Here is a 71,180-nt window from a genome sequence, read left to right on the forward strand (position 1 = left end):
TTGATTAATAAGGGGATCAGGGGTTATGAGAATGGGGATGAGAAAAATATCAGCCATGATTGAATGGCGGAGCAGACCCGATGGGCCGAGTGGCCTAATTCTGCTTCTATGTCTTATGGTCTTATGCATTTCTTTGTACAAACAACTCCATCTACGTTACTGTGCAACTAAGAAGGGGGATGACTGTCCTCTTGTCCATCCTACAACCAAGTGCCCGTCTCCCATTTCTCCCCCAAGATATACATTATGGGTGTCTGGTTCCACCTGCTGGCAGGAGGTCATAACTGTCCCTACATGTATTGGTCAGTGGATATGTGCAGTGGTGCTACTATATACAAATATATACATTGGTACAACTATGTACAGTTATGCATAGATATGCCTATATGCCTGTCACTACATGATGAACTGGGCTGCGTTTACGACTCTGTAGTAGGTTAATTTCCAAATTGCAGCCATTTCCAGGCTTTATCTCCGAGTGCAATGGCGGGGAACACTCCCCTCCCTTACCTCTGGTAGAGGCTCGTTCTCCAACTACTTCCTGGAACAGATCGTAAGCGGAGAGCGTGCTGCAGGACCGGGAGGATTCAGTCCCTCTGCCTGTCCCAGCCTCCACGGCGCTGCAGGAAGGGGGAGAAGCAGCGTTTCGGAGATGACTGAGTGAAGCGCTGCCACAGGGCATGAGCAGGGGGGTTCAGCTGGGGGAAGTTGTGGGCACAGCCGGTGAGTATGTACAGTCTGTGGGGTGGGTGGGAGCCAGGCGTCGCCTAACAACACACTCGAGTCCAGTTTAACACAACGCACACAAACAGAACCGTAAGAAAGGCTCTGAGCCGGCTGCAAACCCCTTTGCCGTGTTGGGATTAGAGTCGAACATTATTTACACACACACATGGTGACTTTTCTGAAAATAGCCTTTGACTTTTCAGCTCAACCGTCGAAGTATGTTTCTACTTTCGCTTTCGGTGCTTCATTGTAATTGGCTGTGGCGTTCAGAGAATGTTATCACAATATAGCGCATTATGCGGCCCATCGCGCCCGTGTTGTCTCTTTGAGAGAGCTATCTAATTATTTAGCCTCACTCACTCGTCTTTCTCAACCGGCCCTGTAAAGTTTGTCTCGCCATTTAACCAAGTGCTTCCAGAACTTAACCCTTAAGTGGCTCGGTTCTGAGTGAGAAAACTAAAGGTTCAAGTCCAACTCCTAGGGACTCCAGCACAAAAGTCTGTGCTGACCCTCCAGATCAATACTTGAGGGAGTGCTTCACTGGATGGGCTGTTAAACCGAGGCCCTATCTGTGGTGTGTGTGTGGGTGTAAAACATCCCCTGACACAATTTCAAAGAGCATTGCAGTTATTATCTCCAGTGTCCTGAACCCCCTTCCTCAACATCCCAAAATACAGGTTATCAGGTCATTGACGTTGCTGTCTGTGGGAGCTTTCTGTGCCGAAATTTGGCTGCCAACTTTCCAACAATGATTTAAGCTTCAAAAATCCTACTTTGGCCGTAAAAGTGTTTTGGAGCAGCCTGGCATTTTGAAAGGGGTTATATAAATGTAAGATTTACAGGGCTACAGTGACAGGGTGGGGTGGGTGGGATGGGTGGCACCAGCTGAGTTGCTCTTGCACAGATCTGACAGGGACATAACAGAACGATCGGCCTTCTCGGTGTTGCAACTGTTCTGTGATTCTGCTTTTAAATAATATTTAAATTTTCCTCTAAAACCTACAGTTAAATCCACTGCGCATAAAGAAGGGATTCCCATGAAGAATTGTGCTTGCTCCTCTGAGGCGGCAATGGAAGGTTCTGGAAACTGGGATTTGACAGTCCTGGGATTGGCTGTGAAGCCCATCCAAATCCACATGATTTAGTTTGGTGGTGGATGCGTCCTAATGTAATGAGATCTGAGGCTTGATTGCTGACACCAACCAAACCTGCAAAATGGGAGCTGTGCAACGTTTGTTTGCCTGTACCCCCAATGTTCGAACTCTCTCCTTCCTTCTGTTAACAACTCTTCCCCATTCCCCAGAATCTTCTCTTGCTCCCCAACCCTTCAACAACTCTTTCTGCCCCCCCCCCCACTCCTCTTAATCAATACTCCCACCAACCCCCAACTTTCATTTTGAGATTGTCACATCTGTGAAAGGAGTGTGCAGCGGGACCTGGGTGTCCTCTTGCACCAGTCGCTGAAGGTAAGCATGCAGGTGCAGCAGGCGGTAAAGAAGGTTAATGGTATGTTGGCCTTCATTGCGAGAGGCTTCGAGTACAGGAGGAGGCATGTGTTTTGGAATTATACAGGGCCTTGGTGAGGCCACACCTGGAATATTTTTTTTTAATATAAATGTTTTTTTATTGGGTTTTTGAACAAAGTATATTTACCGTTATGTACACAAAATAGAATACGTGTGTGTATATATGGAAGGGAACACAAAAAACAAAACAAACAACAACAAAAAAAAGTTAGAATAAATTAACTGGTAGGGTATTATGTGCTAGCTCAACAACAGCAGCTTTGTACAATTGGCAATACTGTTTTTCGCACATAAGTTGGCATCTGTTTGGGGGGGGGGGGTTACATATGCATTTGGGCGCCGGGGAAACAATTACAGAGGGCAATACACGAATGGGTCTGGTGTTGGTGTTGTCGCTTGCTTCTCCAGGACAGTTTTCGCTCACGTTGTTGTCTCGCAATCACCTCCACTTCAGCCATTCGGCCCGTCTTTCGCCTGGATTTTCCTTGTTCTCTGCTCCTGTAGATGCCAAGTTTGTTATCGTTTCCCGTGCCCTCCTTCTGGCTGTCATTCCTTTGCCCCCCCACCTCACTGGTTCCCTTCTCTTGTTCCCTGTCTCCTCCTTCTTCCCCCCCCCCTTCTGCCCCCTTCCCCCCCACCCTTTCCCCTCTCCTGTGGTTCGCCTTTCTTTTCTCTTAGGTTTAGCTGCTATCCCGCCCCCCATCCCCTCCGGTCTATCGCTCCCTCCCCCTACTTTCCCTTGATTCTTGGTACTTGGCTATTCTTCTGCTTGTTCATTGGCCACAAACAGGTCCCAGAACAATTGGGTAAATGGCTCCCACGTTCTGTGGAAGCCGTCGCCCAACCCTTGGATGGCGAATTTGATTTTCTCCATTTGGAGAGATTCTGAAAGGTCGGACAGCCAGTCTGCAGCTTTGGGTGGTGCTGCTGACCCCCAGCTGAACAGGATTCTATGGCGGCCGATCAGGAAGGCAAAGGCAAGGGCGTCCGCCCTCCACCCCAGGAATAGATCTGGCTGGTCTGAAACCCCGAAGACTGCCACTTTCGGGCATGGCTCCACCCTCAACCCCCCAACTTTGGACATTGCCTTGAAGAAGGCTGTCCAGTACCCCGCAAGTCTGGGGCAAGACCAGACATGTGGGTGTAGTTAGCTGGGCCTCCTTGGCACCATTCACATCTATCCTCCACCTCTGGGAAGAACCTACTCATATGAGTTCTTGTTAAGTGAGCTCTATGTACCACTTTTAGGCTGAAAGGAGGTGGAGTTGACCCTATGCAGTGCTTCGCTCCAGAGGCCCCACCCTATTTCAATCCCCAGGTCTTCCTCCCATTTCTTTCTTGTTGCGTCCAGTACGGTGTCGGCCCTTTCTACCAGTTGGTCATGCATGTCGCTACAGTTCCCTTTATCGAGGATGCTTGCGTCCAGTAACTCTTCCAGTAATGTCTGTCGTTGCGGTTGTGGATACGTCCTTGTCTCCTATCGTAGGAAGTTTTTGAGTTGCAGGTACTTTAGCTCGTTCCCCCTGGCTAGCTGGAATTTCTCTATCAGTTCGTCCATTGTCGCGACCCTGCCGTCCGTGTATAGCTCCTTGACTGTCAGTGTCCCTCTGTCCTGTTCCCCACTTTTTAAAGGTGACGTCAGTCAGTGCTGGTGTGAATCTATGGTTGTTGCAGATGGGAGCTTTGTCTGACATTTTGGTCAGGCCAAATTGCTGCCGTAGTTGGTTCCAGGATTGGTTCCAGGATTGGAGGGTGGCTATCACCACCGGGCTGCTAGAGTGTTTTTTGGGTGGGGATGGGAGTGCTGCCATGGCGAGGGCCCGGAGGGAGGTACCCTTGCAGGAGGCCTCTTCTGCGCGCACCCACTTGGCTTCTGGCTCCTTGATCCATCCCCTTATTCGCTCGGCCGTCGCCGCCCAGTGGTAGAATTGTAGGTTTGGGAGGGCTAGACCCCCTCCCTGGATTTTGTTTTTTGTAGGACCATTTTTAGGATCCACACCTAGAATATTGCGTGCAATTTTAGTCTCCTTTTCTGTTGAAGGATGTTCTTGCTCTCGAAGGAGCGCAGCAAAGGTTTACCAGACTGATTCCAGGGATGGCGGGACTGTCATACGAGGAGAGATTGACTAGGTTGGGAATGTTCTCGCTGGAGTTTGAGGGGAGATCTCATCGAGACTTTTAAAATTCTAACAGGTCTAGAGAGGGTAGATGCAGGGAAGATGTTCCCGATGGTGGGTTTGTCCAGAACCAGGCGTTACAGTCTGAGGATTCAGGGTAAACCATTTCGGACAGAGAGGAGGAGTCATTTATTCACCCAAAGAGTGGTGAGCCTGTGGAACTAATTACATAGGAAGTAGTTGATGCTAAAACATTGAATATATTCAAGAGGCAGCTAGATATAGCACTTGGGGCGAATGGGATCAAAGGTTATAGGGAGAAAGCAGGATTAGGCTATTGAGTTGGATGATCAGCCATGATCGTGATGAATGGCGGAGCAGGCTCGAAGGGCCACAAGGCCTCCTCCTGCTCGTATCTTCTAGGTAGCTATGTATCAAAATAGGGTCACAGCAAGACTAATTTTAAATTTGGGAAGCACTGCTTAAAGCTTTCTTGCCAAGGTTTTAGTAGAAGTTCCCCAATAAACAAAGTACATGAAGTGCCGAAAGATTTCAATTTATTGTCTTGGGAAAAGGCAGCGACTTATAACGTGGATACACTGGAATCATTTCTGAAATAATTGGTTGCAACAGTGGGGGATATTGACTGTAATTTTGAATCATAAGTGATGATCTTACGGTAATAAATGAGAGAGATGCTTTGTCCTTACCTGTACGGTAATTGCTTCCTGCTCACTGGATGTTGTAACATGGATATTTTGTTGGGCCAATGAATAAGGGCACGAAAAATGTTACATGCCACCAACTTATCAACAAAACCTATTGCATGATCAATAAATCAGTCCACAAAACAAATGTTTCAAAAGCATTTCAACAGTAGGTGCTGTGGTAATTTGCATTGATAGTGTGTCTTTTATGTAGCAAACCACATAAACTATGAGATTACCACTCAGAAGAATTCGGTGGAACATTGGAGAAAGTAATCAAAGCATTGTCAGAGAGAGGTTTAAGGGTGGTCAGCTAACTAAAGATTCTGTCATTGATGGTACAGCTGAGAGATGCGGGAAACATACAATGTTGGACTTAGGAGATTGCAATGGCGAGTATCAGAGAGACAATGGAGGAAGCTGAGGATGGGAATTTTGAAGCCAGTGGATTGGGGAAGAAAGAGCCAGTGGTGTTTGGAAATAGTCAGCTGGGCAGGTTTTTGTCAGTATGAATTGAGGTTGTTGTAGAGTGGATGGCAGTGAGGAGAGCATTGGAAGCATCTGGAGATGTGATGGGGGCGGTTGGGAATGTTTGGGTGGGGGCGGTAGGGAATGTTTGGGTGGGAGCGGTTGGGAATGTTTGGGTAGGGGCGGTTGGGAATGTTTCGCTTGGGATGCTGGCGGCGCTCGGGAATGTTTTGAGTGGGGGGTGCTGCGGTCAGGAAATCATGGGTGGGTGCTGGTGTGGTTGGGAGTGTTTGGGTGAAGTGGGTGCTGGTGTGGTCGGGAGTGTTTGGGTGGGTGGGAGCCGATGCGGTCGGGAATGTTTGGGTGAGGTGGGTGCTGGTCAGGTCGGAAATATTTGAGTTGGGGGGGCGGTGCGGTTGGTAATGTTAGGGTGGGGGGGGGGCTCAAGTATGGCCAGGAAGGTTTGGGTGGGTGGGAGCTGATGTGGTCGGCGATGTTCGGGCGGGTGGGAACTGAAAGGATCAGGAATGTTTGGATGGGTGGGAGCTGATGTGGTCGGGAATGTTTGGGTGGGTGGGAGCTGGTGAGGTCGGGAATGTTAGGATGGGCGGGAGCTGGTGCAGTTGGGAATGTTTGGGTGGACGGGAGCTGGTGCGGTCGGGAGTGTTTGGGTGGGTGGGACTGAAAGGGTTGCGAAGTTTGGGTGGGCAGGAGCTGGTCAGGTCGGGAATGTTTGGGTGGGTGGGAGCTGATGCGGTCGGCGATGTTCGGGTGGGTGGGAGCTGAAAGGTTAGGAATGTTTGGGTGAGTAGGAGCTGGTGAGGTTGGGAATGTTTGGGTGGGAGCCGAAAGGGTTGGGAATGTTTGGATGGGTGGGAGCAGGTGCGGTTGGGAATGATTGGATTGGTGGGAGCTGGTGCGGTCGGAAATGTTTGGGTGGGTGGGAGCTGGTGTGGTCGGAAGTGTTTGGGTCGGTGGGAGCTGAGAGTGTCGGGAATGTTTGGGTGGGCGGGAGCTGATGCGGTTGGGAATGTTTGGATGGGTGGGAGCTGGTGCGGTCGGGAGTGTTTGGGTGGGTGCAGCTGATGTAGTCGGGAATGTTTGGGGTGGGGTGGGTGCTGTCGGGGGTGTTTGGGGTGGGGTGGGTGCAGTCGGGGGTTTTTGGGGTGCGGTGGGTGCAGTCGGGGGTGTTTGGGTGGGGTGGGTGCAGTCGGGGGTGTTTGGGGTGGGGTGGGTGCAGTCGGGGGTGTTTGGGGTGGGGTGGGTGCAGTCGGGGGTGTTTGGGGTGTGGTGGGTGCAGTCAGGGATGTTTGGGGTGGGGTGGGTGCAGTCGGGGATGTTTGGAGTGGGTGGGTGCAGTCGGGGGTGTTTGGGGTGGGGTGGGTGCAGTCGGGGGTGTTTGGGGTGTGGTGGGTGCAGTCAGGGATGTTTGGGGTGGGGTGGGTGGGTGCAGTCGGGGGTGTTTGGGTGTTTGGGGTGGGGTGGGTGCAGTCGGGGGTGTTTGGGGTGGGGTGGGTGCAGTTGGTGTTTGGTGTGGGGTGGGTGCAGTCGGGTGTGTTTGGGGTGGGGTGGGTGCAGTCGGTGGTGTTTGGGTGGGGTGGGTGCAGTCGGGGGTGTTTGGAGTGGTGTGGGTGCAGTCGGGGATGCTTGGGGTGGGGTGGGTGCAGTCGGGGATGTTTGGGTGTTTGGTGTGGGGTGGGTGCAGTCGGGGGTGTTTGGGGTGGGGTGGGTGCCGTCAGGGATGTTTGGGGTGGGGTGGGTGCAGTCGGGGGTGTTTGGGGTGTGGTGGGTGCAGTCAGGGGTGTTTGGGGTGGGGTGGGTGCAGTCGGGGGTGTTTGGGGTGGGGTGGGTGCAGTCGGGGGTGTTTGGGGTGGGGTGGGTGCAGTCGGGGCTGTTTGGGGTGGGGTGGGTGCCGTCAGGGATGTTTGGGGTGGGGTGGGTGCAGTCGGGGATGTTTGGGTGTTTGGTGTGGGGTGGGTGCAGTCGGGGGTGTTTGGGGTGGGGTGGGTGCAGTCGGGGGTGTTTGGGGTGGGGAGGGTGCAGTCAGGGGTGTTTGGGTGTTTGGGGTGGGGTGGGTGCAGTCGGGGGTGTTTGGGTGTTTGGGGTGGGGAGGGTGCAGTCGGGGGTGTTTGGGTGTTTGGGGTGGGGAGGGTGCAGTCGGGGGTGTTTGGGGTGTGGTGGGTGCAGTCAGGGGTGTTTGGGTGTTTGGGGTGGGGTGGGTGCAGTCGGGGGTGTTTGGGTGTTTGGAGTGGGTGGGTGCAGTCGGGGGTGTTTGGGTGTTTGGGGTGGGGAGGGTGCAGTCGGGGGTGTTTGGGGTGGGGTGGGTGCAGTCGGGGGTGTTTGGGGTGGGGAGGGTGCAGTCGGGGGTGTTTGGGGTGGGGTGGGTGCAGTCGGGGGTGTTTGGGTGTTTGGTGTGGGGTGGGTGCAGTCGGGGGTGTTTGGGGTGGGGTGGGTGCCGTCAGGGATGTTTGGGGTGGGGTGGGTGCAGTCGGGGGTGTTTGGGGTGTGGTGGGTGCAGTCAGGGGTGTTTGGGGTGGGGTGGGTGCAGTCGGGGGTGTTTGGGGTGGGGTGGGTGCAGTCGGGGCTGTTTGGGGTGGGGTGGGTGCCGTCAGGGATGTTTGGGGTGGGGTGGGTGCAGTCGGGGATGTTTGGGTGTTTGGTGTGGGGTGGGTGCAGTCGGGGGTGTTTGGGGTGGGGTGGGTGCAGTCGGGGGTGTTTGGGGTGGGGAGGGTGCAGTCAGGGGTGTTTGGGGTGGGGTGGGTGCAGTCGGGGGTGTTTGGGTGTTTGGGGTGGGGTGGGTGCAGTCGGGGGTGTTTGGGTGTTTGGAGTGGGTGGGTGCAGTCGGGGGTGTTTGGGTGTTTGGGGTGAGGAGGGTGCAGTCGGGGGTGTTTGGGGTGGGGTGGGTGCAGTCGGGGGTGTTTGGGGTGGGGAGGGTGCAGTCGGGGGTGTTTGGGGTGGGGTGGGTGCAGTCGGGGGTGTTTGGGGTGGGGTGGGTGCAGTCGGGGGTGTTTGGGGAGGGGTGGGTGCAGTCGGGGGTGTTTGGAGTGGAGTGGGTGCCGTCAGGGATGTTTGGGGTGGGGTGGGTGCAGTCGGGGGTGTTTGGGGTGGGGTGGGTGCAGTCGGGGGTGTTTGGAGTGGGGTGGGTGCAGTCGGGGATGTTTGGGTGCATGTGGTGGGCGCAGTCAGGGATGTTTGGGGTGGGGTGGGTGCTGTCGGGGGTGTTTGGGGTGAAGTGGGTGCAGTCGGGGATGTTTGGGGTGGGGTGGGTGCAGTCGGGGGTGTTTGGGGTGGGGTGGGTGCAGTCGGGGGTGTTTGGGGTGGGGTGGGTGCAGTCGGGGCTGTTTGGGGTGGGGTGGGTGCCGTCAGGGATGTTTGGGGTGGGGTGGGTGCAGTCGGGGATGTTTGGGTGTTTGGTGTGGGGTGGGTGCAGTCGGGGGTGTTTGGGGTGGGGTGGGTGCAGTCGGGGGTGTTTGGGGTGGGGTGGGTGCAGTCGGGGGTGTTTGGGGTGGGGAGGGTGCAGTCAGGGGTGTTTGGGTGTTTGGGGTGGGGTGGGTGCAGTCGGGGGTGTTTGGGTGTTTGGGGTGGGGAGGGTGCAGTCGGGGGTGTTTGGGTGTTTGGGGTGGGGAGGGTGCAGTCGGGGGTGTTTGGGGTGTGGTGGGTGCAGTCAGGGGTGTTTGGGGTGGGGTGGGTGCAGTCGGGGGTGTTTGGGTGTTTGAAGTGGGTGGGTGCAGTCGGGGGTGTTTGGGGTGAGGAGGGTGCAGTCGGGGGTGTTTGGGTGTTTGGGGTGGGGTGGGTGCAGTCGGGGGTGTTTGGGGTGGGGAGGGTGCAGTCGGGGGTGTTTGGGGTGCGGTGGGTGCAGTCGGGGGTGTTTGGGGTGGGGTGGGTGCAGTCGGGGGTGTTTGGGGTGGGGTGGGTGCAGTCGGTGGTGTTTGGGGTGGGGTGGGTGCAGTCGGGGGTGTTTGGAGTGGGGTGGGTGCAGTCGGGGGTGTTTGGAGTGGGTGGGTGCAGTCGGGGGTGTTTGGGGTGGGGTGGGTGCAGTCGGGGGTGTTTGGGGTGTGGTGGGTGCAGTCAGGGGTGTTTGGGGTGGGGTGGGTGCAGTCGGGGGTGTTTGGGGTGGGGTGGGTGCAGTCGGGGCAGTTTGGGGTGGGGTGGGTGCCGTCAGGGATGTTTGGGGTGGGGTGGGTGCAGTCGGGGATGTTTGGGTGTTTGGTGTGGGGTGGGTGCAGTCGGGGGTGTTTGGGGTGGGGTGGGTGCAGTCGGGGGTGTTTGGGGTGGGGAGGGTGCAGTCAGGGGTGTTTGGGGTGGGGTGGGTGCAGTCGGGGGTGTTTGGGTGTTTGGGGTGGGGAGGGTGCAGTCGGGGGTGTTTGGGTGTTTGGGGTGGGGAGGGTGCAGTCGGGGGTGTTTGGGGTGTGGTGGGTGCAGTCAGGGGTGTTTGGGTGTTTGGGGTGGGGTGGGTGCAGTCGGGGGTGTTTGGGTGTTTGGAGTGGGTGGGTGCAGTCGGGGGTGTTTGGGTGTTTGGGGTGAGGAGGGTGCAGTCGGGGGTGTTTGGGTGTTTGGGGTGGGGTGGGTGCAGTCGGGGGTGTTTGGGGTGGGGAGGGTGCAGTCGGGGGTGTTTGGGGTGGGGTGGGTGCAGTCGGGGGTGTTTGGGGTGGGGTGGGTGCAGTCGGGGGTGTTTGGGGAGGGGTGGGTGCAGTCGGGGGTGTTTGGAGTGGAGTGGGTGCCGTCAGGGATGTTTGGGGTGGGGTGGGTGCAGTCGGGGGTGTTTGGGGTGGGGTGGGTGCAGTCGGGGGTGTTTGGAGTGGGGTGGGTGCAGTCGGGGGGGTGTGGGGTGGGGTGGGTGCTGTCGGGGATGTTTGGGTGCATGTGGTGGGCGCAGTCGGGGATGTTTGGGGTGGGGTGGGTGCAGTCGGGGGTGTTTGGGGTGGGGTGGGTGCAGTCGGGGTTGTTTGGGGTGGGGTGGGTGCAGTCGGGGCTGTTTGGGGTGGGGTGGGTGCCGTCAGGGATGTTTGGGGTGGGGTGGGTGCAGTCGGGGATGTTTGGGTGTTTGGTGTGGGGTGGGTGCAGTCGGGGGTGTTTGGGGTGGGGTGGGTGCAGTCGGGGGTGTTTGGGGTGGGGAGGGTGCAGTCAGGGGTGTTTGGGTGTTTGGGGTGGGGTGGGTGCAGTCGGGGGTGTTTGGGTGTTTGGGGTGGGGAGGGTGCAGTCGGGGGTGTTTGGGTGTTTGGGGTGGGGAGGGTGCAGTCGGGGGTGTTTGGGGTGTGGTGGGTGCAGTCAGGGGTGTTTGGGGTGGGGTGGGTGCAGTCGGGGGTGTTTGGGTGTTTGGAGTGGGTGGGTGCAGTCGGGGGTGTTTGGGGTGAGGAGGGTGCAGTCGGGGGTGTTTGGGTGTTTGGGGTGGGGTGGGTGCAGTCGGGGGTGTTTGGGGTGGGGAGGGTGCAGTCGGGGGTGTTTGGGGTGCGGTGGGTGCAGTCGGGGGTGTTTGGGGTGGGGTGGGTGCAGTCGGGGGTGTTTGGGGTGGGGTGGGTGCAGTCGGTGGTGTTTGGGGTGGGGTGGGTGCAGTCGGGGGTGTTTGGAGTGGGGTGGGTGCAGTCGGGGGTGTTTGGAGTGGGTGGGTGCAGTCGGGGGTGTTTGGGTGTTTGGGGTGGGGTGGGTGCAGTCGGGGGTGTTTGGGGTGGGGTGGGTGCAGTCGGGGGTGTTTGGGGTGGGGTGGGTGCAGTCGGGGGTGTTTGGGGTGGGGTGGGTGCAGTCGGGGGTGTTTGGGGTGGGGTGGGTGCAGTCGGGGGTGTTTGGGGTGGAGTGGGTGCAGTCGGGGATGTTTGGGGTGGGGTGGGTGCAGTCGGGGGTGTTTGGAGTGGGGTGGGTGCCGTCAGGGATCTTTGGGGTGGGGTGGGTGCAGTCGGGGGTGTTTGGGGTGGGGTGGGTGCAGTCGGGGGTGTTTGGAGTGGAGTGGGTGCCGTCAGGGATGTTTGGGGTGGGGTGGGTGCAGTCATAGAATCATAGAATCATAGAAGTTTACAGCATGGAAACAGGCCCTTCGGCCCAACCAGTCCATGCCGCCCAGTTTTTTACCATTAAGCTAGTCCCAGTTGCCCGCACTTGGTCCATAACCCTCTATACCCATCTTACCCATGTAACCATCTAAATGCTTTTTGAAAGACACAATTGTACCCGCTTCTACTACTACCTCTGGCAGCCCATTCCAGACACTCACTACCCTCTGAGTGAAGAAATTGCCCCTCTGGGCCCTTCTGAATCTCTCCCCTCTCACCTTAAACCTATGCCCTCTAGTTTTAAACTCCCCTACCTTTGGGAAAAGATGTTGACTATCTACCTTATCTATGCCCCTCATTATTTTATAGACCTCTATAAGATCACCCCTAAGCCTCCTACGCTCCAGGGAAAAAAGTCCCAGTCTATCCAGCCTCTCCTTATAACTCAAACCATCAAGTCCCGGCAACATCCTAGTAAATCTTTTCTGCACTCTTTCTAGTTTAATAATATCCTTTCTATAATAGGGTGACCAGAACTGCACACAGTATTCCAAGTGTGGCCGTACCAATGTCCTGTACAACTTCAACAAGACGTCCCAACTCCTATATTCCATGTTCTGACCAATGAAACCAAGCATGCCGAATGCCTTCTTCACCACCCTGTCCACCTGCGACTCCACCTTCAAGGAGCTATGAACCTGTACTCCTAGATCTCTTTGTTCTATAACTCTCCCCAACGCCATACCATTAACTGAGTAGGTCCTGGCCTGATTCGATCTGCCAAAATGCATCACCTCACATTTATCTAAATTAAACTCCATCTGCCATTCGTCGGCCCACTGGCCTAATTGATCAAGATCCCGTTGCAATCCTAGATAACCTTCTTCACTATCCACTATGCCACCAATCTTGGTGTCATCTGCAAACTTACTAACCATGCCTCCTAAATTCTCATCCAAATCATTAATATAAATCACAAATAACAGTGGACCCAGCACCGATCCCTGAGGCACACCACTGGTCACAGGCCTCCAGTTTGAAAAACAACCCTCTACAACCACCCTCTGCCTTCTGTCGTCCAGCCAATTTTGAATCCAATTGGCAACCTCACCCTGGATCCCGTGAGCTTTAACCTTCTGCAACAACCTACCATGCGGTACCTTGTCAAAGGCTTTGCTAAAGTCCATGTAGACAACGTCTACTGCACTACCCTCATCTACCTTCTTGGTCACTCCCTCAAAAAACTCAATCAAATTTGTGAGACATGATTTTCCACGCACAAAGCCATGCTGACTGCCCCGAATCAGTCCTTGCCTCTCTAAATGCTTGTAGATCCTGTCTCTCAGAATACCTTCTAGCAACTTACCTACTACAGACGTTAGGCTCACCGGTCTGTAGTTCCCAGGCTTTTCCCTGCTGCCCTTCTTAAACAAGGGCACAACATTCGCCACTCTCCAATCTTCAGGCACCTCACCTGTGGCTGCCGATGATTCAAATATCTCGGTTAGGGGACCCGCAATTTCCTCCCTAGCCTCCCACAACATCCTGGGATACATTTCATCAGGTCCCGGGGATTTATCTACCTTGATGCGCTTTAAGACTTCCAGCACCTCCTCCTCTGTAATATGCACACTTCTCAAGACATCACTATTTATTTCCCTTAGTTTCCTAACATCCATGCCTTTCTCCACCGTGAATACCGATGAGAAATATTCATTCAGGATCTCACCCAACTCTTGTGGCTCTGCACATAAATGCCCTTGTTGATCCTTAAGAGGCCCTACTCTGTCCCTAGTTACTCTTTTCCCCTTTATGTATCTGTAGAATCTCTTTGGATTCTCCCTTGCATTATTTGCCAAAGCAATTTCATGTCCCCTTTTTGCCCTCCTGATTTCCCTCTTAACTCTATTTCGACAATCTCTATACTCTTCAAGGGATCTACTTGATCCCAGTTGCTTATGTACGTCAGTCGGGGGTGTTTGGGGTGGGGTGGGTGCATTCGGGGGTGTTTGGAGTGGGGTTGGTGCAGTCGGGGGGGTGTGGGGTGGGGTGGGTGCAGTCGGGGATGTTTGGGTGCATGTGGTGGGCGCAGTCAGGGATGTTTGGGGTGGGGTGGGTGCTGTCGGGGGTGTTTGGGGTGAAGTGGGTGCAGTCGGGGATGTTTGGGTGTTTGGGGTGGGGTGGGTGCAGTCGGGGGTGTTTGGGGTGGGGTGGGTGCAGTCGGGGGTGTTTGGGGTGAAGTGGGTGCAGTCGGGGGTGTTTGGGGTGAAGTGGGTGCAGTCGGGGATGTTTGGGTGTTTGGTGTGGGGTGGGTGCAGTCGGGGGTATTTGGGGTGGGTGGGTGCAGTCGGGGGTGTTTGGGGTGGGTGGGTGCAGTCGGGGATGTTTGGGGTGAAGTGGGTGCAGTCGGGGATGTTTGGTTGTTTGGGGTGAAGTGGGTGCAGTCGGGGATGTTTGGGTGTTTGGGGTGTGGTGGGTGCAGTCGGGGGTGTTTGGGGTGGGGTGGGTGCAGTCGGGGGTGTTTGGGGTGGGGTGGGTGCAGTCGGGGGTGTTTGGGGTGGGGTGGGTGCAGTCGGGGATGTTTGGAGTGGGGTGGGTGCAGTTGAGGATGTTTGGGTGTTTGGGGTGAAGTGGGTGCAGTCGGGGATGATTGGGGTGGGGTGGGTGCAGTCGGGGGTGTTTGGGGTGGGTGGGTGCAGTCGGGGATGTTTGGGGTGAAGTGGGTGCAGTCGGGGATGTTTGGTTGTTTGGGGTGAAGTGGGTGCAGTCGGGGATGTTTGGGTGTTTGGGGTGGGGTGGGTGCAGTCGGGGGTGTTTGGGGTGGGGTGGGTGCAGTCGGGGGTGTTTGGGGTGGGGTGGGTGCAGTCGGGGGTGTTTGGGGTGGGGTGGGTGCAGTCGGGGATGTTTGGGGTGGGGTGGGTGCAGTCGGGGATGTTTGGGGTGGGGTGGGTGCAGTTGGGGGTGTTTGGGGTGCGGTGGGTGCAGTCGGGGGTGTTTGGGGTGGGTGGGTGCAGTCGGGGGTGTTTGAGTGTTTGGGGTGGGGTGGGTGCAGTCGGGGGTGTTTGGGGTGGGTGCAGTCGGGGATGTTTGGAGTGGGGTGGGTGCAGTTGAGGATGTTTGGGTGTTTGGGGTGAAGTGGGTGCAGTCGGGGATGATTGGGGTGGGGTGGGTGCAGTCGGGGGTGCTTGGGGTGGGGTGGGTGCAGTCGGGGATGTTTGGGGTGGGGTGGGTGCATTTGGGGGTGTTTGGGGTGGGGTGGGTGCAGTCGGGGATGTTTGGGTGCTTGGGGTGGGGTGGGTGCAGTCGGGGGTGTTTGGGTGTGTGGGGTGGGTGCAGTCGGGGGTGTTTGGATGTTTGGGGTGGTGGGTGCAGTCGGGGTTGTTTGGGGTGGGGTGGGTGCAGTCGGGGGTGTTTGGGGTGGGGTGGGTGCAGTCGGGCGTTTTTGGGGTGCGGTGGGTGCAGTCGGGGGTGTTTGGGGTGGGGTGGGTGCATTTGGGGGTGTTTGGGGTGGGGTGGGTGCAGTCGGGGATGTTTGAGGTGGGGTGGGTGCATTTGGGGGTGTTTGGGGTGGGGTGGGTGCAGTCGGGGGTGTTTGGGGTGTGGTGGGTGCAGTCGGGGGTGTTTGGGGTGGGGTGGGTGCAGTCGGGGATGTTTGGGGTGGGGTGGGTGCAGTCGGGGGTGTTTGGATGTTTGGGGTGTGGTGGGTGCAGTCGGGGGTGTTTGGGGTGGGGTGGGTGCAGTCGGGGGTGTTTGGGGTGGGGTGGGTGCAGTCGGGGGTGTTTGGGGTGGAGTGGGTGCAGTCGGGGGTTTTTGGGATGCGGTGGGTGCAGTCGGGGGTGTTTGGGTGCGGTGGGTGCAGTCGGAGGTGTTTGGGGTGGGGTGGGTGCAGTCGGGGGTGTTTGGGGTGGGGTGGGTGCAGTCGGGGGTGTTTGGGTGTTTGGGGTGGGGTGGGTGCAGTCGGGGGTGTTTGGGGTGGGGTGGGTGCAGTCGGGGATGTTTGGGTGTTTGGGGTGGGGTGGGTGCAGTCGGGGGTGTTTGGGTGGGGTGGGTGCAGTCGGGGGTGTTTGGGGTGGGGTGGGTGCAGTCGGGGGTGTTTGGGTGTTTGGGGTGGGGTGGGTGCAGTTGGGGGTGTTTGGGGTGCGGTGGGTGCAGTCGGGGGTGTTTGGGTGTTTGGGGTGGGGTGGGTGCAGTCGTGGGTGTTTGGGGTGGGGTGGGTGCAGTCGGGGATGTTTGGGTGTTTGGGGTGGGGTGGGTGCAGTTGGGGGTGGGGTGGTTGCAGTCGGGGATGTTTGGGGTGGGGTGGGTGCAGTCGGGGGTGTTTGGGTGTTTGGGGTGGGGTGGGTGCAGTTGGGGGTGTTTGGGGTGCGGTGGGTGCAGTCGGGGGTGTTTGGGGTGGGGAGGGTGCAGTCGGGGGTGTTTGGGTGTTTGGGGTGGGGTGGGTGCAGTCGGGGGTGTTTGGGGTGGGGTGGGTGCAGTCGGGGATGTTTGGGTGTTTGGGGTGGGGTGGGTGCAGTCGGGGGTGTTTGGGTGGGGTGGGTGCAGTCGGGGGTGTTTGGGTGTTTGGGGTGGGGTGGGTGCAGTTGGGGGTGTTTGGGGTGCGGTGGGTGCAGTCGGGGGTGTTTGGGTGTTTGGGGTGGGGTGGGTGCAGTCGTGGGTGTTTGGGGTGGGGTGGGTGCAGTCGGGGATGTTTGGGTGTTTGGGGTGGGGTGGGTTCAGTCGGGGGTGTTTGGGGGTGGGGTGGGTGCAGTCGGGGATGTTTGGGGTGGGGTGGGTGCAGTCGGGGGTGTTTGGGTGTTTGGGGTGGGGTGGGTGCAGTTGGGGGTGTTTGGGGTGCGGTGGGTGCAGTCGGGGGTGTTTGGGGTGGGGTGGGTGCAGTCGGGGATGTTTGGGTGTTTGGGGTGGGGTGGGTGCAGTTTGGGGTGGGGTGTGTGCAGTCGGGGGTGTTTGGGGTGGGTGCAGTCGGGGGTGTTTGGGGTGGGGTGGGTGCAGTCGGGGATGTTTGGGTGTTTGGGGTGGGGTGGGTGCAGTCGGGTGTGTTTGGGGTGGGTGGGTGCAGTCGGGGATGTTTGGGGTGGGTGGGTGCAGTCGGGGGTGTTTGGGTGGGGTGGGTGCAGTCGGGGGTGTTTGGGGTGGGGTGGGTGCTGTTGGGAATGTTTGGGTGCGTGGGGTGGGTGCAGTCGGGGCTGTTTGGGGTGGGGTGGGTGCAGTCGGGGATGTTTGGGTGTTTGGGGTGGGTGCAGTCGGGGATGGTTGGGGTGGCGTGGGTGCAGTCGGGGATGTTTGGGTGTTTGTGGTGGGTGCAGTCGGGGGTGTTTGGGTGGGGTGGGTGCAGTCGGGGGTGTTTGGGGTGGGGTGGGTGCAGTCGGGGATGTTTGGGTGTTTGGGGTGGGTGCAGTCGGGGGTGTTTGGGGTGGGGTGGGTGCAGTCGGGGATGTTTGGGGTGGGGTGGGTGCAGTCGGGGGTGTTTGGGGTGGGGTGGGTGCAGTCGGGGGTGTTTGGGTGTTTGGGGTGGGGTGGGTGCAGTCGGGGGTGTTTGGGGTGGGGTGGGTGCAGTCGGGGGTGGGTGGGGTGGGTGCAGTCGGGGGTGTTTGGGGTGGGGTGGGTGCAGTCGGGGGTGTTTGGGGTGGGTGGGTGCAGTCGGGGGTGTTTGGGTGTTTGGGGTGGGTGGGTGCAGTCGGGGATGTTTGCGTGTTTGGGGTGGGGTGCGTGCAGTCGGGTGTGTTTGGGGTGGGGTGGGTGCAGTCGGGGGTGTTTGCGGTGGGGTGGGTGCAGTCGGGGGTGTTTGGGGTGGGGTGGGTGCAGTCGGATGTCTGGGTGGGTGGTGGGGGCAGAGCTGGTGTTATCAGGAATGTTTGGATGGTAAAAGCAGACATGTTTACTGATGGGAGGGGTTGAGAAGTTTCAAACCCAGGTCAGAGTTGATCATGATTAACGCAGCGCAGGTGAGTGGACATGAATAGAGGGATTGTGATCAGGGCCGAGGAAGTGGATTGTCCAATTGTGGTTTGCAAGGAAACCTTCAGAATTGGTCTGGCTGATCCATACCTTACTGTCCAATAATAACCAATCAAATTCAGTATTGTTAAGAGAGCTGACCATGTGTAAGGATAATACACAACATGCACTAGACAGGCAAATCTTCAATCATGGTTCTAAAATGTCCAACTTTTATCATCTTCTGTGATTAGTTTTTGGTCACAAATCTCATTACATGACAAAATGCTGCTAGAGCATCATGACTGCAGCTGTTAATGAAGTGGGAGTCAGCTCTGAGGTGATCTGCAATTTGCATCACAGTGAGGGTGGCACGGTAGCCCAGTGACTATCACATTCGCTTCACAGCGCCAGGGTCCAAGGTTCGATTCCCGGCTTGGCTCACTGTCTGTGCGGAGTCTGCACGTTCTCCCAGTGTCTGCCTGGGTTTCCTCCGGGTGCTCCGGGTTCCTCCCACAAGTCCCACAAGACGCGCTGTTAGGTGAATTGGACATTCTGAATTCTCCCTCTGTGTACCCGAACAGGCGCCGGAGTGTGGCAACTAGGGGATTTTCACAGTAACTTCATTGCAGTGTGAATGTAAGCCTACTTGCGACAATAATAAAGATTATTATTAAATATGGCTTCTTCTATCTTCGCAGTGTCTTGGTCCCCCCGAGAGAATGGGATCAAACTGGACAGAGAGGACTATCGCTTTGTCAGGTTTCCCCGAGGATATTCTTCCTAGCACTGTGATGACTGACAAACTCACCATTCACTTTTTGAGGCCGAGGAATGGCGGTGGTGAAGTGGAAAGTGTCATGTATCCCACGGATGAACCCGGCATTGCTTATGTCACCTTTGAAAAGGAGGAAGGTAACTTTTCAAAACCATGAAAATATTATCAGTGTGTGATAGATCTCCACTTCACAGAAACACCTGGTAATACAAATGAGTTATCCATGGTGTCTGTTGCCCACCAGAGTCATGGCAAAGTGAATTTTCTTTAGAGTACATTAGTGATGTTGTAGGCATCAATGTAAGGATCTACTGCTTGTGGAGAAAATCCATCTGGAGATTGAAGGGGGGGTTCAGTGATGATACCTCTTAAAACTGAATAGCTAGAATGCCACTAGAGTAGTTTTACATAAGTTACTTTATTAAGGATTGAGATGAATTATAGGACTGAGTAATCATTATTAACCATCCCGTAACAGCCTCCCCGAACAGGTGCCGGAATGTGGCGACTAGGGGCTTTTCACAGTAACTTCATTTGAAGCCTACTTGTGACAATAAGCAATTTTCATTTCATTTCATCATGTATTTTTAGGACATAGCAGTAATAAATAATCAAATGGGATTTAGGATAGCTAACTTGACCAAAAGGACATCACTTCTGATATCCTGTCTTTGTGAAACAATCCAGGATGCTGCTTCTGTTGTCCTGTTTCTCACAAACAATGAGCACAGGATGCTGAGATTGTACATAGCTGTCAGGATGAAGATCAATCATTGGTTGCTTGCAATTCTATTGGGTGAAGTTTGAACATCGCTTGCAATTCTATTGGATAAGTTTAAACATAGCAGCTTCAGGGATTGGATCACGTCCAACTGGGAAGGGCTATTGATTTTTGAAAGTTGTATATGTACTGAGTTTTTGTCTTTGTTCTGTCGAAGGATCTTGGTAGCTATCCAGATCGGTAGAAAGATTTTGGCAGTGATCCAGGTCTTATCTCTCATGTACATGAATGCAAGCTTGTAGAAAATAAAACTGTCTTTCAGATTGTTGATGTGCCTGCTGCACTTTGTACTGAGTTGAGCCACAGGAGAAAAGCCCACGTGGAAGCCGACTCAATACACAGGCCTTGAAACCGCTCCTACAGAGATAGAATGGTGCAGCTGCAGGTGTCAATGGATAATAATGCCAAACGTGTGTGACACACATTGTGAATTCATTATGTTACAGATTAGGCCACATCCCATTGACAGAACTCAAAAATCACAGAATTGTTACGGTGCAGAAGGAGGCCATTAGGCCCATCATGCCCATCATGTCTGCATCAGGTCTCCAAATGAGCATTACGACTTCGTGCCGTACCCCTGCCTTTTCCCCGTACCCCTGCACATTGTTTCTAACCAAGTAATCATCTAATGCCCTCTCAAATGTCTCGATCAAAGCTGCCTCCACCACACTTCCAGGCAGTGCATTCCAGACCCAAACCACTCACTGTGTGAAAACACGTTTCTCACATCACTCCTCCGTTTTTACCTTCATTGCATTCAGTGAGAAAGGTAGGCCAGGCTGGGTTGTGTTATGTGAAATATTGTATTCATAGTGTTTGTTTCCCATTTCAATGACACTTCTGATAAGGATATTGTTCATTTTTTGAGGCCCTTACCATGTGGTCGTACAGATGTGTATGCGCAGGTAAATCCCAAGTTTACGTCATGCCAATCTACCGGAAATGCCGGTGTTTTGGAATGAAGGTGAGTTATTTGGGTTACTTTTTTCAGTCGATTAGGCTGAAGCGTTCCCTCGTGGAAATTATTTTGTGTAATCAGTTGGTGATTCCTCTTTGTTTCTGTGTATGGTCCTACATTGTGAAATAAATCCTTTTTTTTTGACCGTCTGGCTGTTCTCTGATTGTTTTACTATAATTCTAAGGGTGAATTACACAATACCGGTTTTAAGGAAAATTGTTTTTACGGAATGAACTCTGCCCTGACCCATATAGGGCTGGTTTAGCACACTGGGCTAAATCGCTGGCCTTTAAAGCAGACCAAGGCAGGCCAGCAGCACGGTTCAATTCCCATACCAGCCTCCCCGAACAGGCGCCGGAATGTGGCAACCAGGGGCTTTTCACAGTAACTTCATTGAAGCCTACTCGTGACAATAAGCGATTTTCATTTCGTAAAAATGGGATTTACCTGTAAATATACCTTGCAGTCAGCATCTCAGATTGTGCCCGTAGGTTGACACTGATCGAGAGTAGGCCTTACCTGCCCATTGCTCAGGTAATTTGTGGCCTTTCAATGGAGGTCTGAGGAGGCCTGATGTACTTTTTTGATCTGTGCAGCATATTCTTCTGCGGAGAAGTATGAATTATTTACTGCACAAAAGCTCTGAGAAAAAGTAGAGTTTATTTAGATGAAAGGCAGGTGCTCTTCTAATAAGGCAAGTCTGAAAATGTGGATAATGTTGGTCCTAATTGCCCGGAGGTGCTAAAACAGACACCTGTGGGTTTAGACAGAATTTCTGGCAAGCGGTAGGTGTGGGCTCCTTGCACACACTTCCACTGAAAGTGGAGTTCTCTGGCTGACACAGAGCAGCAAATTGCAGGTTGGCTCAGGGACCGAGTAAGAAGGCACACAGTTTCTCTCTTGCATGTGGGACTGGAGGTGCTGGTAGAGGAGCTCCAGACGGTGAAGGATGTCCTGCAAGAGAATGGAATCCACCTTCCCCCTTCTGTCTGTGTCTCCGTGCTGAAGCAACGGGCACTGCTCTGAATGGTCTCATGTCCTCCTTCCATTTGTTGGTCAAGGAGGCCCTCTCGCAAGATGCCAGAGCAAACACTCCCTTTCCCCTGGTAGGAGCTCACTGAGGTAGAATAGCACAGCACTCACTACTCTTGAGTCCTCGGAGAGACTTTGAAAAGACTTCACCAACATTCTAGCAACGTTTATTTTGCAAAGTCTCCTCTGATTTGTTTCAAAAATCCTCTTCAAACTTCCAGCAGCAAGCGGGATAGTGGAAGATGCACCTATCATTTAAGTAGTGCCAGAAATTCCCAGCATTGACATCTTTACTCCAGTTCCGCTGGCCGTTGTTACGAGAGGTAGTTAAATCAAGTGTCAGCCACCAAAATGACATGCTAGGCCAGTTCAGAAGGCAGTTAAGTGTCAACCACATTGCTGTCGATCTGGAGTCGCATGTAGGCCAGATCAGGTAAGTTTGGCAGATTTCCTTCTCTAAAGGCCATTAGTGAACCAGATGGGTTTCTACGACAATCGGTCATGGTTTCATGGTCGCCATTAGACTTTGTAATTGAAGATTTTTATTGAATTCAGATTTTACCATTTGCCAGAGCATTACCCAGAGTGTCTGGAATATTAGCCCAGTGACAATACCACTACGCCACTGCCACTGCGTGAAGCACCTTCAGTTGTTTTCCTACATTTAAAGGTGCAATTTAAAAAGGATATTTTTCACTATTTAACACCATACTACTGAAGTAATAATGTGATCTTTAAAAGGGTATTTGTTGTGGTAAAAAATGCAAACTTTTGTTTTTAAGTTGTGAACAGTGTGCTGAGAAAGGAGCAAGTGCTTGAAGACAAACAACTCCCAATGAAATATCCATTGAAAGTTTCACAGAATAATGTGGAAGTAAGTGTGTGCTGCTGAGAGTGAGCCACCTTGGCTTCTGGTCCTCCCAATACCTTGATTTAACATTCTCATCCTTTTACTCAAATCCCTCCATGGCCTCACTAAACCATATCCATCCCCTCGCCCTGATCTCTGCATCAGCTTTACAACAGTCCAAGACTTCAACGCTGACATTTGTACCTTTTTATCTTTATCATTCACAACTGTGCCTGTAGTCATCTCGGGCCCTCGCTTTGGAATATCCTCCCTAAACCCCTCTTCCTCACTCTTCAATTACTTCTTTGGACAAGTGTTTAGCTACAAATGCGAATAACTTGTTTGACTGTGCGAAGCACTTTCAGTTGTTTTCCTACATTTAAAGGTGCAATTTAAAAAAAGTTATTTTTCACTATTTAACACCATAGACTAAACTAGGCTTTAGCTTGATTGAAGAGCACGGATGTCATGAAATAAGAAAGAAAAATTATTTACAGACTTAACTTGTACAGCAAACCTTAAATTGTGACTGTCTTTGCAAACGCTCCGAGGAGATGTTGTTATATAGTTTTAATGGTATTTTGTGTGCTTTGGAGCTCTTGTGTGATATACGCTTTTATGGCACCCTTTATCAGAAGAATTTAAATTGAAAATAAGACTGCTATGTCACTGTTTTAATGTCTCTCGGCCAGTCATGCAGGACAAGGCTATTGCATTGTTCATTTTAGAAATACCTCTACTCTTGTCTTCCTTGTATTGCTGCTTTGAGTCTTTGTCCTTCGGTGACCTGGGATTTCCAAAGCAGATACAGCCAGAAATGCGCACATTCTGCAGTGTCATTTTACACCCAGACTTCCTGTCAAACTGAATGGAAGACACCCGAATATAAAATGTGGGTGTAAATCAGCATAAGCATTGGTGCCCAAGGGAAATGCTGAACTTGCACCATATATTCCTTCTTTACAAATTAAAATCAAAATTCAACGTATTCAGGCATGTTTACGAGCCTGCGGTTTTTCCTTTTTTGTTAATGCGGCTTAACGAAACAACAACAAAAAGCACAGACCACGTCTCCATGATGTTTAATTTAAATAGGCAAAACAAGGCGCAGAGAAATTACTTCATTTCCTGTTACTCCTGAAAATCTGGTCTCAATTTTGAGAGGCTCGAAGTGTGTGCACTTTCAGGAAGCTGGTATTTAGGCCGAGGCCTGTTCTGCAAGCAGATAGATTGATGAAAGTCATATAAGATTGATGGGGAGTTGAGACAAGGCTGCAAAAAGGGAGCTGCGCCAGAGGAGGTGGGGCCGGCTTGGATGGAAAGCGCAGGCTTTTTCGCGTGCTAAGGAAGGAAGGAGGTGGGGCCAGGGGGGAAGGGCGATGCTGGAGAGGAACACACACTGATTGCCAGGGGGAGGTGGAAGGATTCTCACACTGGGGGGTCGATGGAGTGGCGGGAGAGGCCGGGGTCAGCTGACTTATGGGAGTGCCATGGGGGGAGCAAAACGACTAGAGGAGGATCTAGCTTGGGGTGGGGTGGGGGGGGGGGGGGGGGGGGGGGGGAGAGAACTGGGTTGCTGCTGTATTGGCCAAAGGGGAGCTGGAGCTAGGAGAGGGAGTCAGGGCGGGGGTCCGCCGCCTGGGGGAATGGAGGGTGCGGGAGGCGTGGGCAAGTGGCTGGCCTAAAAAGGGAGATGGCTAGTCGGCACGGGAGGAGGGGGGGATGGGCGGGCGGAAGCCCCCTGATCTGGCTGATAACTTGGAATGTGAGGGGCCTGAACGGGCCGGTCAAGAGGGCCCGGGTGTTCGTGCACCTAAAGGGACTGAAAGCAGATGTGGTTATGCTCCAGGAGACGCATTTGAAGGTCGCAGATCAGGTTAGGCTGAGAAAGGGGTGGGTAGGGCAGGTCTTCCATTCGGGGTTGGACGCGAAGAATAGAGGGTTGGCGGTTCTGGTGGGGAAGCGGGTGTCGTTAGAGGCGCTGAACATTGTGGCAGATAATGGAGGTCGGTACGTGATGGTGAGTGGTAGGTTGCAGGGGGTGCGGGTGGTATTGGTGAATGTATATGCCCCGAATTGGGATGTGCCGGATTTATGAAGCGCATGTTGAGTCGGATTCCGTATTTGGAGGCAGGGAGTCTGATAATGGGGGGGAGACTTCAACACAGTGCTGGACCCAGCACTGGACCGTTCTAGGGCCAGGACGGGTAAGAGGCTGGCTGCGGCCAAGGTGCTTAGGGGGTTTATGGACCAGATGGGGGGACCAGATGGGGGGACCAGATGGGGATCCATGGAGGTTTGCCAGGCCGGTGGGCAGGGAATTTTCCTTTTTTTCCCACGTCCATAAAGCCTACTCCCGGATAGATTTTTTCATCGTGAGTAGGGTGCTAATCCCAAGAGTGGAGGGCACGGAATATTCGGCCATAGCCATCTCGGACCACGTCCCGCATTGGGTGGAGCTGGAGCTGGGGGAGGAGAGGGACCAGCGCCCGCTGTGGTGGCTCGATGTGGGACTGTTGGCCGATGAGGAGGTGTACGGGCGGATTCGGGGGTGTATTGAAAGATACTTAGAGGCCAATGACAATGGGGAGGTGCAGGTGGGGGTAGTCTGGGAGGCGGTGGTCAGGGGAGAGCTAATCTCCATTAGGGCCCATAGGGAGAAGAGCGAGAGGGAGAGACTGGTGGGGGATATATTAAGGGTGGACAGGATGACCTGTTATTGCATGTTGCGGACCCAGTGGAGGGGATGGCGGAGGTCATGCGGATCTTTAGGGAGTTTGAGGACTTTTCAGGGTATAAACTAAATGTGGGGAAGAGTGAGCTCTTTGTGGTGCACCCAGGAGACCAGGGAAGGGGGATAGACGAGCTTCAGTTGAAGGGGGCGGAAAGGAGCTTTCAGTACCTGGGGATCCATGTAGCTAGGAGTTGGGGGGCCCTGCACAAGCTCAATTTGACACGGTTGGTGGAGCAGATGAAGGAGGATTTTAAAAGATGGGATATGTTGCCACTCTCACTGGCGGGTAGGGTGCAGTCGGTTAAAATGACGGTCCTTCCGAGGTTTCTCTTTGTATTTCAGTGCCTTCCCATTCTGATCCCTAAGGCCTTTTTTAAACGGGTAAGCAGGAGCATCAGGGATTCATGTGGGCGAATAGGACCCCGAGGGTAAAAAGGGTTTTACTGGAGCGTAGCAGGGACAGAGGAGGGCTGGCCTTGCCGAACCTATGTGGCTACTACTGGGCAGTCAATGTGGCAATGATCTGTAAGTGGGTAATGGAAGGGGAGGGGGCGGCGTGGAAGAGGCTAGAGATGGCGTCCTGTGTGGGCACGTGTCGGAGGGCGCTGGAGACTGCACCGTTGTCGCTCCCGCCGACCAGGTACACCACGAGTCCGGTGGCGGCGGCAACTCTGAAGATTTGGCGGCAGTGGAGGCGAGATAAGGGTGAGGTGGGGGCCTCGATTTGGTCCCTGATTTGAGAGGACCATCGGTTCGTCCTGGGAAGGATGGATGGGGGGTTTCTGTGCTGGCATCGGGCAGGGATTAAAAGAATGGGGGACCTGTTCATCGATGGGACGTTTGCGAGCCTAGGGGTGCTGGAGGGGAAATCTGGGCTGCCCCCGGGAGACGCTTTTAGGTATATGCAGGTGTGGACGTCTAAAATGGCAGATGAGGAAATTCCCGCTGCTTCCAGCACGCAGGATTCAGGACAGGGTGATCTCGGGGGTATGGGTTGGAGAAGGCAAGGTCTCAGCGATTTACCAGGAGCTGCAAGAAGAGGAGGAGACCTCGGTGGAAGAGCTAAAGGGCAAATTGGAGGAGGAGCTCGGGGAGGAGATAGATGAGGGTCTGTGGGTTGATGCCCTGAGTAGGGTTAATTCTTCCTCTTGCGTTAGGCTCAGCCTGATACAGTTTAAAGTTGTTCACAGATTCGCCTATGACAGGGGCGAGGTTGAGTAGGTTCTTTGGGGTGGAGGACAGATGTGGGAGGTGCTCGGGGAGCCCAGCAACTCACGCCCATATGGATGGGTTTTGGAGGGGTTTTGCGAGGACTATGTCCAAGGTGGTGAACGCCCGGGTCAAGCTGAGCTGGGGGGGTAGCATTATTTGGGGTATCGGACGAGCCGGGAGTGCAGGAGGCGAAAGAGGCCGGTATTCTGGCCTTTGCGTCCCTGGTAGCCCGGCGGAGGATTTTGTTACTATGGAAAGATGCGAAGCCCCCTAGCGTGGCAGCCTGGATTAATGACATGGCAGGGTTCATCAAGCTGGAGAGGATAAAGTTTGCCTTGCGTGAGTCTGTGCAAGGGTTCTTCAGGCGGTGCAGCCGTTCCTAGACTTCCTCACGGAGCGTTAGGAGGAGGTCAGCAGCAACCCTGGTGGGGGGGGGGGAGTTTCTTTTGGGGTGGCATTTGTGTTAGGGTGGGGTGTTTCCCTATTTGTGTTTTTATTGTTATATGGGGGGTTATTGTAGTTTGGGGAAATTCTATGTATAATTCTTGCGGGTTGTGTTATGTTCTTGTTTCTTTGTTTTCTGTAGGGGGGGCGTTTGTTGAAAATCTGTTGAATTTAATAAAGATATATTTTTTTTTAAAAAGAAAGTCATATAAGATTGAGCAATTTTGGGTGTATTGACTCCATGACCACTGCCCAACTGCAGTATCCAGAACTCCTGAGTTTTTCCAGGATTACTGATGAGATGTGGAGTAACAAGGTTTTAAAATCTGATGGCAGAGCTCACCAATAATTTTAATGGAGAGAATATGCCCAGGCCGTTCTGTTTTTTTTTTAAAAAAAAAAAAGAATCATTTTATTGGAATGTGGGCTTCGCTGGCTAAGCCATCACTAGTTGCCCATCCCTAATTGCCCTTAAGATGGTGGCGGTGAACTGACTTCTGCTGCAGTCCATGTGCTGTAGAGCTATGGAGAGGGTTCCAGGATTTTGACCCAGCGACAGTGAAGGAATGGCGATATGTTTTCAAGTCAGGATGGTGAGTGCCTTGGAGGAGAACTTCCAGGTGATGGTGTTCCCATGTATATGGTACCCTTGTCCTTCTAGATGGGCGTGGTCATGGGTTTGGAAGGTTTGGACCAGCTGATCCAGGCCAGTGTTTCTGCCCATTATGAATCTCCTCCTGCCCTGCTTCATCTAAAATTGTATTACAAGGGGCGGCGCAGTGGTTAGCACTGTTGCCTCACGGCGCTGAGGATCCGGGTTCGATCCCGACCTTGAGTCACTGTCTGTGTGGAGTTTGCACATTCTCCTCGTGTCTGCATGTGTCTCACCCCCACAACCCAAAAAGATGTGCAGGGTAGGTCAATTGGCCACGCTAAATTGCCCCTTAATATTAAAAAAAGTGTACTCTAAATTTATAAATAAAAACTTGTATTGCTGCTTGGAATCTTTAAATTGCTCAGATTAAAGCTTAATTCTGTGCCCCATACTTTCCTTTATTATGATAAACAAGTCTGGTGCAAATTAATGCATTTAAAAGTTTCCAATTCAGTGTGAAGGGAACATATCCATAGCAACTGCAAAATGCATGATTGACATTGCAGCTGTGAAAGATCCCCTTTGAGCGAGTGCTGACTGGCGGTGGTGATTTAACCCAAGGGTCACCACACCTCCGGTGAGGGGCAAGGTTGAAAAGGCGAGGCCTTGGTGAATAACCTCAGCCGGTACAGGAATTAAATCTGTACTGTTGGCGTCACTCCGCATCAAGAACCAGCCATCCAGCTTATTGACCATCATTGCAATTGTAACATCTTTATCAGTGGTAAAACCAGAAAGCCAGCTTGGAACGATCAGGGAAGTCTCATTGCTGTACTGCAAATGAATGACCAAACCTGTAACTGCAGCATAGTTGCGTCACTTAATAGTGGAAATGAATACAGCCTTTTGAACCTTGTACTATTTTGTGATTATGTCATGTAGCATCCGAACTAACTGCTGGGGTTGGCACAGTGTTTGCTCATTCTCTGCTCTATTGCTACATGTTTCCCTATCTCCTCACCGTACTGTACCTGTCTCGGAAAAACCCAGTTGAAGTCTGGAGGTTCATAGTCTGCAATAAGAACCTTATCTTTCCGTACTTTATCGTTGCCACCAATCCTGTGGTCTCTAACTGTATGCATCTTATTTTATACTGCAATGGAGAGCGAACCTCCACAACTAATAGATTAAATGTTTTCCTTTTTACAGATCTTTACCCAGGTCTCAGTTGATCTGGACATATCAATATTTGGTGAGATGTCGAGGTTGGTAAGAGAATTTGAACACAACCATAAAAGCTTACGGTTTTCCCACTGCCCCGACGGAAGGCTTCACATTGAGGGCTCATTCTCGGCAATGAAAGAGCTGAGGAAAGATCTTCAGAGGAGGTTAGGTGAATTTCAAGTACTTCCTCCCCTGAGCTCAGCATTCAAATCTGGAGCAAATGCCTCAAGCGGAAAGTCTGCAAAACTCTCATCTGACAATGCAACTCGGTCGACTGCGCCTCAAAGAGTGGCGACCTCACCGAGCTATGGAGCCGGTGATGCCTTGGATCCTGCTGTATTTGTGGAAGAATCCACAGTTATTCTAGACGCAGATATTTTTGAATACATTAATAAGATTTGTAAAGATCAGTATCAAAGTGTACTCTTTAAATATTGTGTAAGAGCTACGGTGACAAATAATGAAGCCATAACTGTTCTCCATCTGGAAAAAGCTCATGATCAGTGTGAACCATCTCAGCTGAGGACAGCCAAGTTAGAAATAGAAAAGTTAATCAGTGAACTGCAGCAATTATTAGTCAGTGAAAGAATTAGATTGGATGGAGGAAAAGGGCGGAGCAAAATGTTGGCTTTATGCAAGGAAATTACGCAACACAGCCCTATGGTTTTGGTTCGCGTTACTGATGGGTACGTGACCCTCATCGGCAGTTATCAACATTGCAGCCAGTTCAAGAAGGAGGTGGAAGAGAAGGTTAAGGCTATGGAGTCGATGTTTGATTCAGTGTCCAGTGGGAATTCACACATTCTGAATACAACTGGACTTTCCCATCATTCTAGCCAAAGGTTAGGTTCAAATGTTGCACATGGGTTGGATGAGCCCACTAAAAGTGAGTATAGCCTAAATCAAAACAGCCACTCTGGTCAATATGCAAAGAGTCAGGCTGACGGTTTCCACACAGTTTCGAGCGGGGATGATTCATCCGAGAAGCGGAGAAGATCTTGTGATGTAGTTCCATTAGCCATTGAACCATCTTCTTTGCCACCGATGCGCCACATGGGCACGAGTACCGTGGAGTCGATGCTCGATTCAACGTCCGCTGAACGTTCACTACCTCTGAATACAACTGGATACTCCTATCATTCCAGCCAACGCTTAGGTTCAGAAGCTACACAAAGAGTTGATGTGCCCAATAGATTTGATGTGCCCAATAAAGTTGTAAATGGCCCAAAACAATGTGCAAACAGTCAGGCTGATGTTTTCCACACAGCCTTGAGCAGGGATGATTCATACGGGAAGTGGGGAAGATTTCCTGACATAGATTCATTAGCCAGTGGACCATCTTCTTTGCCAGCATCATCGTGTATGAGCCCAAGTACCATGTATGACAGAGAGTCAAGGTTTGATAAATCTTCAAGCACTAGGCCCCCTCGTTTTTGATTGAATAAATCCGTGCAATTGATTTTTTTTTTTGTGCATGGCACAGTTTTTATACAGTATGTGCAAGGGAAAGATCCTATTCATTTCCACCAATCCCTGCATGGGCTGTGTGCGCCCTGGTGTCAACTCCAGTGCATGGGTTCTGTAAAGTAGCTACGTTATGGCCGTGACCAGAACAGGGGTACCAATATAAAGTGCATCAAAAGCATTATTGGTTATAGGGGGCCATTAATCCGTACTCGCCGCACTTGTATAAATGAATCATCATCGGGTTTGGGGCTTCTATGCAGCTATCTTCTGATATTGTCGGGTGCATGCTGTGTGTAAAATTGGTGCCATTGTAGAGCTAGGAAAGGACTAGTGCCTTTTGAACTACTTGTGTAAATTCTTGGGTTCGAAGTGCTGCTTTCTGAATCATGGCAAATTGAGGGCCAATCTGTCCATATCATTTTGAATTGAAATTCTACGAGTGTTTAATTTGTTTTTCAATCTGCACTTTAAAAAAAAAAAAAAAAAAGTTGTGCGCCCTACCAATTATCTATGATCTATGACTTGCTAATCTTCTTGCCAATTTTTCAATGTTGGCTGCCTTTGTTTTTGTTTGGAATTTGCTGGTAATGCCCAAACTCTGAAGCAGCAGCTACGCAGTCCTTCTGATAAAAGACTTGCCTTTGAGTTCAAAGCTACTACAATGAAAGCAGACCAGTGTGAATGCTTTGTAAGGCTGCTAAGTTTCTTGTAAGGGATATAATGCTGTGTTTGTCCTGTGTTGAATAATGTATTTTTGGAAAGGAAGAGATGTCTATGTCAATCTTAATTTATTTCTGTTTCTGTGCGTGCATTAAATTATAATTGAATTTCCTGCTGTTTAAATATTCTCTGCGCATGATGAAACCATTTTTTAGAAACTGAAATTTCAAAAGAATATACAACAATTTACAATCATTGCATGTTTCTAAGGGAGTGTTTTCAAATAATACTTGACACTAAGCCACAGAAGATATTAGGACAGGTGACTTACAAAGCTGGCCAAAGGTCGATTTGTTTTGTTACCAAAGGAGCATCTTAAAGAAGGAAAGTGAGGTAAAGGGACAGAAAGGTTTAGGTGAAGTGATTAAAATCGAGCATCCGCAAGAAGTCAGGAGTGGAGGGACCCTGAAGAGCTGAGGGGGCGGCACGGTGGCACACTGGTTAGCAATGTTGCTTCACAGCTCCAGGGTCCCGGGTTCGATTCCCAGCTGGGGTCACTGTCTGTACGGAGTCTGCACGTTCTCCCCGTGTCTGCGTGGGTTTCCTCCCAATGCTCCGGTTTCCTCCCACAAATCCCGAAAGTCGTGCTGTTGGTAATTTGGACATTCTAAATTCTCCCCAGTGTACCTGGAAAGGCACCGGAGTATGGCGACTAGGGGCTTTTCACAGTTACTTCATTGCAGTTTTAATGTAAGCCTACTTGTACACTAATAAAGATTATTATTATATGTACTCACGACTCACTTGGGTTAAATATGGCGTCGGGGGGGTTGTGGACTGTTTCGGGCTAAGGCAGTTCCCAAAGCAAGAAATGGAGTCTTTGGTTAGGGAATGGAGTTTGTAACGGGGACTGATTATCGGGTTTGATCTTTCTAATATTTAACTGGAGGAAATGTCTCTTTATCCAGTATCGGATGTCAGAAAAGAGCTCTGATTGAGTTTGGTAGGGTCGAGAAACTAAGATGAGGTGGCCTTGGGAAATTGTCAGCGTCCTTATGGAAGCAGATCATCCAAAAACAGTAACAATAAGGGCTTCTTTCTGCACTATTTTTAAAATGTATTTGCATTTCCTAGATTTAGTACTGTTTTCTGCAGGTTGCCGTTATTTGTTGCTCTAAAAACACTCTGTTGTACACTCTGGCATTGTGAATATCAAGGAGAGTATGCAAGACGAAAAACACATATTACAAAAGCTTCTTTGCAATGCTCACCTTCCTGTTGTGTTGTTTAATAGTTGTTTTGGCACAAAGTTTGTGGGTTTTTTTGTTATAAACATGACAGTCAAACAGCATCAACTGAAAAGTATCTACAAAAGCAACAGTGTTGTTACACATCCAGATACAGCAGTCAAAAAACCGTCAATAGCAAATGCAGATGATTCATTCAAACACAGTATAAAGTGGGATCGTTGTCAGTGAGTGACAAGGCTTCAGTAAGAACAAAGTGGTTGCCGTTTTGTTGTGCCTTTAATATGTTAAAAGTCTTAGAAGCACAAACGTCCCGGTGAATGGTGGATTCGCAGTTACACTTTTCTCATCACATTGATAACATCCTGCTGTGGTAAACTCTATAATTTCCCAACTCAAAGTGAAAGGCACGACAGGAACTCTGCTGCAGCAACTTATCAGCAGACTATGGATGGGAAATAAGTATTTGTCTCTCTGGTCATGTCTATGTTACGCTAATCCTCTTTATAGCACCCAGCCATATCTTTGAACAAAACCTTGCCATTGTCCTGGATGTCATTCTGAAGAGTTCGCACTCTGCGAGTAAAGATGTCCTTCCTGCTGCTTTTGAATCTACTTTTAATTTTCCAATGATATCCGTGGGGCAAAAGATTCTGGGTGTGATTTAATGAAAAGAGTCCCGTTCAGGGCGGGTTTAGTGGGGTCCTTGGTGACCCGATCCCTCCACCTCTGACTCGGCCCCTACCCCAACGCCCCAACTCATCTATAATGGGTTCTTGAGTGCCCCTCCCCCTGCATCCCACCTCATACAGGCAGGGCAGCCCTGGGCTCGATCCCTGGCATAGGTAGATGCCAGCTTGGTGCCTTGGTACTGCCAGCTGGGCAACCTGGCAGTGCCATTCAGGCACCCTGGCAGAACCAGGCTGGCACCTGATATAGGTAATGCATTTTGGAAAGTCTAACACAGGTAGGGAATATATAGTGAATGGTAGAACCCTCAAGAGTATTGACAGTCAGAGAGATCTTGGTGTACAGGTCCACATGTCACTGAAAGGGGCAACACAGGTGGAGAAGGTAGTCAAGAAGGCAGATGGCATGCTTGCCTTCATTGGCCGGGGCATTGAGTATATAAATTGGCAAGTCATGTTGCAGCTGTACAGAACCTTAGGCCACACTTGGAGTATAGTGTTCAATTCTGGTCACCACACTACCAGAGGGATGTGGAGGTTTTAGAGAGGGTGCAAAAGAGATTTACCAGGATGTTGCCTGATATGGGGGGCATTAGCTATGAGGACAGGTTGAATAAACTTGGTTTGTTCTCACTGGAACGAAGGAGGTTGAGGGGTGACCTGATAAGAGGTCTACAAAATTATGAGGGGCATAGACAGAGTGAATAGACAGAGACTTTTCCAGGGTAGAGGGGTCAATTACTAGGGGGCATAGGTTTAAGGTGCGAGGGGCAAGGTTTCTGTTAGTTAACCAATCCTCTACCCATGCTACCACTTTACCCTCAATGCCATGCATCTTTAGTTTATGCAGCAACCTTTTGTGTGGAACCTTGTCAAAAGCTTTCTGGAAATCCAGATATACCACATCCATTGGCTCCCCGTTATCTACTGCACTGGTAACGTCCTCAAAAAATTCTACCAAATTAGTCAGACGCGACCTGCCCTTTGTGAACCCATGCTGCGTCTGCCCAATGGGACAATTTCCCTCCAGGTGCCCCGCTATTTCCTCCTTAATGATAGATTCCAGCATTTTCCCTACAACCGAAGTTAAGCTTACCGGCCTATAATTACCCGCTTTCTGCCGACCTTTTTTAAACAGTGGTGTCACGCTTGCTACTGTCCAATCCTCTGGGACCACCCCAGAGTCTAGTGAATTTTGATAAATTATCACTAGTGCGTTTACAATTTCCCTAGCCATCTCTTTCAACACTCTGGGATGCATCCCATCAGGGCCAGGAGACTTGTCTACTTTTAGCCCCATTAGCTTGCCCAATACTGCCTCCTTAGTGATTACAATCATCTCAAAGTCCTCACCTATCATATCTTTATTTCCATCAGTCACTGGCATGTTATTTGTGTCTTCCACTGTGAAGACTGACCCAAAAAACCTGTTCAGCTCCTCAGCCATTTCCCTGTCTCCTATTATTAAATCTCCTTTCTCATCTTCCAAAGGACTAATATTTACCTTAGCCACTCTTTTTTGTCTTATATATTTGTAGAAGCTTTTACTATCTGCTTTTATGTTCTGAGCATGTTTACTTTCATAGTCTACCTTACTCTTCTTTATAGCTTTTTTTAGTAGCTTTCTGTTGTCCCCTAAAGACTTCCCAGTCCTCTAGTCTCCCACTAATTTTTGCCACTTTGTATGTTTTTTCCTTCAATTTGATACTCTCCCTCACCTTCTTAGATATCCACGTTTTTTTCCCCTTTCTACCGTCTTTCTTTTTTTGTCGGTATGAACCTTTCCTGAACACTGAAAGATCGCTTGGAAGGTTCTCCACTGTTCCTCAACTGCTTCACCATGAAGTCTTTGCTCCCAGTCTACCTTAGCTAGTTCTTCTCTCATCCCATTGTAATCGCCTTTGTTTCAGCACGAAACACTAGTGTTTGATTTTACCTTGTCATCCTCCAACTGTATTTTAAATTCCACCATATTGTGGTCGCTCCTTCCAAGAGGATCCCGAACTATGAGATCATTAATCAATCCTGCCTCATTACACAGGACCAGATCTAGGACCGCTTGTTCCCTTGTAGGTTCCATTACATACTGTTCCAGGAAATTATCCTGGATACATTCTATAAACTCCTCAAGGCTGCCTTTACCAACCTGGTTAAACCAATCGACATGCAGATGAAAATCTCCCATGATAACCGCTGTACCATTTCTACATGCATCCGTTATTTCTTTGCTTATTGCCTGCCCTACCATCCTATTACTATTTGGTGGCCTATAGACTACTCCTATCAGTGACCTTTTCGCCTTACTATTCCTGATTTCCACCCAAATTGATTCAACCTTGTCCTCCATAGCACCAATATCATCCCTTACTATTGCCCGGATGCCATCCTTAAACAACAAAGCTACACCACCGCCCTTACCGTCCATTCTATCCTTTCGTATAGTTTGATACCCTTGGATATTTAACTCACGAGAGTAGTGGGTGCCTGGAACTCGCTGCAGGATGGAGGTGGTGGAAGCTGGGACGATAGTGAAGTTTAAGGGGCATCTGAACAAATACATGAATAGGATGGGAATAGAGGGATACAGACCCCGTAAGTGTAGAAGATTTTAGTTTAGACGGGCAGCATGGTCGGCGCAGGCTTGGAGGGCTGTAGGGCCTGTTCCTGTGCTGTACTTTTCTTTGTTCTTTGATGCCAGGTTGGCAGTGGAAAGGTGTCTGGGTGGCATCAGCAGACCCAGGGTACCACCCTGCACCTGGGGCATCTGATCACCTGGAGACCGCCCACGTGCCGTTCTGCCTGGTCCACGTTTGTGGGGACCAGTGTTTTAAAAAAGATTTTAAAAAATGTTTTATTAAATGTTTTCATAAAATATCAATAACAAAATGAGAAAGAAAAAAGAACCCAACAGGGTTAAGTACAAAACATAATCTTAAGAAAGCAACCCCCCCCAAACCCCTCCCCCCCCCCGTACATAAATAAGAAATTAACATTAACACCCCGACTTAACACAACAGGTGTATACACCCCCTCAGACCCTCCAGTGTAACTAACAGAAACATAAATAAAGTAAACCCACCCCCCCCCCCCCGCCCCCGAGCTGCTGCTGCCATTGACCAATGTCTATCGTTCTGCCAGAAAGTCTAAGAACGGTTGCCACCGCCTAAAGAACCCTTGTACCGACCCTCTCAAGGAGAATTTCACTCTCTCCAATTTAATGAACCCTGCCATATCGCTGATCCAGGATTCCACGCTTGGGGGCCTCGCATCTTTCCACTGAAGGAGAATCCTTCGCTGGGCTGCCAGGGACGCAAAGGCCAGAATTCCGGCCTCTTTCGCCTCCTGCACTCCCGGCTCCTCTGCCACCCCAAATATTGCAAGCCCCCAGCCCGGTCTGACCCTGGATCCTACCACCCTCGACACCGTCCTCGCCACGCCCTTCCAAAATTACTCCAGCGCTGGGCATGCCCAGAACATATGGATGTGATTTGCTGGGCTCCCTGAGCACCTAACACACCTGTCCTCACCCCCAAAGAACCTGCTCATCCTTGTCCCGGTCATGTGTGCCCTGTGCAGCACCTTAAACTGTATGAGACTGAGCCTCGCGCACAAAGAGGAAGAATTCACCCTCCTGAGGGCATCTGCCCACGTCCCCTCTTCGATCTCCTCTCCCAACTCCTCCCACTTACCTTTCAACTCCACCACCGAGGCCTCCTCCTCCTCCTGTACCACCTGGTAAGTTTCCGAGATCTTCCGCCCCCCCGAGAGCACCCTGTCCTGTACTGTGTGTGGCAGTAGCCGCGGGAATTCCACTACCTGCCGATTGGCAAACGCCCTTACCTGAAGGTGTTCCCCGGGGGGAGCCTGTACTCCTCCAGCTCACCCAAGCTTGCAAACTTTCTGTCCACAAACAGGTCCCCCAACTTTCGTATCCCTGCCCTGTGCCACCTTGAAAACCCTCCACCTGTTCTTCCTGGGGCGAACCGGTGGTTCCCCCGTAATGTGGTCCACGCTGAGGCCCCAACTTCCCCCCTATGCCACCTCCACTGCCCCCAAACTTTGAGGGCTGCCACCACCACCGGCCTCGTGGTGTACCTCCTTGGAGGGAGCGGCGCCGTTGCCAGCGCCCCCAGACTCGTACCCACACAGCAGTGGCAGCACGGTAGCATTGTGGATAGCACAATTGCTTCACAGCTCCAGGGTCCCAGGGTCGATTCCGGCTTGGGTCACTGTCTGTGTGGAGTCTGCACATCCACCCCGTGTGTGCGTGGGTTTCCTCCGGGTGCTCTGGTTTCCTCCCACAGTCCAAAGATGTGCAGGTTAGGTGGATTGGCCATGATAAATTGCCCTTAGTGTCCAAAATTGCCCCTAGTGTTGGGTGGGGTTATGGGGATAGGGTGGAGGTGTTGACCTTGGGTAGGGTGCTCTTTCCAAGAGCTGGTGCAAACTCGATGGGCCGAATGGCCTCCTTCTACACTGTAAATTCTATGATAAGACCACACAGGACGCCGTCCCCAGCCCCCTCCCCCTCCATCACCCACTTGCGCACAATCGTCGCATTGGCGGCCCAGTAGTACCCACAGAGGTTGGGCAGCACCAGCCCCCCCCACCTATCTCTACTCCACTCCAGGAACACCCTTCTCACTCTCTGAGTCCCTCGCGCCCACACAAACCCCATTATACTCCTGTTAACCTGCCTGAAAAAAGCCTTCGGGATAAACACGGGGGGGTGGGGGGCACTGGAACAGGAACAAAAACCTTGGGTGCACCGTCATTTTGATTGACTGCACCCTACCCGCCAAGGACAGTGGCAACGCGTCTCACCTCTTGAACTCCTCCTCCATTGCCCCACCAACCTTGTAAAGTTAAGCCTATGCAGGGCCCCCCCAGCTCCTGGCCACCTGGACCCCCAAATATCTGAAGCTCCTCTCCGCCCTTTTTAGTGGGAGCTCGCCAATCCCCCTCTCCTGGTCCCCTAGCTGAACTACGAACAGCTCGCTCTTCCCCATATTGAACTTGTACCCCGAAAAGTCCCCAAATTCCCTAAGGATCCTCATTACCTCTGGCATTCCTCCCACCGGGTCCGCCACATACAGCAGCAGGTCGTCCGCATAAAGCGACACCCTATGCTCCTCCCCACCCCGCACCAACCCCCTCCAGTTCCTTGACTCTCTCAGTGCCATAGCCAGGGGTTCAATCGCCAGTGTGAAGAGTAGGGGGGACAGGGGACACCCCTGTCTCGTCCCTCAGTGCAACCGAAAGTACTCGGACCTCCTCCTATTTGTGGCCACACTCGTCATTGGGACCTCATTCAACAGCCTAACCCACCTGACAAACCACTCCCCAAACCAAACCTCTTCAGCACCTCCCACAGGTACCCCCACTCTACCCTCTCGAAGGCTTTCTCAGCGTCCATCGCCACCACTATCTCCACTTCCCCCTCCCTCGCCGGCATCATGATAACGTTCAAAAGCCTGCGCACATTCGCGTTCAACTGTCTCCCCTTCACAAACCCCGTCTGGTCTTCATGGATGATCTGCGGCACACAATCCTCAATCCTCGTGGCTAAGCACCTTGGCATCTACGTTTAGCAAGGAAATCGGTCTGTAAGACCCACATTGCAGGGGATCCTTGTCCCGCTTCAGGATCAAGGAGATCAGTGCCCGGGACATCGTCGGGGGTAAAGCCCCCCCCTCCCTTGCCTCATTAAAGGTCCTAACGAACAGCGGGCCCAACAGGTCCATATATTTTTTATAGAACCCGACCGGGAAACCGTCTGGCCCCGGTGCCTTCCCCGCCTGCTTCCTATCCCTTCGATCAGCTCCTCCAGCCCAATCGGGGCCCCCAGTCCCGCCACCAGTCGCTCTTCCACCTTTGGAAACCTCAATTGGTCCAGGAAACGGCCCATCCCTCCCTCCTCCCGAGGGGGCTCAGATCGATACAATTCCTCGTAGAAGTCCCTGAAGACCCCATTGATGCCAACCCCATTCCGCACCACACTCCCTCCCCTGTCCTTAACTCCCCCGATCTCCCTAGCTGCGTCCCGCTTCCGAAGCTGATGCGCCAGCATCTGGCTTGCCTTTTCCCCATACTCGTAGACCGCCCCCTGGGCCTTCCTCCACTGCACCTCCGCCTTCCTGGTGGTCACCAGGTCGAATTCGGCCTGGAGGCTGCGCCTCTTCCTCAACAATCCTTCCTTAGGCTCTTCCGCATACCTCCTGTCTACCCTCACCATCTCCCCCACCAGCCTCTCCCTCTCCTCCCCGCTCCCTCTGCTCCTTGTGGGCCCTAATGGAGATCAGCTCTCCCCTCACCACCGCCTTCAGTGCCTCCCATACCTTCACCACTCGGACATCCCCGTTGTCGTTGGTCTCCAAGTACCTCTCTATACTTCCTCGGACCCGCTCGCTGACCTCCTCGTCCGCCAACAGCCCCACCTCCAAGCGCCACAGCGGGTGCTGGTCCCTCTCCTCCCCCATCTCCAAGTCCACCCAATGCGGGGCGTGGTCCGAAATGGCTATTGCCGAATACTCAGTACCCTCTACTCTCGCTATCAGCGCCCTACTCAAAATGAAAAAGTCGATTCGAGAATAAGCCTTATGGACATGTGAGAAGAATGAAAATTCCCTAGCCCCCGGCCTTGCAAATCTCCAAGGGTCCACCCCTCCCATTTGGTCCATAAATCCCCTCAACACTCTAACCGCCGCCAGCTTCCTACCCGTCCTAGACCTGGAGCGATCCAGTGCAGGATCCAACACCGTGTTAAAGTCTCCCTCCATTATCAGGCCCCCCACTTCCAAGTCTGGGATCCGACCCAACATACGCCGCATGAAACCCGCATCTTCCCAGTTCGGAGCATACACATTGACCAGTACCACCCTCTCTCCCTGCAACTTACCACTTACCACTATGTACCTACCGCCATTATCTGCCACAATGCTCGACGCCTCAAATGACACCTTTCCCACCAAGATCGCCACCCCTCGATTTTTGGCATCTAGCCCCGAGTGAACCACGTGACCTACCCACCCTTTCCTCAGTCTTACCTGGTCTGCCACCTTCATGTGTGTCGCCTGGAGCATAACCACATCCGCCTTGAGCCCCTTCAGGTGCGCGAACACATGGGCCCGCTTAACCGGCCCGTTCAGTCCCCTTACATTCCAGGTTATCAGCCGGATAGGGGGCTACCCACCCCCCTGCCCCGCCGACTAGCCATGACCCCTCCTCGGCCAGCCACACGGCCGCACCCCACACCCGGCCCGTTCCCCACAGTGGCATACCCCCGTCTCGAACCCCCCCCCCACTCGCTCCAGCTCCTCCTTGACCTTCACAGCAGCAACTCGATTCCCCCACCCACTGCCTCCACGCTGCCTGGTCTCCGTCCGCTGCCATTTTGTCCTTCTTCCCTCCCTTCTTCTGGTCCACCACCACCTTTTTTGTCGCCCCACTCCTAGTTAAAGCCATATACTGACGGGGAGCTATTATTAACTCCTTCCAACACCGGGAAATGTCGAAAAAGTGCCCTTGGGGGCCCTGAAAAGAGCCCAAAAGTCAGTTTTTGCAGGAGCCGCCGAATGTGCGACTTAGCTCCACGTAGCCACAACCGGAAGTCTCGAGAGGGAATCCTTTTGGCAGTGTTCGCTTCACCAATCTGCCCCAAAAAGTCTGTGGAAACTCCTGAAAAAGGTCTGAGAGTCCATTCCAGATGGGAGCTGTCGAATGCGCAACCTACTCCTCCATGGCCGCCACCGGAAGCCTCGTCCCCGCTTCTTCAATGGCCTTGGTAGATCTTTTCACAGTTGTTCCCTCTGCTGCTAGAATTCACCTTTAATAAAGGCCCTCAAGTCAGCTTGCAGCCTTTAAGCTTGCCCTTCCCCCGTCTGCATGCTGGAAGTGGCTTTGTTTATCCTGCAGTTACAGCCAAATCTTTTACTGTTTCTGCCGGGTCTGGTAACCAAGAGACATACCATTCTTGGGGGACACTGTCGGGGGAATGTTGCAGTCTTCTTCCCACACCGGGAAATGTCAAAAAAATGCCGTGGGGGCCCTGTAAAGAGCCCAAAAGTCCGTTCCAAGAGGGAGATACCGAACATGCGACCTAGCTCTGCATAGCCACACCCGGAAGTCGTGGGGACCAGTGTTAAACGGCGCTTGGCTGGGATCTCCTCGGTGTGGCTGGGAGATCATGGCAGCCGGTTAGATCTGGCATGGCATAGTTACTGAACTGTGCAAGTCTGGCTCCCACCCATTGTGAGAGAATCCAAATCACAACGTCTCGCGAGGCGTAACGACCGTTGGGAAACCTGGAAGAGACCTTTTGTGGGATCTACCGCGTCCTGTCCCGCCTCCGGGACGTGGCCCGTAAATTGTGCCCTCTATCAGTGTTAAACTGAAGTCAATCTTTGTACAATATCGGTAGAAATTAGACAGCATTATTTCCCTTCATTTGCATCATTTATCGGGTGTCAGTTTATTTCTCGGCTCATTTCATGATCACACTAAACTATTTTACACGAAGAAAGAAGAACCATAGAGTTTTTGCTGTGTTCTTATTGCACAAAAAATATTATACCTTGGAGATGGACATGGGTGATTATCAAATCTTGTTGATGTGGTGATATACATCACTGTGTACACAAAGGGTTAATGCACATACACTACACCTAGCTAGACACTAAAGGGAGCACTAGAGACATGACACACAGACAGTCAACCAATAGGTTAGTAAGATAGGACACGACCAATGGGCATTCACGATACACATAGAGGTGACACTACCACAGGAGGGCATTACACCAACCCATATAAAAGGACACATCACACATGCTCTGTCTCTTTCCAGTGGAGACACTCAGTGAGTACAGACACAGGATTGATTGAACATCACACCCACCACGTGGATTGTAGCAGACTGGTTAGTCAGTCTGAGTAGCTATAGCAGGATTAACAGTAGAGTCGAATACAAGTCGGAGAATTGTTAATCATTTAATAAATGTGTTAAAGCTATCTCCAAGTCTGAACCTTCCTTTGTCAGAGTGCACATCAAGGAAGCAGCTTATGCTACGTCAAGAGCATAACAAAACATGGTACCAGTGAGTAACTGTTTAAATCCATATAGTTACAACTCAGCAAACAGTGACAACCAGCAACAACACCAAGGCAAGATGATCGAGATTCCGGTTCCACAGCGGCTCAGGTGCCACGGCAATCTCAGTGCAAAGTGGCGTGCATTCAGGCAAAGGTTTGAGATCTTCCTGGTAGCAGCCGACCTACAAAACGGGGCCGAAGCTGAAAAGACAGAGCTTCTGCTCACCACCGCGGGTGCCAGAGCAGAAGAAATCTTCAAAACATTCAAGTTCTCCAAAGGGCAAAACAGGAGCGACTTCCAGGCAGTCCTGGACAAATTCGAATTATACTGCGAGGAAAACACAAACAAACCAACAGAAAATGGTAAGAGAGGTGCCAGTACTCACCACGAGGCCGAGGTGCCAGAGCAATGAACGACAATTTTGATCGGCAGCCTTCTTGGAAAAGGTACCGCATGTGCGCAGTTGAGAGAAATGCGCAATCTGCGCGCGCGTAAACCCTTCCTACGCACTACATCACACGCTTTGTGACGTCAGAGGCTCTGGACCACGCCCACTTAAAGGGAAAATGTCCCAAAACAAGAAGAAAATGATTTTAAGCCTCAAAACCAGATTCTTTCACCTGCAACGACAGCACAATGCCTGAAATTTGACCAGTAGCTGAAAGTAACCTCCGCAGAACCCTGCAACAAGCAGTTAGCACCACCCAAAGAGATGATACGGTCCTTGAAGACTAAGACCTTGAATTCTTCTTTGGAAATCGCGAGCCCAATGCCAGCTCCGACACAAAACGTGATGATATGGTCCTAGAAGACTACGACTCAGATGATGATTTCATCATTGGAGATGGCGACCCCAGTACCAAATCCGATGTGTTCTACAGTGAAGAATCCGACACAGACGCGGATGTGTTCTTCGGATTTGAGGATCTTCAGCCCAGCATATATGACATCCCGACTCGTGAGTGCAGGATTATGCTGCTGCCTGACACCAAGAGACAGAGAACGGTACAAGCCCACAGAGAGCGGCCTGCTGCCACACAAAGTGTGGTCCACGCACCGCGAAGGGTCCCCAACTCCTCACATAGAGAAGTCCAAGCACCACAAAGGGTCCCAGCCTCTACACGGAAAGCGATGAAAGACTCCACAGCGAGACAACACACGTCTCCACACAAGAAGTGACTCCAGTGACACAAGCCTCCACAGCGAGCTCGTGGACAGACTCCACGATAGAAGCAACGCAAGACTCTACAGCACAGTCCTTGCATGAACAAGAAGTGACTCGAGTGACACAAGCCTCCACAGTGAGCTCGTGGACAGCCTCCACGATAGAAGAAATGCAAGGCTCTAAAGTGCAGTCCTTGCATGAACAAGACCATGAGGGTCTAGAAACCTTCTCTGAGCAACCAGCAGCGGACGATGCAAGTCTGCCACGCTCAAGTGAACAACAGAAAGACTATGACAGTCTGCCATATTCAACTGCACAGCAAGAAGACTATGACAGTCTACCACGCTCACGTGGACAACAAAGTAACTATGACAGTCCACCCAGATTGTTTGAGCCACCAGAAGAAGACTCTGACGGTCTACCCAGCTCAAGTGAATGACAAGAAGCTACTGAGGCTCTACCCACTATGTGCGACAAGTGATGATGGCATCCCACTTCCCATACCAGATGTGCAATATGACAGACCTCAGCCAGAATGTACAGAGGCACTCGACAATCACAGTGAGAATACTGCTGACTCCAATGACACCACGTTACTTCAAACCTCATTCGCTTGAGCCTCTCCACAAGCAAATGCATTCCTGAACCTTTTGACTCCGGAAGTGGAGCATCAAGAGATCTCAGAAGATGCAAGTGAACCTGAAATGACTCCGGACGGGGAGCATCAAGAAATCTCAGCTGACTCAAGTGAAACAGACCAGACTCCGGACGGGGAGCATCGACAAGCCAAAACTGACTCAGGTGAAACAGACCAGACTCTGGACGGGGAGCATCAAGAAGCCAAAACTGACTCAGGTGAAACAGACCAGACTCCAGACGGGGAGCATCAACAAGCCAAAACTGACTCAGGTGAAACAGACCAGACTCCTGACAGGGAGAATCAACAAGCCAAAGCTGATTCACATAAGCCGGACATGACTCCAGACGGGCAGCGCCGCGAACGCAAGTGTGGGCACACTCAAGAAAACAGCAGATGCCACAAAGCACGCTGACATGAGTAACTATGTGAAGGATTCGTATGATCCACAGAGTGTGGTCCTTGAGCGCAGCAAACGCGACAATAAAACCAACCAACACAACAATAACATCAAAGACAACATCCAGAAGCGTACCAGAGGCGGCAACGTCGACAACACGCACGGCAAAAATAACACCAATGGAACAACGACTAGTACGACATGGTACAACTCCACCCATGAGGGACATTGTTACTGCTCAGCTCAGTACAATGACATGCCATGGCAGGACGATGCATCTTACCGCTTCACGTTTGCTGCACTACCAACAGGCAACCTGGCTTTCAGGACAGATGCCATCAAGAATTACCACCACAAGCATCGAAAGAAAAAAAAAAGAGTCCAAATCAGATAATGAAGTGCTTTGACCACTTCTTGGTTGCCTTACGCACAGGGACACTGACGGCGTTTGCAAAGCAATGCCACCATCAACAGCACCACCTTACCAACCAAACAGGAAAGACAATCGACCATAATAGTTAGTGAATGTTGGACTCATGCATATGATTTGGACTTATTGTTTAATGATCACTGTTATCATAACTTGCACAGAGCATCACTTATCTACCTAGTTTGTTCAATTTTCTTTAACACTACAGAAAATATGTAACACAATATGTAACACAGAAAAAGGGGGATGTGGTGATATACATCACTAAGTACACAAAGGGTTAATGTACATACACTACACCTAGCTATACACTAGAGGGAGCACCAGAGACACAACACACAGACAGTCAACCAATAGGTCATTAAGATAGGACACGACCAATGGGCATTCACGATGCACATAGAGGTGACACTACCACAGGAGGGTATTATCCCAACCCATATAAAAGGACACATCACACATGTTCAGTCTCTTTCCAGTGGAGACACTCAGTGAGTACAGACACAGGGTTGATTGAACAGCACACCCACCACGTGGATTGTAGCAGACTGGTTAGTCAGTCTGAGTAGCTATAGCAGGATTAACAGTAGTGTCAAATCCAAGTAGGAGAATTGTTAATAGTTTAATAAACGTGTTAAAGCTATCTCCAAGTCTGAACCTTCCTTTGTCAGAGTGCACATCAAGGAAGCAGCTTATGCTACGTCAGGAGCATAACAAAACAGTTGACAGTACCAAAGTAATGAGCCTGGCAAACTGTAAGCAAGAGTCAAGGAAAAACTGATAGATGAATGGACAGATCTGTGGTACATGTCGTTTAATATAGACAAATGCAATTGAACCCACAACCTTTTGAATTGAAGATTGAACTGCTATTGTTAAAATAGGTCTGACCATGTATAGGAATGAATCAGGAAATACAATCTAGATGGAATAACTCTTAATGCATCAGGAGAACAGAGTAATTTAGAAACAAAGTAATTTAGAGTTGGGAATACACATATTTAAAAGATTTGTAAAGCCATAAAGACTACAAATCTAATTCTGGGTTTCATCGACTGGTGCAGAACACCGATGAAGCGAAGAGATAAAAAAATTAATCAAGTTACAGCCACAGGCTGTATCCCTCCCCACTTGGAGCTCAGACCTAAATTCACACTTTTATTTCCTCCTACATGGACTTCTCTAGTGATGATATTGCTAGTTTTACAGTTGCTTACATTAAGAACCATCCAGAATGCCAAAGCTGATGTTCTCCCCCACGCTAGCACTTGACTGCTCACCCCCTCCCACGCTCCTGCAAGGGTTGACTGGGATACAGTAAGATATTCAACTTTGAAGATCATCATCCCAATTGACTTGCCTTTCTCAACCTCTACGATCTTTTCCAGGCCAATCCATGTCTGCGTACACATTATATATAGTGTTGCCTTCTTCCTACATTTCACCACTGGTGGTTGCTCCTTTAATCATTTATTTGCCCGCATCCTTCATAATCTCCACATTACACATTCCTCCCATAATCAAAAATATCCACTAGACCTTCCCCCTTTGCTGAGCTTTTCACCCTCCTGAGTCGATCACCTCCATTTAGTTTTTGCTAATCCTGTCTTGCTAATCCTTGCCCTTTACAGAGCAACTTTAAAGAACACTCAACTTTCAGGTAGCCCAAGGGGCTAATGCTAATCGTTGAAATGTGGAGCAATTTAAATGGGTTTTCGAGGTTACAGCAAAGGGCAATCACTTCAAATATTTAACAAATCAAGGAACGCAGAAGACCTTAAGCTAAAAAACTTGTTTCAAAATTTTCTCCAAGACATATAATCATTTTCTCTTTCAGGAGTGATATATACGAATTGGTTTATCTGGGTAATTGGTAGGAATGTGCGGCAGGCAACAACACAAGACTAGTTTAGGACTCAAAAGCTGGAGTAAAGCTCACACGGTTTATGCAAATATACAAATTAGTAGCAGGAATAGGCTATTTACCCCCTCGAGCTTGCTCTGCCCTTCAATAAAATAATGGTTGGTCTGTTTGTGGCTTCAACGCCCCTTTCCCGCCACCCTTTGACTCCCTCTGCCTTAAAATATAGTCATTGACCCCGCCTCTATCACTCTCTGGGAAGAGTTCTGCAGACCCACGCCCTCTGACAGGAAAGGTCATCTCCGTCCTCAGTGAGACCTCTTATTTTTTAACTGTGCCCTTTAGTTCTGGTCTCTCCCACAAGGGGAAATATCGTCGCAGCATGTACCCTGTCAAGTCCCCTCAGAATCTTACATGTTTCAATCATGTCGCTTCTCAATCTCCTAAACCTCAATGGATACGGGCTCAACCTGTCCAACCTCTCCTCGTATAATAGCTCATTCATCCTGTCATAATATCCACTCATGTATATAATGAGATGCAGCCAGGTAGTGATTGACACATAGGATGACCAGTAAGCATACAACACAGCACAGCCAATCACCAGTCAGGACACTACCACTATAAAGCTAGGTTTCCAGCTCTCTCGGGACCCAGCTCCTGAGACAGTCAGAGTCCACGAGCTAGCAAGCACAAACACCATGCGGTAGCTAGTAAGTCTGGTCAGGCTAGTACAAGGTCGACCCATAGCTAATATGTACAGAAGTTCATCTAGTTGAATAAAACAGTGTTGGATCTTATCCTGTGTTAGACGTCTGTTTCTAACTTCCCTGCATCGAGTGCAGTCCATATCGAACCAACCTGCCCAACACATCATGGTACCAGAGAGATATTGATCTTGACGGACCTACCTCGAGTGAATCAGCATCGACCAGCAAGCAGCCATCCAGCGAAATGGAAATCATCCAGCCTCCTCCGCAACTCCGCATCTCCGGCAACCTCGGCGCCAACTGGAAAATCTTCAAGCAAAAGTTCCTCTTGTACATCGAGGCCTCTGACCTTGAGGCAGCATTGGATGCCAGGAAGATCGCGCTATTTCTCTCCACTGCGGGGGACCACGCCATCCATATCTACAATTCGCTTACGTTTGCCGACGGCAAGGACTAAACAAAATTCAAAACATTCCTGCTGAAGTTTGACAGCCACTGCAACATTGAGGTGAATGAGAGCTTTGAACGGTACATTTTCTAGCAGAGGCTTCAGGGTAAGGATGAACCTTTTCAGTCCTTCTTGACCCATCTCCGCATCTCAGCGCAGTCATGTAACTATGACTCGACGGCTGATTCCATGATCCGGGATCAGATATTTTTTGTGGTACACTCCGACTCCCTGCGGCAGCAGCTCCTTAAAATCAAACAGTTGACCCTCTCTGTCGCTATCGAGACGTGCGTTGTCCATGAGCATGCCAAGAATCGTTACTCCCACATCAGGGTGGCAGAAACTGCAAAGCTGGCCTCCCACGAGGCAGAAAGGGTGCAGGCCATTGCACAGATGCAGGGCCTGAGCATCAAGGAGAGTGGCCGTTTCGCGCGCTTTTTTTGGATCCCTGCGCATGTGCGCCACGACCGAGTGGACGACGAGACCGAAAACCCGACTGCGCAGGTGCGTACGTCGGCTGACCACACTGCGCATGCGCGATGGCGCACGGATCGCGCTGACGTCAACGTCATGATGTGTCCGAATTGTGGCTCCGCCCACTTAAAGCGCCAATGTCCGGCAAGAGGACGCCGATGTCTCCAGTGTGGCAAGCTTGGACACTACGCAGCCCTCTGCAGATCTGCTCCACCGCTCAGCAGCCAGCAATCCCAGCTATGGCGCAGAAGTATCCGCTCAATACAACAAGGCATGCCAGATTCTGATCCCGACAGCCCAACGGACCCTGATGCTGACTGCCTCAAGTCTCCATATCGGGTGGGCACATAACCACACATGAGCTGGCCTCCACCACACCAGTACAATGCCTCTCGATCCTCAGTGTGGATCCCGAAGACGAGTGGTGTGCTGTCCTCACAGTTAACAAGGCTCGCATGCGATTTAAACTGGACACCGGCGCGTCTGCGAACCTCATCTCACAATCCGACCTCGACACCATCTGGGTCCGACCAAGCATTCTTCCACTGGCCTGCCAGCTCCTTGACTACAATGGCAATGCCATAGCTGCCAGTGGCTCGTGTCAACCAAGAGTATCCAACAAGGCGATCAAGGCAACGTTACGATTTGAAATCATCAGGCCTGACAGGGCGTCCCTGCTCGGTGCTCGCGCCTGCAAGCTACTGAACCTGGTTCAGCGAGTCCACACCATGAAACCGGCACTGGCGACGGCCTCGACCGATGGAAATTTGCAAGCCGACATAGACGACATTATCAGTCAGTACCACAGTGTATTCGATGGAATGGGCACGCTCCCATACCGATACAAAATACTGCTCAAGCCGAACGCCACCCCTGTAATCCATGCACCACGCCGGGTGCCGGCGCCCCTCAAGGATCGTCTAAAAAATGAACTTCAACACCAGGGCACCATCTCGAAGGTCACGGAGCCAACAGACTGGGTCAGCTCCATGGTCTGCGTAAAGAAGCCATCAGGGGAGCTCCGCATTTGCATTGATCCCAAGGATCTAAACCGCAACATCATGCAGGATCACTACCCAATCTCAAAGCATGAAGAGTTAACCAGTGAGATGGCTCATGCCAAATTCTTCACTAAGCTGGACGCCTCCCGGGGTTTTTGGCAAATACAGCTGGACGCGTCCAGTCGTAAGCTGTGCACATTCAACACCCTGTTCGGCCGCTACTGTTACAACCGCATGCCTTTCGGTATCATCTACCTCCGAAGTGTTTCATCGCATCATGGAGCAGATGATGGAGGGCATCGAGGGGGTACGAGTATACGTGGACGACGTGACCATCTGGTCCACAATGCCCCAGGAACACATCGCTCGCCTCAAGCAGGTCTTCCACCGAATTCATGAACATGGTCTCCAGCTCAACAGGGCCAAGTGCTCATTTGGTCAATCTGATATAAAGCTTCGAGGCGACCACATCTCGCGGAAGGGTGTGCGGCCAGACACCGACAAGGTCTTGGCGATCAACGCCATGAAGACCCCGGAGGACAAGAAGGCGGTCCTCCGCTTCCTCGGGATGGTCAACGTTCTCGGGAAATTAATTCCCAATATGGCATCCCACACCACGGCCCTCCGCCACCTTGTCAAGAAGTGAACGGAATTCCAGTGGCTGCCCACACATGAAGCGGAATGGCGTGAGCTGAAAGCAAAGCTCACCACAGTCCCAGTTCTAGCGTTCTTCGACCCAACCAAGGAAACCAAGATATCGACTGATGCAAGCCAGAACGGCATTGGGGCGGTGCTCCTCCAGCGAGATGACTCCTCGACCTGGGCTCTGTTTTGTTATGTTCCCTTTGTAACATAAGCGGCTTCCTTGTGTTGCATTTGTCAAGGAAGGTCGAGACGTGTAAATAACTTCAACTCATTTATTTACACTATGTACACTTTTATAACTTGAGTTCGACACTACTGCTAATCTAATTATAGCTACCTAACTGACTAACCACCTGCTGTCTTCCACGTGGCGGGTGTAATATTGAATCAACCCTGTGCCTCTCCTCACTGACTGTCTCCACTGGCCAAAGGGCTGATCATGTGTGTGGTGTCCTTTATGTATGGGTTGATGTAATGCCCCCCTGTGGTCGTGTCACCACCTTGTGTATCGTGAATGTCCATTGGCCACCTCCTATCTAACTTATCTATTGGTTGAGTGTGTGTGTGATGTTTTTGGTGCTCCCTCTAGTGTCTGTCTAGCTTACATGTATTTACAGTGATGCACATCACCACAGGCTCCAGTGGCATATGCCTCCAGGGCCATGACGCCCACTGAGCAACGGTATGCCCAGATCGAAAAGGAGTGTCTGGGTCTCCTGACAGGAATAGTCAAGTTTCATGACTACGTTTACGGCCTGCCGAAATTCTCGGTGGAAACGGACCACAGGCCTCTAGTCCACATAATCCAGAAGGATTTAAATGACATGGCACCTCGGTTACAGCGAATTCTTCTTCAACTCCGCCGCTATGACTTAGAACTTGTCTACACGCCAGGCAAAGAGCTGATCATTGCAGATGCCCTATGCCGGTCCATCACCACACCGTGTGAACAAGGTGACTTCATCTTCCACAGAGAAGCCCAAGTGCAATTGTGTGCCACCAACCACCCAACCTCTGACGAACGGGTGGTCCAAATTCGTGAGGAAACGGCCAAGAATCCTTTACTGCAGCGTGTGATGCAGCACCTTACCCATGGCTGGTAGAAGGGACAATGTCCCCAATTCTTTAATGTTAAAGACGAGCTGATGATTGTGGAGGGAATCCTTCTGAAACTTGACAGGATCGTTATTCCTCAAAGCATGCAGGCTATGGTGCTGGGTCAACTCCATGAGGGTCACCTTGGAGTCGGGAAATGTCGACGCAGAGCTCGGGAGGCAGTTTACTGGCCGGGCATTAACCAGGATATTGCCAACATGGTCCTCAACTGCCCCACCTGTCAGAAGTTGCAACCGGCTCAATTCAAGGAAACACTGCAACAGCACGAGATCGTGACCTCTCCGTGGTCCAAAGTAGATGTAGACCTTTTTCACGCCAAGGGGCGTGACTACGTACTCCTGGTCGACTACTTCTCCAGTTACCCAGAAGTGGTGAAACTGTCCAACCTCAGGTCGAAGGCGGTCATCAAAGCCTGCAAAAAACATTCGCCAGGCACGGGATACCGTTCACGGTAATGAGCGACAACGGTCCATGCTTTTACAGCCAAGAATGGTCTGATTTTGCACCATCTTACAACTTCCGTCACATTGCCTCCAGTCCCCATTACCCGCAATCAAACGGGAAGGCCGAGAAAGGGGTCCATATTGTCAAGCGGTTGCTGTGCAAAGCTGCAGACTCAGGCTCCGACTTCAACCTGGCAATGCTGGCATACAGGGCAACCCCACTGTCCACTGGGTTGTCTCCAGCGCAGATGCTCATGAATCGCTCTCTGAGGACCACAGTTCCAGCCATCCACGTTCCCGACCTTGACCACCTCACGGTACTATAAAAAGTGCAGCAGTCCCAGGGCCAACAGAAGGCCACATATGATGCTCATGCCACGGATTTACGTGAGCTGGCTCCAGCCGATCAGGTTCGCGTCCAGTTGCCTGAGGGCGGTTGGTCAGCCACAGCTGTTGTTGTCAAACAAGTTGCCCTGAGGTCTTTTATTGTTCGCATGGCTGATGGCTCCCTGTTACGGTGCAACAGACGGGCATTGCGAAGAGTTCCATGCCCACCACCTGACCGCAGTGCTCCTCCGGTTATCATGCTTCCTCCGGACGTACCCTGCCACGATGCCACCGATCTGCCAGCTATTCTGCCGGCCCACGCGACCACCGCAATGGCAGCGATCCCACCTCTCCACGTGCAAGCGGCTCCTGATCCACCTCTGCGGTGATCGACAAGAATTCGTCGCCCACCACAAAGACTGAATCTGTAGACTTAACTTTTGTAAATTTTTGTGACTGAATCCATCGACTTAACTCTTGTAAATATTGCTTAGTTTGCCATGAATCAGCACCATCGACACCTTCCCATGTATATACGTTTGTTCAATCACCGTTTGTACATAGTCAGGCAGATATATATATATACACACACCTCAGTATTTATTTAACTCAAAAAAAAAGGGGGGAGATGTCATAATATCCACTCATGTATATAATGAGATGCAGACAGGCAGGATGGATCGAGAAATATCGATGCATAAGATGACCAGTAAGCATACAACACAGCACAGCCAATCACCAGACAGGACACTACCACTATAAAGCCAAGGACACTAGGTTTCCCGCTCTCTCGGGACCCAGCTACTGAGACAGTCGGAGTCCACGGGCTAGCAAGTGCAAACACCATGCGGTTGCTAGTAAGTTCTGGTCAGGCTACTACAAGGTCACTAGTCAGATCAGTACAGTGTCGACCCACAGCTGAATATGTACAGCAGTTCATCTAGTTGAATAAAACAGTGTTGGATCTTATCCTGTGTTAGACGTCTGTTTCTAACTTCCCTGCATCGAGTGCAGACACATTGAACTAACCTGCCCAACACATCACATCCCAGGAATTAGAGAAGTGAACCTTTTCTGACCTGCTTATAATGCAATTATGTCCTTCCTTAAATAAGGAGGCCAAAACTGTCCACGATACTCTGGATTTGGTCTCACCAATACCCTGTTGCAAAACATCCCTATATTTAGATTCCGTTTCCTTTGCAATAAACAACATTCCAGTTGTCTTCTGAAGCATTTACTGCTGCCTTGAAATTAATCCTAGAATCTCCACAGTGCAGAAGGAGACCATTTGGCTCATCGACTCTGCACTGACTCTCCAAAAGAGCCCACCCTAGCTAGGTCCACTGCCCGTCTTATTCCCGTAACCCCACCTACCCAGTACATCTTTGGACACTTAAGGGACAATTTTAGCATAGCCAATGCACCTAACCTGCACAGCTTTGGACTGTGGGAGGAAACCGGAGCACCCGGAGGAAACACACGCAGACACGGGGAGAACGTGCAGACTCCGCACAGTCACTCAAGGCCGCAATTGAACCCTTGTCCCTGGCGCTGTGAGGCAGCAGTGCTAACCACTGTGACACCGTGCCTCCCCGTGAGTGCACTGAATTTGTTAGCGAGAATGGGATGTAGGCCGGAATTCCCCGGTTGTCGGGATTCATGGCGGCATGGGGTGGTTTCAACGGAAAATCCCATTGATAAGCGGCCGGAAGATAGAATCCCACTACCAGTGAACGGTGAGCGGCTGAGAAACACGCGGCTGGCAAACGGGAAAATCCCGCCACTGATCAATGACATTTGGTTGCATGTGACTGAATCTGGTGAATTTGGAAAAGTTGGGTGGGGGTGGGGAATACTCTTCCTTGCATAGAGATAACATGGTACATGTTAATAACTTGTGCTAGTTCAGCAGCAGCAGAGATTGGTTGGTTTCCCCCAGCAACAGCAGCAAGGGAGCAGCAGACAGGCTTGGAACTGCATTCATATAGATTGCCTTTGTTTTAATTAAAACTCACTGCAGCGGTTAAAAGAACCCACAGCACCTCTGATTGGATATGCCAAAAGAAGGTAATGGGCCAAAAGTTTTTATTACCTTGTTTAATGCATGGTGCAGAGCTGTGACAACCTGAGTATTGAGCCAGTTTACACCTAGCTCCAGATTTGAGCAACATATCCAGAACACGACACGCTAAAATCTTTGTTGCTTCGCAACAGACACAAATAGTGATTCATTTGTCTAAAGCGGATGTTTGTCTCTTCCCCCCTATTGAAAGATTATCAAATGATGACATGTTAATGGAAAATTTGTGATGTGATTAAAATGATGCTGGAATTTGAAAGGGTCGGAATCATTTATAAGCATTGGAAGCATTTCATAGTCACGAATTTAAATTCTACCAACTGCCATGGTGGGATTTGAACACATATGCCCGGAGCATTTGCCTGGACCTTTGAATTATTTGTCCAGAGACATTGGCACTATACCACCATCTCGCCTCCACCTCGTCCTCAGCCACCGTGGCAGGATCTTGTATGAGTCCATGAGGGCAGGGGCTGTCACGTTGTGGGTCACTTGGGTGTTTAAATTGTACACAGAATCAGATTGTTATTGGATAAAGCACTGGACATACTGTTGCACGAAGACAGACGTGTGGCACAAGGCAGGCGAATGAAGGAAAAGCGTTGGCAAAGCAAAGGGTGTGTTGGGGTAGGGTGTGTCAGGTGAAGCCCTGGAGCTTTACGATGTTTGTTGAAAGTTGCAGAAATTTTGTTCTCGGCAGATGCTCTTCTCACTGGGATCAAGGAGATTCTCCTCTCAAAATGTCTTGCAGACTGAGATTCACTCGGATGATCAGCATGGCCCTAGCGTATGTTCCATCCTGATCAGCGCTCTGCGCTTCTTGAGCCTGCCGTGGCGGGATCCCTGAAAACAATAGGGGTCTCTCTCCTGCTCCCTCCATCATTCTCCTCTTCCTCCTCTTCTACTTCCTCCTCCAGGAAGCTATACAATTCCAGTGCCTCTCCCTCTTAAAAGTCCACACCTCTCTGGAGGGCTGTAGTACAAAGGACTTTGCAGAGAAACATAATAAAAGAATGTTATAAAACCCTTCAGGGAATGTATTGGGTGATGCAACCCAACCAGTCAAGGGTCCGAATGGTGACCTGTCTTCCGACTTCATACTGCTCCATAAAAAGCTGCAAGACCAGAGGCTGCAGGAGGATAGAGGCACCGCGGCAGCTTCCAGGAAAGTGCCGCACCTTCACAAAGTGCTCGCCGTGGTCGCAGACTAGCTGGAACTTTAGGGAGTGGAATCCCTTCCTATTCTAGAATCTCCCTGCTTGGTCAGTTGGTGCTTGGATGGCTACTCGGTTGCGATCGATGATCCCATATTCCCAAAGGTATCCAGTGAAGGAGGCGAATCCCACTGCTCTTGCCTCTTGATTGTTGCTTTCAGTCTTGAATTCAATGTAATCTCCTGTCCTCTCAAACAGAGCATTCATCACCTCCGAATTGTAATGGTCTGCTGCAGCCACTGAGGTGCCATCAATCTCTTCCGCTGCACCTTGGAAGGGACCAGTTGCAGGAAAGTGCAAGGTCACTATGACTTTTGCGGCCATGGGAAGGCAACGGCAATGGCTCCTGCGAACTTTCAGATGATGCCCAATGGGGGCGCACAGTTCAGCAACCATCTCCATGGATAGGCACAGTGTTCTACAGCATTGAGGTTCATGCATGTCTGGGCAGATTTTCCTCTGACAAAGGTCTTGTTGTTGGAAGGAGTGGTGATCACAAAGCAGATTAACTATTCAACTATTTATTAACAGAATAACTATGCACAGAGAATGATGATGATGCTACCGATGTCTCCATCGGCCCTGGAGAGCCCGGGCTCAGCCCCAGGTTTTGTGCTATTCAACCTGATTGGCCAAATGGGTCACATGACCCTCCAAATCCCCGCCCCTTAAAGGGGCTCGCTACTACATACCGCCCCCTTTTAAGTCCCTTACTAACACATATCAACAAACGTTAAACTATTTACATTACAACACAATGAAGGAATTATTTCACATGGCCCATTATAATATCAGCCTGTCAGGGACTTTCCTCTCCCTTTGGAATGACACAGCGCAACAGGAGATGCTTCAACATGAGGGGCAGATTGGGTTTCACTTCCACCTTGTAAAGGTGAGTCAGTGAAGGTCACTTCTCCAGTTCCCACAGAAACAGTCCCTCAGGCTGACTTGTTTCCATACTGCTTTCAACCACAACAGCATCACTGGTGGGCATACTCGGAGCGGACTGCCTCGCTAGTTCTCTAGATGACTCCCTTCTTCCCAAGTGATCGGGATGACTCTTTAGTTGTTTACCTTGAACTTTGACTTCATACAATATCAAGCCTGTGCGAGCCACGACAACACCTGGGACCCAGCTTTGATCCATTCCAAGATTTTTAGCCGATAATAGATCAGTCATTTTCAAACCCAGGGTTGGGGGTGAGTGTCAGAAGGGTCGGGGGCCATGCGTCGTGGCGTTCCCGATCGTGGGGCCATGCATTGGCGTTCCCGATCGCCCAATGGCGTGAGCAGCTTTTCAGAATGACGGCCATTCTGCGCATGCTTGGCCCCTCAGCAATGCGCAGGCCCAGAGCCCAGCGGTGTAGACTGCCTCCTCCTCCCAGCATGCTGACCCAGAACAGATTTTTGATTTAAATCGCTGGATACTTCCTCCCTGGAGGGGCAGAGAGCAGGTCATGCTGACAGCACGTAGTCTCATCGCGAGAGGGATTCCTCCATTTTGTAGCTGCCGGCAGTGCTGGTGTGAGCTCCAAGGCCCCTAATGAACAACCCATGAAGAAGAAGCTGAAAACAGGAACAAAGCAGCATAAAGATTATTACTTGTGGTATGGATTATTGGTTGTTCCAATGCAAATCAGGATTCAAAGTTCACTGGCTGGATTCTCCGATTTTGAGGCTATGTCCTCATGCCGGCATGGGAACGGTGGCGTTTTCAGCCCGAATATTCAGCGCAAAATGGCCACCGATCCTCCGTGTAGCTAGGGGCTAGCATGCCGGCAGTGTAGAGCACCCATGTCTAGCTGCCGAAATGGAGAATTGCCAGGTCCATGATCGCTCATGCGCACGGCGGCAGCCTGCAGCAGCCGCGCCATGCAACACGGCGCCGGCCCCTCGCGGACCTAGCCTGTGAAATAGTGCCCCCCTTTGGACGGCTCGCGAGCCCCGGACCACCCCCTAACAGTGCTCCCAGTCCCTGATAAAGTCCCTCCAGGCTGCGGATCGGTCCTCCCCCGACTTTGGCGGCGCTGGACTGAGTCCGCAGCCGCTAAGCTGAGTTCCCGATGGGCGAGACCATGAGAGACCCACACCGTCTGGGAACTCGGCCGGGTGGGGGTGAAGCATCGGGTGCCTGAGGCCATCGGTCAGAGTGCGCCGCTTTGGAGGGGGCGGAGCATTGCGAAAACGGCGCCGCTTCCGATTTAGCCGTGAACGGGGATTCTCTTGCCGGTCATCGAACGTGACATCGGCGTCAGCGTCTGGAGATTCCAGCCCCATGTGTGTTATATGTAGGGAAGCACTGGCAAATGGAAGTTTAAGACCCTCAAAACTTCAAAGAGATTTGGAGGCTCGAGGACAAACCTCTTTATTTTTTTCAATGGATGCAGTCAGATCTTAAATCATCAGCTGAAGTCATTAGCAGAAATGTAACATTGAATAACAAGGCAAGTGAGATCGTGAGGACTAAGCAGGCTCACCTGTCACATTAAAGGTAAGTGAAAATGGTGGGTTGGGAAGGATGGCCGGCGTGGGTCCTGAAGGATGGCCGGTTGGTAAAAATGGATCCCGGGCAAAAATGTTTGAAAAACACTGTACCAGATTATCTACGTCAAATGTTCCCTCAGAGGTTTTAGAATCCTGGGACTGGATTCTCCGCTGGCGGGATTCTCCGTTGCGCCAGCAGCGCATCCACGCCCAGAGATTTCCTGACGGTGTGGGACTGCCCGCAATGGGAGATCCCATTGACCAGCTGGCGGGATGGAGAATCCCGCCAGCTCCGGAAAACTGGTGCGAGTGGGCGGAGAATCCCGCCCCTGATTTTTCATTTGCTTTGCCTCCACCCTCGCCACCAAATTTGGAAACACCAGGTCCAACCCGGTCTGAACACGCCTATCCATCAGCAACTCGGCAGGAATTATTCCGATGGTTGTGTGGGGTGTCGTTCTTTCGGTTCTAAGAAAACGTGCTAATTTGTTCTGCAGGGATGCTGGTGGTTGCGTTTTCATGGCTGCTTTAAAAGGTTACACAGTCCTCTCCGCCAATCCATTCGAGGAGGGTTGGTATGGTGCGGTACGCTAGTGCTTAATGCCATTTGACAACATGAAATGGGACTCCTCGCTGGTAAATGCTGTTCCATTGTCCGAAACCAACACGTTCAGCAAACCATGGGTGGTGAAGGTTTGCCTTGACTTATCCATTGTTGCTAAAGAGATCGTGGACTTTGTTTCATGGATGTTGAGCCATTGTGAGTGTGCATCCACTATAAGTAGGTACATGGTGCCCGGGAAAAGGCTGATTAAATCAATGTATCAATAAGTTTGATCGCTCACATCTTTGAGCAGATGACCGTTATCTATCAATACGATCGTGAAGGGAGCCACTTTGCCCACCTGAATATTATCTAACCTGTATACATCTGATCCTTCTTCTGAATTACTCTCTACGCTGTGCCCCACTTTTCTCCTGGGGGTGGGTTCCTCCACTCTGATAGCATTCTTCACTGTTTTGGTTTGTAGACTGAGGGGTGGATTCTTCATTGTCCAAAACCGTGACCGGGATTCCCGTTTAGGCAGGGAATGGAGCGTTCCCCGAAAAACGGGTTTGGTGCTCCGATCCTCCGCTGCCAAATCAGCACGCTATCCCCCTCCCTGCACCAATTTGTATCTATTTCAATACAATTAACAGGCTGGAAGCCCAATTTGCTACCCCCCATAATGCACCAACCCCCACAGCGCAAAATCCGGGTGGGCTTTGGTGCAAGGTTGCCCAATCATGGCCCTGACGCGGTAGACCCCAAGGTGGGTTAAGAGGGTCAGCGCATTACTGAGCTGTCCCCCCAGCGTCCAGGGGAAAGCCCCCCTCCCCCACAACGCAATCTGTGCCTGTCCTCCCCCCCCATTGACAAGTAGGGGCATCCTCCTCCCCACCATGGGAATAGCGGTTCGCAGCCCCACAGCATGCAAGCATGAAGGTGACCCACCTCGACCTGATCTGATGGTGGTGACTGATGGAGGATCTCATAGGGTTTCTGCTGGGAGAGACTGATAGAGTTTCTGATGGGGGGGTCTGATTGAGGGTTCTGATTGTGGTGTTTGGTGGGGTTGACTGATAAGCGGGTCTGAAGGGGAGCCTGTTGGGGGAGGGGGGGGCTGGGTGTGACGTGGGATGGTTGGTAGGGAGTAGGTTGGGTCACCCTCATGCATTCATCCTGTGGGAAGGGGGCCTTGTTAATCCTGTGGTGGGGAGGGGAGGGGGAGGATGCCCCTACTTATCAGCAGGGTTGGGGACAGGATTTGTGATTTGTGTGTTGTGGGGACACCGCTGGACGTCGGGATCAGGCTGCCCGTTCAAAATGGCGGCCCCATACCGGGATTCCGGCGAACTCTCCACCATGCTTATATTTGCATTGTAAAGGAGAGAAACTCTGGCCCACTCCCAGAGCCCGTGGAAACCAGCTCAGATTCTTCGATGGGGTGGGGGGGGGGGTGTGGGTAACTGTATTTCCCTTGTTTTATTTGCTTTAAAGAAATAGTGCAGGCGTTCAACGCATTGAACCCAATGCTCCGAATTAGGGTCGAATGGCTAAAGCTTTCGTGGACGTGGGCAGCTTGAAGAACACTCAAGAACTCAACACTCTCCCTACCAGCACTTTGTGAGCACCTACATCACGTGAACTGCAGCAATTCAAGAAGGCAGCTCACCACCGCCTCCTTCAGGGCAATCACGGAAATAAATGCTGGCCTGGTCAGCGTCGCCCATATCCCATGAAAGAAAACAACCCACGTGATTGGGACTCTGTCAACCACATGAAACATTTGCTCTCTTCATCCCTAATCAAACATGGGCAACAGATGCATGGAAAAGCCAGCCCCAGCCCCAGCTTCCCTCGAAGTCACACACCATCCTATAAGACCATAAGACATAGGAGTGGAAGTAAGGCCATTCGGCCCATCGAGTCCACTCCACCATTCAATCATGGCTGATTTCAACTCCATTTACCCGCTCTCTCTCCATAGCCCTTAATTCCTCTAGAAATCAAGAATTTATCAACTTCTGTCTTAAAGACACTCAACGTCCCGGCCTCCACCGCCCTCTGTGGCAATGAATTCCACAGACCCACCACTCTCTGGCTGAAGAAATTTCTCCTCATCTCTGTTCTAAAGTGACTCCCTTTTATTCTAAGGCTGTGCCCCCGGGTCCTAGTCTCCCCTGTTAATGGAAACAACTTCCCTACATCCACCCTATCTAAGCCATTTATTATCTTGTAAGTTTCTATTAGATCTCCCCTCAACCTCCTAAACTCCAATGAATATAATCCCAGGATCCTCAGACGTTTATCGTATGTTAGGCCTACCATTCCTGGGATCATCCGTGTGAATCTCCGCTGGACCCGCTCCAGTGCCAGTACGTCCTTCCTGAGGTGTGGGGCCCAAAATTGGTCACAGTATTCTAAATGGGGCCTAACTAATGCTTTATAAAGCTTCAGAAGTACAGCCCTGCTTTTATATTCCAAGCCTCTTGAGATGAATGACAACATTGCATTTGCTTTCTTAATTACGGACTCAACCTGTTTACCTTTAAAGAATCCTGGACTAGGACTCCCAAGTCCCTTTGCACTTCAGCATTATGAATTTTGTCACCGTTTAGAAAATAGTCCATGCCTCTATTCTTTTTTCCAAAGTGCAAGACCTCGCACTTGCCCACGTTGAATTTCATCAGCCATTTCTTGGACCACTCTCCTAAACTGTCTAAATCTTTCTGAAGCCTCCCCACCTCCTCCAAAGTACCTGCCCTCCACCTATCTTTGTATCATCGGCAAACTTAGCCAGAATGCCCTCAGTCCTGTCATCTAGATTGTTAATATATAAAGAGAACAGCTGTGGCCCCAACACTGAACCCTGCGGGACACCACTCGTCACCGGTTGCCATTCCGAAAAAGAACCTTTTATCCCAACTCTCTGCCTTCTGCCTGACAGCCAATCGTCAATCCATGTTAGTACCTTGCCTCGAATACCATGGGCCCTTATTTTACTCAGCAGTCTCCCGTGAGGCACCTTATCAAAGGCCTTTTGGAAGTCAAGATAGATAACATCCATTGGCTCTCCTTGGTCTAACCTATTTGTTATCTCTTCAAAGAACTCTAACAGGTTTGTCAGGCACAACCTCCCCTTACTAAATCCATGCTGACTTGTCCTAACCCAACCCTGCACTTCCAAGAATTTAGAAATCTCATCCTTAACAATGGATTCTAGAATCTTGCCAACAACCGAGGTTAGGCTAATTGGCCTATAATTTTCCATCTTTTTTCTTGTTCCCTTCTTGAACAGGGGGGTTACAACAGTGATTTTCCAATCCTCTGGTACTTTCCCTGACTCCAGTGACTTTTGAAACATCATCACCAACGCCTCCACTATTTCTTCAGCTATCTCCTTTAGAACTCTAGGATGTAGCCCATCTGGGCCCGGAGATTTATCAATTTTTAGACCTCTTATTTTCTCTAGCACTTTCTCCTTTGTGATGGCTACCATATTCAACTCTGTCCCCTGACTCTCCGGAATTGTTGGAATATTACTCATGTCTTCTACTGTGAAGACTGACGCAAAGTACTTATTCAGTTCCTCGGCTATTTCCTTGTCTCCCATCACAAAATTACCAGCGTCATTTTGGAGCGGCCCAATGTCAACTTTTGCCTCCCGTTTGTTTTTAATGTATTTAAAGAAACTTTTACTATCATTCCTAATGTTACTGGCTAGCCTACCTTCAAATTTGATCCTCTCTTTCCTTATCTCTCTCTTTGTTATCCCCTGTTTGTTTTTGTAGCCTTCCCAATCTTCTGACTTCCCACTACTCTTTGCCACATTATAGGCTTTCTCTTTTGCTTTGATGCATTCCCTAACTTCCTTTGTCAGCCATGGCTGCCTAATCCCCCCTCTGATAACCTTTCTTTTCTTTGGGATGAACCTCTGTACTGTGTCCTCAATTACTCCCAGAAACTCCTGCCATTGCTGTTCTACTGTCTTTCCCACTAGGCTCTGCTCCCAGTCGATTTTCGTCAGTTTCTCCCTCATGCCTCTGTAGTTACCTTCATTTAACTGTAACACCTTTACATCTGATTCTACCTTCTTTCTTTCAAATTGGAGATTGAATTCTACCATATTATGATCACTGCCTCCTAAGTGCTCCCTTACTTTAAGATCTTTGATCAAGTCTGGATCCTGACTTGGAACTACATAATTGTTCCTTTATTATCATTGTATCACAAACCTGGATCTCCCCCTCTCTAAGAGCATTGTGGGTGTATCTACATTACATAGAGTGCAGTGGTTCAGGAAGGTGGCTCACCAATCCCTTCTCAAGACTAATTAGTGATGGGCAGTACATGCTATATATTTTTTCATTTGGATTTTTATTGCTGGCACCAAATTTAAATCAACATAATACTCAATCTGTTAAACAAAATATTGCATACCTAATAATCAGTTCAATCAATTTGTCTGCAATTACATCGCTGATGATTAAATATGATACCATATTGCTAATAGTTCAAGAGTTGCCATGGCAATAGTAAATGGTTTGATCTTTTTTTGTGTCCTCTGTTGCCATCATCTGGAATCAGAATTTTAAAATACATGCGAGATAATCCTGGCTTAATGAACCTCATTTTTAATGTAACTCGGCAATGGAATTTGATTGTGGTGAAGACTTAATTAAGATAAGTCTGCATGTTCTCCCCGTGCCTGCGTGGGTTTCCCCCGGGTGCTCTGGTTTCCTCCCACAGTCCAAAGATATGCAGGTTAGGTGGCGTTACAGGGATAGGGGGGGGGGGGGTTTGTGGGGTGCTCTTTTGGAGGGTCGGTGCAGATTCAGTGGGACAAATGGCCTCCTTCTGCACTGTAGGGATTCTCTGGTCTATTGAATATGAGCTAGATGGACCAGATTCAATCTTTGACGGAGTTTCTGACACTTTAATAGCCAGACCATCAATCTATATACTATCATCAACTTTCTTTACGGGGATTTTCATGGAACCGTGTCAACGGCTATGTTACATTTGTTCTGTTGCACTTTTAATAGGATTTGCCCTTTAATGTGACACCTTGTGGTGTTGGGAGGAAATTGTCGTCATACAGCTTCACTGGGTGTCCTCATGCACCAAATCTCAATGTTCTCAGTTCAGGCACCATCTTAATTTCACTGCAGATAATCCTTGTCAGTATAGTTTTACCTCTAACCAATTTTAACTTTTATTCTCTCTCTCAGCCTCCCCCTGATTTATTTTCACCAGCCTCCTCCACTTTCCTACGATTGAACTCATGCTGTCAGTGTAGTGATAAAAGCACATTACTGTGGATGCTGGAATCTGAAACGAAAGAGAAAATGCTGGAAAATCTCAGCAGGTCTGGCAGCATCTGTAGGGAGAGAAAAGAGCTAACGTTTCAAGTCCGATGACTCTTTGTCAAAGCTACCAGACAGAGAAAGTGGGAAATATTTATACTGTGGAGTGAGAATGAAAGATGAAAGTGTAGTGATATCATGGTTGTGATGTAAATGTGATGACTGACCACTAGGAGTCTCACTAGGATATAAGTGAATGTTAAAGTCAGGTGACCTCAGACTGACTTGAGAGCTGGAAAAGAGAGGATGATTGTGCATGATTTTGCTGTTATCAATCCATTGCTTTGTATATAGTTGACCCACAGTTAATGTTAAGTAATTGTTTATAGCTTTAACTACAAGTGTTCTTGTAATAAATTAGGCCATCCGACAAGAACATTACAGTCAGTTTAATTTTAACGTGAATATCGTTTTTTGAAGAAGTAGCGTGTGCTTGTGGCACTCCTGCCTCCAAAGTTACATTTTATGTTGTAATGGCTTACCCGCCAAGCTGTGCCTTAATTGGCCCCCGCTGCTATTCCTGTTGCTCTATGTTACACCACCCGGTTCTTCACAAAGCCAATTTGCCTGCCTCTATACGATGCCACAGAATTCAGTGACTGTGCTGTTGCCTTTCGCCCTCCCCCACCTTAAACCCAACTGGGTCGGATTTCTGCTTATTTGCATTAGTTATATCAGCAACAACCCAGGTGAAATTCCCCAAACTAGCACAAAGAAAATCGAGGAGTTTCAAATGTTTTCCGTGATGAAATGAAATGAAATGAAAATCGCTTATTGTCACGAGTAGTCTTCAATGAAGTTACTGTGAGAAGCCCCTAGTCGCCACATTCCGGCGCCTGTTTGGGGAGGCTGGTACGGGAATTGAACCGTGCTGCTGGCCTGCCTTAGCCTGCTTTAAAAGCCAGCAATTTAGCCCAGTGAGCTAAACCAGCCCCTCGAGATCTAATTCACTGGATCACGCCCTGCCCGTGATACCGGCCACACATCCCCCAGGTGGAAATTGCAAAATCTGGCCGATCTCCCTGATTCAGGAAGGCTCCTCAAATTGTATTTGTTCTCTTTCAAAAACTGGCACTCATTTATTCTGCTTATTTTCACACTCTTTCCTCCAGTGCAAAATGATGAGGTACGGGGCCACTAGTCATCATGTTTTAAAAGTTATTGCATATCAAAAATATTGAGCTCAAGACTGTTCAGAAATTCAGTTTTGTTTTAAAAAGTCCAAAACCCCAGGTTTTTACTAAAGGAATTAAGCTAGGATTCGCAGTTTACATCAAATAATTTTCCTACATAAAAATCAAGGAAGGTGAATACTAACAAATACACTCTATCTTAAATAATCAGTTACATTAAAAATATTAAAAGTACACAGTTATTTGTAGCCTAAGCTAAACTCCTTCAATCACATTTCATCCTACATCCATTAGACCTACCCCCACAATAACTCAAGTTACTGTAATGATAATCGGTGATATGAATCTTTCATGACATCCGCTGGTCAAATATATATATATATCTCGTGCTTTAAAAGCACTTTTAAAAGGCAAGCAAACACACAGAGTTAAGCTGGCTACCACAGGTCTCTTGATGTCTGATATTGTAAGTTGGCCAGTTTCTGGAAGCTTCTAATGTGACTCAAAATTAAGACATGTAAATGAAATGAAATAAATGTCACCTCCATTGGAATTTCACACCTGTTGACATTAATAATCACTTTGAAGATTTCACACCTGTTGACGTCAATAATCACTTTGAAGATTTACTGAAACTGTACCTGACCCTCACCATTTGCATTCTATAAGGCTGTGTTTGCTCCTGATGCTGTGCATGCTCAATTTGACTGTTTGACTCAGTTACGTAATTGAAAGCCATGGGGCTGGATTTTCCGCATCACAACGCCAAAATCACGGCCACTGCAGGGGAAGAAAATCCATTTCCCCCACAGAATCGGGACCCGCGAAGGTTCCCCGATTCTGCAGGCCCTGAAAAGCGGCATATTTGGAGAGTATGCCGCGCCGCCCAACACCTACCTGGGACCATTGCTGGAGGCCAGCTCTGCTATTCTCCGCCCCTGACTGTCCGAAGTCCCGACAACGTGAATCTAATATGGTCCAGCCGGTCGGGATACTCGCGTGGTGGCTGCCAACTCAGTCCGTGGCCGCCCTGGTCGGGGGCGGGCCGATAGGACGGCAGGGGGCCCTTATACGCGGTGGGAGATGTTTGTGAGGGCGTTGAGGGTGGGGCGTGCAGCCGATCGGGGGTTTATTTTTAGGGTCCTGCTCCGCGGTCCGAGTCCGCCATGGAGCACGTACGCGGCCTCCGACCTGGAACTGAGGGAGCCGTATCTGCAGCAAAAGCTGTTAGATCAACGGCGGGTTCCTGCTAGCCCCCTGCAGGGCTAGGAATATGTGGCCCTTCCATGCCAGTTTTTCTGGTGTGTAAATCCATAGTTCTGACGCCGGCATGGGGACATCGTCCCACTAACGGAGATGATGTATGCAGCGGCCAGACCAAATATGGCGCTGCTCAAATCATCACAGCTGGACAGTGCCATCCATTTCAATACGCATAAGAACAGAATTATCCCACAGTGAAAGGTGATGCAACATTTCCAAACGTACTACACAGAGAAATGCATAGGGTGGCATTTTCTGAAATGGAGTCAGAGTGTCCGTGCCGTCGCGTTTCACGATGGTGCGAAACGGGCCCGGCATGGGGCTCGGAGAATCCCGCTGCTAATCTTTACAATAAGTATATGTTATGTGTTCCACTGTGTCTCTGTCTATTTCAATCTTGAACCACTTCTCAGGGAAACACTGAATTTGCAGACACGGTCCCTGAGATTCCAATTTCTATTCACAATTTATTGATCAGCTTCTTAGTTCTTGTCTGCAGAGGAAGATTTTATTACATTTACTCTTTCTCTCTTGGAGGCGGAAGGGGTTGAGGAGTAAGAAGGGGGTGTGGTTGAGGAGGAAGGGGTTGAGGAGGAAGAAGTAGGTTGCGAAGACCAGTGATGGGATGAGAAGGAGGGAAAGGATGGAGTGAGGAGGAGGGGGTTAGGGTGAGGAAGAGAAGGGTTGGGGTTTTAGGAGGAGGAATGATGGGGTGGGGTGGAGGGAAGGAATGGGGATGAAGAAGCCAGATGCAGAGCCTCATAATTAGTGCCTAACACTTCCCATACACTCCCCTTGCACATTGACACACTCCCTGGGTACCGCCGAAATTTGAAATTCATGCACGTGCAAACCTTCTGACCTCACCTTACCTGTGCAACAGTGGGCATATGGGCCTTAATTGATGCAAGTACACATCTGTACATTCAGAGAGTGATACTGGCAGACTGCAAACAGCAGAGTGATGTCAAGGGATTTCAGTGCTTATGAAGACCAATGTACATGTACAGACCACCATCTGGTCTTGGCAGGAGACACAATGTCTCCGCTACCTTTCAAGCAGAGTCAGAAAGCCCACCAGGACAAAAGCTATCTAGTTGCTCTTCCTATCTCAACAATATGGAGGAGTGAATGGCTGGGCATTTAAAAAAACTAATCACCCAGGCCATGACAGTAACCAAGGTTTGTCCAGAGATGAACCTTCTGAAATCACCATCGAGAGAGAGGTCATTTGACCAGAATACCCGTTTTTAAATGTCTTTCAGTAAAACACCCAAGCTGATAAAAAGAGGAGCCTGGAAGAAATCTGCCAGTGGAGCAGGGACATCTCTCTGTCTTGAGCAGGAATCTCTCTCTCTTTCTCTCTCTCCCTCCCTCTCTCTCTCTGACATCGTACCTCTGTTTCAGTCTGAAATCCATCACAGAGATCAGGGGCGAAATTCTCCGGTATCGGCGCGATGTCCGCCGACCGGCGCCCAAAACGGCGCAAATCAGTCGGGCATCGCGCCGCCCCAAAGGTGCGGAATCCTCCGCATCTTGGGGGGCCGAGCTCAAACTTAAGGGGCTAGGACCGCGCCGGACTAATTTCCGCCCCGCCAGCTGGCGGAAAAGGCCTTTGGTGCCCCGCCAGCTGGCGCGGAAATGACATCTCCGGGCGGCGCATGCGCGGGAGCGTCAGCGGCCGCTCAAGGTATCCCCGCGCATGCGCAGTGGAGGGAGTCGCTTCCGCCTCCACCATGGTGGAGACCGTGGTGAAGGCGGAAGGAAAAGAGTGCCCCCATGGCACAGGCCCGCCCGCGGATCGGGGGGCCCCGATCGCGGGCCAGGCCACCGTGGGGGCACCCCCCAGGGCCAGATCGCCCCGCGCCCCCCAGATCGCCCCGCGCCCCCCCAGGACCCCGGAGCCTGCCCACGCCGCCTTGTCCCACCGGTAAGGTAGGTGGTTTAATCTACGCCGGCGGGACAGGCATTCTAGCAACGGGACTTCAGCCCATCCAGGCCAGAGAATCGCGGGGGGGGGGGGGGGGGGGCGCCAACCGGCGCGGCGCTATTCCCGCCCCCGCCGAATATCCGGTGCCGGAGAATCCGGCAACCGGCGGAGGCGGATTCACGCCAGCCCCCGGCGATTCTCCGACCCGGCGGGGGGTCGGAGAATCTCGCCCCTGGGCAGGATTCTCTCACCCCGGGGCCGGGTCGGAGAATTGCCGGGACTGGCGCAAATCGCGCCACGCCGCCCCAACGCCGGTCTGCCGATTCCCTGGAGTGCGGAGAATCGGCGCCATTGGTGTCTGCGCGGCGCCGGTTGGGCGCCACTCTGCGGGGCCCCTCCGGCGATTCTCAGCCCGGGGTGGGACCACGCCAAAAAAGCCGAGGCTCGCCGGCGCCGTTCACATCTACTCTTAGCCGGCGGGACCTCGGCGTGGTTGCATCCGGGGGCGGCCTGGTGGGGGGAAGGGGGGTCCGACCCTGGGGGCCTACCGGTCGGCGGGCCGGCCTGGGGGCTCCTTTGTTCTGCGCCGACCCCAGTGGCCCTACGCCATGCTGCATCGGGGCCGGCAATTGCGCCGGTTCCACTGCGCATGCGCAGACCCGCGGCTCCCACCTGACTCTGGGGATGGGCAGCTGGAGTGGCGTGGGCCGCTCCAGTGCTGTGCTGGCCCCCTGTAGAGGGCAGAATTTCTGCTCCTGAGGGCATGTTGATGCCATTGAGAAACGCGACGGCGTTTACAACGTCATCAACGCTTAGCCTCAGGAGCACAGAATCCCGCCCAGAGAATTTCCATCAAAAAGAACCTCAGGTACAGTTGCACAAACATTTGTAAAAGACGGATTACTGCTTAAAAGAGATGCTCTCCAGAAATTGCAATTGACATCAGCCTCAACGTTTAATTTTGCCAAAGAATAACCTCCTACTGTAGAACTTGTAATTTTACATGCTTGGGACTTCCGGTAGGGCAATGTGAAGACCCACACGAGGGCGCTCTCACTGGAAATGTAACCTTTGTACCATATTTCCCAGCTCCACGGCTCCTTAACTTGTCATAAAAATCCTGAAATTTGGCTGTGCAGAGTTCTCTCGTCTATGGGATGCCCAAGGGAGGCAACGCCAGAAAAGAATTAGTCCGAATCCCATCGACAAACTCTGAGGCCTCTCTGGAATCAACTGGAGATAAGATGGTGGAGGCAGCTTCTTTTCCAACCACTCCACTAGCAGCTGAAGCTCTCACCAGAATTCTGGCGATCGAGCTCGGTAAATACTGACAAAATTTGTCGGCAGATCTTGAAGGATCAATTGAGGAGGCCTTGGATCTCTCTGCTCATCCACACTGCCATTAGTTCTTGAAACTACCAGTAAGATCGCCAAAGCTCATGGAGCCACAGTTGAAGGCATGGGCTGCACTGTTGGATCATTGTGATAGTATCACCTCCTTGGAGTCTGAACTTGTTTCTGTGGTCAAGGTTAACAGAACGTTAACAGTTAAACTGAACAACTTGGAAAATAGATCCAGAAGACAGAATTTTTGTACTATGGGGTTAGCAGAGAGGATCGATGGCCGCACCCCTACTCAGTATGGTGGGTGAGGTAAACCGCACAACTCCAGTCTTTTTCACAACTTTCATATTCGGGATTTCTATTGGCTTCCCCTTCCTTTCCTCTGGCTCCACCTTCCTCCTTGTTAAAGTGGATTCTATCCTTGGCTCAACCTGGCAGGAGGTCTACCCAGAACTATATGGCCACATTCTCTTGTCTGATCCCTCCTCACTAAACAGGGTGAGGATGAAATGGGAGTGTGAACTGGGCCTTAGACTCAGTACCTGGGCTTGGAGAGAGGCCATTTACAGGGTCAACTACATGTTCTCATAGAACATAGAACATAGAACGTAGAACATTACAGCGCAGTACAGGCCCTTCAGCCCTCGATGTTGCGCCAACCTGAGAAACCACTCTAAAGCCCATCTACACTATTCCCTTATCGTCCATATGTCTATCCAATTACCATTTGAATGCCCTTAGTGTTGGCGAGTCCACTACTGTTGCAGGCAGGGCATTCCACGCCCTTACTACTCTCTGAGTAAAGAACCTACCTCTGACATCTATCCTATATCTATCTCCCCTCAATTTAAAGCTATGTCCCCTCGTGCTAGACATCACCATCCGAGGAAAAGGCTCTCACTGTCCACCCTATCATCCAATCCTCTGATCATCTTGTATGCCTCAATTAAGTCACCTCTTAACCTTCTTCTCTCGAACAAAAACAGCCTCAAGACCCTCAGTCTTTCCTCATAAGATCTTCCCTCCATACCAGGCAACATTCTGGTAAATCTCCTCTGCACCCTTTCCAATGCTTCCACATCCTTCCTATAATGCGGCGACCAGAATTGCACGCAATACTCCTAATGCAGCCGCACCAGAGTTTTGTACAGCTGCAACATGACCTCATGGCTCCGAAACACAATCTCTACCAATAAAAGCTAACACACCGTATGCCTTCTTAACAACCCTCTCAACCTGGGTGGCAACTTTCAGGGATCTATGGACATGGACACCGAGATCTCTCTGCTCATCCACACTGCCAAGAATCTTACCATTAGTCCAGTACTCTGTCTTCCTGTTATTCCTTCCAAAATGAATCACCTCACACTTTTCTGCATTAAACTCCATTTGCTAACTCTCAGCCCAGCGGTGCAGCTTATCTATGTCCCTCTGTAACTTGTAACATCCGTCCGCACTGTCCACAACTCCACCGACTTTAGTGTCATCTGTATATTTACTCACCAATCCTTCTACGTCCTCCTCCAGGTCATTTATAAAAATGACAAACAGCAGTGGTCCCAAAACAGATCCTTGTGGTACACAACTAGTAACTGGACTCCAGTCTGAACATTTCCCATCAACCACCACCCTTTGTCTTCTTCCAGCTGGCCAATTTCTGATCCAAACTGCTAAATCACCCTGAATCCCATGCCTCCGTATTTTCTGCAGTAGCCTACCGTGGGGAACCTTATCAAACGCTTTACTGAAATCCATATACACCACATCAACTGCTTTACCCTCATCCACCTGTTTGGTCACCTTCTCAAAGAACTCAATAAGGTTTGTGAGGCACGACCTACCCTTCACAAAACCGTGTTGACTATCTCTAATCAAATTATTCCTTTCCAGATGATTATACATCCTATCTCTTATAAACCTTTCCAAGATTTTGCCCACAACAGAAGTAAGGCTCACTGGTCTATAGTTACCGGGGTTGTCTCTACTCCCCTTCTTGAACAAGGGGACAACATTTGCTATCCTCCAGTCTTCTGGCACTATTACTGTAGACAAAGATGACTTAAAGATCAAAGCCAAATGCTCAGCAATCTCCTCCCTAGCTTCCCAGAGAATCCTAGGATAAATCCCATCCGGCCCAGGGTACTTATCTATTTTCACACTTTCCAGAATTGCTAACACCTCCTTCTTATGAACCTCAAGCCCTTCTAGTCGAGTAGCCTGAATCTCAGTATTCTCTTCGACAACATTGTCTTTTTCCTGTGTGAATACTGACGAAAAATATTCATTTAGCACCTCTCCTATCTCCTCGGACTCCAAGCACAACTTCCCACTACTGTCCTTGACTGGCCCTACTCTTACCTAGTCATTTGTTTATTCCTGCTTTATCTATAGAAAGCTTTCGGGTTATCCTGGATCCTACCTGCCAAAGACTTCTCATGTCCCCTCCTGGCTCTTCTTAGCTCTCTCTTTAGGTCCTTCCTAGCTAACTTGTAACTCTCGAGTGCCCTAACTGAACCTTCATGTCTCATCTTTACATAAGTCTCCTTCTTCCTCTTGACAAGTGTTTCGACTGCTTTAGTAAACCACGGTTCCATTGCTCGACCACTTCCTCCCTGCCTGACAGGTACATACTTATCAAGGACACGCAGTAGCTGTTCCTTGAACGAGCTCCACATTTCCATTGTGCCCATCCCCTGCAGTTTTCCTCTCCATCCGAGACATCCTAAGTCTTGCCTCATCGCATCATAATTGCCTTTCCCCCAGATATAACTCTTGCCCTGCGGTATATACCTATCCCTTTCCATCACTAAAGTAAACTTCATCGAATTGTGGTCACTATCACCAAAGTACTCTAACACCTGTCCTGGTTCATTGCCCAGTACCAAATCCAATATGGCCTCGCCTCTCGTTGGCCTATCTACATACTGTGTCAGGAAAC

General features: G+C 50.6%; 1 protein-coding gene across 2 annotated transcripts; it reads left to right on the plus strand.

Moving 5' to 3' along the window:
- The first annotated feature begins 484 nt into the window (after positions 1 to 484).
- Positions 485 to 30,992, plus strand: LOC140387850 (RNA-binding protein 43-like). Of its 2 annotated transcripts, XM_072471074.1 has the most exons (4): positions 485 to 723; positions 18,164 to 18,377; positions 21,797 to 21,888; positions 28,059 to 30,992. In XM_072471074.1, exons 2-4 carry the CDS (start codon positions 18,185 to 18,187, stop codon positions 29,508 to 29,510), a joined length of 1,737 nt encoding a protein of 578 aa, XP_072327175.1. In that variant the 5' UTR covers positions 485 to 723; positions 18,164 to 18,184; the 3' UTR covers positions 29,511 to 30,992. The 2 variants fall into 2 exon arrangements, with proteins under 2 accessions (XP_072327175.1, XP_072327186.1); XM_072471085.1 differs by lacking the exons at positions 485 to 723; positions 18,164 to 18,377 and adding an exon at positions 19,893 to 19,988.
- Positions 30,993 to 71,180: the final 40,188 nt, after the last annotated feature.

Source organism: Scyliorhinus torazame, chromosome 2, assembly GCF_047496885.1.
Source record: "Scyliorhinus torazame isolate Kashiwa2021f chromosome 2, sScyTor2.1, whole genome shotgun sequence".
Lineage (NCBI taxonomy): Eukaryota > Metazoa > Chordata > Chondrichthyes > Carcharhiniformes > Scyliorhinidae > Scyliorhinus > Scyliorhinus torazame.

Bases quoted from the DNA above. Each gene is read 5' to 3' on its own strand.
- LOC140387850 (XM_072471074.1), top strand. From the start codon at position 18,185: ATGGGATCAAACTGGACAGAGAGGACTATCGCTTTGTCAGGTTTCCCC. The intron at 18,378-21,796 runs GTAACTTTTCAA...TTTGTTTTTAAG, and splicing joins CACCTTTGAAAAGGAGGAAG to TTGTGAACAGTGTGCTGAGA. The intron at 21,889-28,058 runs GTAAGTGTGTGC...TCCTTTTTACAG, and splicing joins TTTCACAGAATAATGTGGAA to ATCTTTACCCAGGTCTCAGT.